A 72089-nucleotide genomic window follows, 5' to 3' on the forward strand; every position below is an offset into this window, starting at 1 on the left:
CTGGCCTCTTACCCTGGCAGCACTTGTTCATGGCTCCATATATTGGTAGTGCAATTAAATAGGCCTTGATCGTGGTTATTGTCCGTCGCTCAACATTTTGGGTGTAGATTGTAGATTAAGACATTCTCACATAACACGATGTATTTGTTAAGGAAATCAAGTTATATTCTCAAAAGTACACATAAAATAATTCTTCTCATGGTTTTACATGCACTTATATTTAGATTTTGACAATTTGTAAATTTATGGCAAAAAACAATATGTATATGGGTTTGCTTGCAGAATAAACTATCCCGGAACAAATAAGTTAAATGCTAGCGTAAACACTTTTACATTAAGGAGCTCAAATAGCAGTTTACCAAAAAAAAAAAAGGAGCTCAAATAGCAATTTGTAAACGTTTGTACAAAGGAACCTCTTTAAAACGAAGGACAAGCATATATCAGGAGTGATTACAAAAACAAAAGCGAAAAGCACATGATCTGTATCATATAAATCTAATAATGGAGTCTAAAACTTATGTTAACAAGCATGCAGGTATATTCAGGTGGGGTTCATGAATGGGATTGAGATTGTATCAATTTGGTGATTTGCTTTAGGTTATGATTTGTATTAAAATTGATATTAGTAATTATTTAAAGTTTGCAAAACTGTCTTTTGCAGGATCAAGTTTGTAAAAACAACTGAAATTATATGATGAACTTGATCAAATTTCGCAACCGCAGTGAAAATTAATTGGAATTAATTAGGTTGAGATCGTGATAAACCATTACAGATAAGATTAACGAGCTAGTTAATTTGCAAACAAAATGTGGGAGGACAACAATTGGTATAAACACACAGGAAAGTAATTTCTCTACGATGTGTCTGCTAAGCTTTAATAAGTGATTTAAATAGCTTTCTGTCACTTCAATACTGTATTGGATAGAGATTTGACGAAAATATGTGCTTGGTCATGCTGCAAACAGCTTTAAAGATAAGGCTGTGACTCGAGACCTGAGAATTCTTTTGCAGTCATGTGTTCCTATCATCGAAAGGGGCAATGGCAAAAGGATCTAGGTAACTGGTTTTTGGCAGTTATTTTATTGTTTGTCATAACCCAAATAACAAAGTATGTACTACTTGAGCTATGTTTGGATTCTGAAATTTTCCTTTTTTTTTTTTTTTTTCGGGCGAACTAGACTTTGGTGCCTTAGTTGGCGGTTGGCACCAGTTCCCCAGCACTTGCATTTGGGACACTGCCATGCTTTGCTAATATTTACTTGCATCTCAATTATCTTTTCCATGCACGGTATTTTCCTTAGATATAAATATTCTGAGATTTGAGTACCTGAAATTAAATTTAATTTCTGACTCTGATGTTCAGAATTCTACTTTATTTGGTCATTAAAATAGTAAAAAAAGGCTTGAAGTTTCAACATAGAATAGAGTTGACTGAGTTGAATTAGAAAGTTTTTAATGGATGTAATTAAGGTTAAATTCCTAAATAGAATTTTGGGCTATGGGAAATGTTTCCAGGTACTCTTTTTGGTTTCGGGAGTTGTTTTAGTGTCTTTATACATGAGTGAATCTGTTTCTACCGAACACTAAATGAGAGATTTGAATATGACGGATGAGAGGGATTGCATATAAAATCAAAAGAGTGCGCAAGTTCAATTCCTAAAACACACATTCAAACACAATTTCGGAATTCATGTGAGCTCATATTATTCTCAAGTTATATGAGTGGATTTTGTTGTTGTTGTTGTTGCTGCTGATCAGGATTAATTATAAGGAGGACGAGAGGAGCCCTTACGAGTGAAATTAGAAGTTACAGCAGCTCTTTTGCCTAGTTGTATGACAACGCTATCACGTATATACATGCATTGCTATTTTGTGGCACCAGGTCTTTTGTTGGCACTAACTCTAAGTACGTCCTGGCCAGTGACCAGTGTTATAATATATCATGTCCAACATACATTACCTTCGATGAGGGTGATGTCATATTGAAATTTTATGCATGCGTACCGAAGTTAGCGTTGCCTTAGTCTATGAGAATGCCTGCTTATTTCACCAAGAGTGCCTACGTATGCTAAATGAGTTTGTGAAAATGACTTGCCGGCTAGATGCAACGGACTTCATACTTGAAAGGTAGCTCCCTACTACGTACTAGCCAATGCATGTGGATGATTTCAATCGATGTCTAACTACCGTATAGAATTTGCTCTCTCTTGTAGATTAACTGTATCAGGTTACTCGCCTCTTAACAGTACTGATAGGAGCTAGGTGCATTCTATAGTTCGGAAAAGCCACAGCACAATTTGGTCTGACCAAAACTTGGGTTTACTTAACGGTAAAGCTCTAGTACAAAATTGCATTCTGCCTTCTTAAAGACGTTGATAATGATCTACTTGACCATACATTGCACTCACCATCAAGAGAAGCCATATCATTCAATGAGACCTAAGAGATCTACTTTGATCAATGTGCATGACAGCAACCTAGGAATCTGCATTTAGAGGCAATCTTATTGGTGATTCATGATGCAGTGAAATACGCGCGCTATTCAATATATGCATGCAATAAGATTTCTATATCGAGCAGGATCTACTATCTTCATGAGCATTATATAAAGCATGCTCGTAGATATATATACGATACATATGATGAGATGAATAGATATTGTACATGTCTAAGAGACGAATAATTATGTATTTCGCTATGAAGATAAGCGTTCCATTTTCATGTGGTAATTTGATGGACAATGTCACTGCCAGCAGAAAATATAATGTTTGCCATGCACGAGGATAGACAGCTTTTTCTCCCTCTTTCTCGTACAGTATATCCAAGACTCTGCCTATTTAGAAATTTCATGCAAGCATCTGAAAGATAGCACCGACCAGCGTTTTTTTTTAATCAAAACTTTAAAGAAAAGCCTTCTCCATCATTTTGGCCGGATTCATGACCATCCAATCCAAAACCTTCAGATTCTTCAGCACAGGTTGGGACCATCTGCCCTTCTGGCCGGCCTCCCCTCACCACCCCAATGTCATAAACTCGGGACCCCAACGGCATACGTAGTGCAGTGCATGAGGTACGAATGGTCCAGCGTCTAGAAATGCTGGTCTATTTATTGTGCCCGTCTAAAAGTAACCATGCATTAAATATCCCTTTGACGCCATAAATGTTGCCACCCATGGCAGGGCTCGCAGGGACACGGGTGGCAGTTGCAGTGGCAGGGCCGGAGGTGGCGGTGCGTTGTCCGACTCCAACGTGGGTGGAGGGGAGGCTGGGGGGTGAGACCGGGCGTCGTGACGCGTCCCCCGCGGTTTGACGTCGTTGCTCCTCCTCACGTCGCATTTAATGTCTTTCTCTCTCTCGACGAAATAAATGATGCCCACATGATGACATCGACTCCTCATTTAATACCCGCTGTGCACCACCAAGTTGACCAGGACCCAGGCTTTTTAATTTTAAACCTGGTTAAAAATGGATGGGTCGATTCATTTTTTATGTTCAAAATTTCCTTCTACCGTTGTTACATGGGGGGAAGGCAGGCTGGCAACCCGGCATGACAGACGAATATTAAAGAGAGAAGAAGTAACGAAGAAGGTATGTTATTTAAAAAATAATTTGTTTTGAGAGAATAATTAATTTGAACTTTGGACTTTTAACGAACTTATCTTCGGTATGATAGTGATAAACACAGGATTCCACGAGAATAAATTATTGAAGAATGGATTGATAATATATTTTAAGCTTCACATCCTTCTCATGTGTGGTCCGAACCATAATTGACATGTTGGGAAGGATGGACCACAAACAATATGATTGATAGCAGAACGGATGGGTAAAAAACTTGCACAGTTATAAATTTATATAAAAATTATAAATTATTTATATACTTACCGTTGATAATAATAATTATATATATATATATATATATATATATATATATATATATATATATATATATATATATATATATAACCGGTTTTTGGGAGTTTATTTTTTTCCCAAATGAGCAGTGGGACAATGGCAGGGGGAGAGAGAAAAATAAAAAATGTGTGAGGATGGTGGAACCACAATATTGAAAAGATTAAAATACACAGACACACACACACACACGAGGGAATTAGAAAAGAGAATAAAATTTTTTTTCTCATTATTGTTCATTTGAGTGGGATGTTGAGAATACAAATTATGTATTTTTTTATTGGTAAATCCAGATTATTTTTAGAAAACCTCTATTCAAGTAGGAAATATATTTCCCTGACATTTATCATCTAAACAAAACACATGGAACAGTAAATAAATCAGAGAATGATTTATATGAGTCAAAATATAAATATAATTAATTAAATAACTTTTTTTATATAAGCACTCTTATGAATATAGCTTATTGTGTATTTATCCTTTCAAATTACTATTTGCATATAGATCTTATAAATTATCTTGTTTTTGCATGGTGCTTTTTGACTGATGGTAACTCTTATAAGTATACGTTATTTCTCTTTGCATTAATATTAAAAAATTTATATACAAAAAAAAAATAGTTCTTCTCAATACAAAATGAATGTTAAACTTGTTTTTGTAGGTATTCATGAGAGTAATAATATCCTATGATTCTCACAATGGTTATTTCTTAACATTGTTGATGGAAAATCTACTTGAAAGATATCCATATGAAAATAAGATAGTTTGAAGGTATTTATATAAATAATAATTTTCAAATGATAAATATACAATAGATCATGTATTTGGAAGGATATATAAACAATTTTGAAATATTTTCCAAAATGTTGCGCAGCATAATAACTCGCACCATAAAATTGCTTGAGCATATGCTAATTCATCGAAGCAACCAAAGTTCAATCAAGCCTGGAATCACTGATCGACACTTTATTTTGGTGCAAGGGTCAATTTAAATGAACCTACGTGAAGAAGATGTCCCACATCTGAAATTTACTGAAAAATATAAATAGAAGAAGAAGGGGGAAAAAAAACAGTCCAACTAGCTTTAGAGGTCACCAGCTGATGTCTTAAGCTCGATCAAGAACTTTTCTCACTATCAAAGAACAAATGCATTCCATGCCATACGCTCCTCAAGAACTTTTCTCAGCACTCGGTTAATGGATTCTTTTCTCTTTAGGGATAGTCTAGCTAGCATCCCTCTCGAGTCATAGTCTCGAGCACAAAGATAGCGCTAATAGATCCCATCTCCTCCACCACTCTTCCGTACCTCGCTTAGACTTCCAGCTTGTCTAAAGAGACATAAGCTAGTGATGATGGATGAACTCTGGTACCAAGATAACAACTGACAGCGAACCAGAGCTCTGGCTAAAGTGCAGTGTAGGAAGCGAAGAGATCCCATCTCTGGCGACGTCCATACAATATCAGATACCATCCAACCTTTCTTGCTTTAAGGACAGAAGCTACGAACATGTGCACCATGAAGACAAAAGCTGAAAGGAATCATACCATATACTTCACATAATTTATGATGCGAATGTCTATAGCTTGCAAGGCATTTCAGATTATGATCAATTAAATTTGTAGAATTAAAGCGTGTGTTGCCATCTTAATTTCCTGGAGACCTACACCTGCAAACCAATTAGTTTGTCTTTTCATATGCTTGACTAAAGGCCTCAAACTAACACAAAATGTAATAGATGTTAGTGAGGTGGTCCTACACATGCCACGTTAAATTTTTTGGGGGATCCTCCACGTATCCAAATAGCCAGTTCCATCTACAACATCCATATGTTGATGACTTAGGATCCTAGTGGTGCTCAAATTACACCGCCAAACACCGTACTACATTTGATGGGTGCTATTGAAAGATGAACGGTTTTCTGTACTATGTCGCTGTTGATAGCCGTCTAATGTCCTGATGGAGGCCATTGAGCATGGTACAGCACTCTACAGTGCAATTCGCACGCCATAAAAGATTCATGCTCCTGTGTTAATTTCCTTTTTGGCTTCTACGTCATTTTACCTTCTGAATTAGCACATATCAGCTGGTCTTTAATTGTCTCAGGCACAGACACATGGACGTCCGAGTGAAAGAAAAATTAAGCATTTTCTTGAGCAAATCCGGATATAGACCAATGATTGTGCATTCTCCATTTTAAAATTATATAGTTCCCGGTATGGACCTTGGAAGGTGTTCCCAATTGTTTTTGGATTACTCTCTAATTTGACGATGCTTGCTTTGTTATTCTCGAAAAGGAAAAGAATTGAGAAAATGGGGAACGAAAAACGTTTTTAGCAGCAGGAATGAATGTCAATTTAACTCTCTGGCATGACTTGGTTTACGTTACAAGTATGCATCACGACTTACGGGTCATGAAAAAATGTTTTTGTCTCAAAAATTCAATATTAATTTCTCAGACTGACATTCTTTAAGACATACTTGATATAATGATTTATATAAAGCAAAGACGTCGCTTTATCTTCTTATCTATGATCCAGGATCCTTTCCGCTTCATGGTTGAATTGGAAAGCTCTAGTCGTAAATCCCTCACCATTCATGCATTGCAGATTTAGAACTGAATCTGTCCAGTCCAATGCTGAGCTGAAGAGGATCTGAACTCATGATGCCAATATATTTCTTTTCTTTAAGAACTACAGTCATATGCGACCATCTCCAGCAGTGGAAGTGGGCCTCTTATTGAAGCCTCATACCCCACAGAAACCATGAGCTAAGAACTAATATTTCACAAAGAGGTAAAACTAATTGGAACAGCAGCATCCAGGGTACTGCTGCATATGTCGATTTTGTCACTGTACCGAATACAATACGGACATTGCACCGGCCGCTAACCGGTGTAACTGCATTTTGAAGTGTGACACGTTTTCTTGCAGCATTCAATGTCTCCTGTTTGATTGAAAGGACTGCATCACATTAATTGCAGTCATATTTAACTTCTTACCTTCAGAAGTCAAAAGACTTGTTATTTTGCTGAATACGAGTTCCACTGGTGCATGCAAATAAAAATGGATATGTGATACCTTGGAGTCCTTTATCAAAATAATTTTTAAAAAAAATTATTTATAAAAATAACATAATTTTAAATTTATTAATAAAGTTAATATAAATTTTATAAAATATTATTTAAAATGATGTTTCATTTATCACCGCCTCTTTTCTACGTGGATGATGAACAAAAAAAAAAAAATAAACTCGTGGTATTTTTAAAAATACTATTTGAAATGACGTTTTTGAAAAAAATATTTTAAATGATATTTTCAAAAAAATCATTTGAAATAGCGAGTTTAATTATTTACTTTTCAAAAAAAAATAAAAATTATAATTTTAAATTTTTAAAAAATTAAAATTTTAATTTTGATTCAAATAAAAATCATTATTTCAAATTACTATCCCCATTTCAAATTATTTTTTAAAAAATATCCGAAAAAAAGAAAAAATTGGTGTAAAAAAATATCATAAAAAAAGAAAAAGTTAAAAGAATTGAAAAAAAATAAAAATTATAATTTTAAATTTTAAAAAAATAAAAATTTTAATTTTAATTCAAATAAAAATCATCATTTCAAATTACAATCCCTTTTTAAAATTAATTTTGTTAAAAAAATATCCCAAAAAAATATCTTAAAAAATTAAAATAAAATAAAATGAGAAAAAAATGAGAAAAAAATAAAAATTATAATTTTAAATTTAAAAAATAATTAATTTTAATTTAAATAAAAATCATCATTTCAAATTACAATCCCTTTTAAAATTAATTTTTTTAAAAAAATATACCAAAAATATATCTTAAAAAATTAAAAAATTTAAAAATACCATAAAAAATGAAAAAAATAAAAATTATAATTTTGAATATAAAAAAATTAAAATTTTAATTCAAATAAAAAATATCGTTTCAAATTACTTTCTCCATTTTAAATTAATTTTTTTTAAAAATATTTCAAACAAAGGAAAAAATACCTAAAAAAATACCATAAAAACAGGAAAAAATGGTAAGCTTCGACGGCGGTGAGCTCCCTCTTCTCTCTTTCCTCTTCTTCTCTCTCTTTTCTCTCTCTCTTCTTCTCTCTCTCCCTCTTTTTTCTTGGCACATGAGACAGATGAGACACATGAGACTCTGTGTATCCATGTCCACAAAGCATAATATCCGATCACTTGAAATGATGTTTTCAAAAATGGACTTAAATATCGAGAAAAATATAAATTTTAAATTTTAAAAATAAAAAAAATAAAAAAATAAAAAAATAAAAATTATAATTCTAAATTTAAAAAAATAAAAATAAAAATTTAATTAAAATAAATTTTAATTAAAAAAAGAGAAAAGAAAATAAAATTTTAATTTTAATTCAAATAAATTTAAAAAAAAATAAAAAATCAATCCGTATCATCCCCGTACCGACTTATAGCAGCCCAAACCGTATCGTACCGAGTGGTTGGTAAAAGCACCATAATGTACCGTATTACTCCATGAATTGATTTTGATGATTACAAAATATTTGAGGGGGTTATTAATGATTTTGGCTTGGAAAAAGATTTATTGTATTTCAAGCATTCATTTCAGCCCTAAGCAAAAAGTTCTCTTCAAGCAAAAGAAGCTTTCATTTCAAGTTCACCAACCCCTCAAGAGTTCATTCAAGTCTTCAACAATCTTGAGGAAAATCAGAAAAGCTTCTTCTTTGTTGTGTAAAGTGTACTCAAAATTTTATTTGCTCATTAAAGGAGCTAAATTTGTATTTCTTTGTCATTAACTCTTATACTCTATTTTTATCTTGATCTTTAGTTTTGGAAGGGTTCCAAAATTTGGATAGGTTGATCCGAACCTTGAATCGAATTGTATTGGGTTGGCTTGTATCCGAGAAACAAGTGTTCTAGCTTGGGATAGTTAAAGTCGGAGGTACCGATGTTGTATTCTTGTTGAATACGTTTTAGTGGATTTAAATTCCTAAGTAGGAGCTTGGGGAGTGGATGTAGGTGCAAGGTTAGCACCGAACCACTATAAATCTTGATTGTTTGTGGTGTGCTTACTTACTCTCTATCTAAATTTTTTTATTCTCTTATATTCTTGTATCTCATTTCTACACTTTGCTTAAATCACTTACTACATATAACTTGCTTATTATTACTTAATCCTTGTGGTTCTATATTAACTTTAAATTTTCAAAAATCTAATTTACCCCCCCTCTTGGGTTGCATAGCTGGGCAACATTCTGGAACCTTATCATCTTATACCAGCCCATACCGTACTGTATGTAGCTGTTTGTGCCCGTACCAGATCGAGATGTACCAGTACGGTCCGATTCATCTCATTTATCGAAAAATCGGCTTGAACTTTAATGGTTCTCCACCGATTTGTCTGATTTAGTTTATTTTTAGATATTTTAAGAAATATAATTAAATTATCTGATATATTATTATTATTTACGTTATAATTTTTATAGTCCTTTTAGCATAATTTTTTCTCTCCTAATGTTCTGAGACACATGAGAGTATGTGTATCCATATCCACAAAGCATAATATTCGATCACTTAAAATTAAATAATATAAAATAAAATCAATAATTAATAATATAAAATAGAATAAAAATATCAAATGTATAAAAAATAGTATAATAAAAATTTTAAAAATACTAAGTACAAATCTAAAAAATACTAAGTCCCACAAGGACACCGTGGTGCCCGTGGTCGCTTGGACCTTCTCAGGAAGGTCCTCAACGGCTGCTCCTGCTCCTGCTATGATGACTTCTCCCCTATATCAGTGGAGGTTTGCTGGTCATGCTGCTCAGAAATAACTGATGCTGTCGGATCATCTACGGACTGAGCGACCCCCTCAACCCTCTCATCTAGATACACGGATGAGTCTGAAAAGAAAGTGTCATACTCATGTGGCCAACTAGTACCTGATGATGTCATCTGGGAGATATAGGAAGAAGAAGGCGCTGCCATCTATGGATCAAAAGGCGGTCGCATCTGTGCAGCATATAGTGATCACATCTGTGGAATATGCAGTGATGGCATATGTGGAACATATAGTGACGGCGTATATCTCATATCTGGCGCATCGACTGCTCCATGCCAAGGTGCACAGCTATATGGGTCAACACCAATCGCCATCAATATTTTGAAACTTGTTCTCTCTATCTCACACAGTATCCGAATCCGTTCATCCTCATCAGTCATAGATAAAGCACGACAAGCATTCAACACAAGACCCGATATATAATCAGTCTACATACTAAAAATAAAATTAGCAATATACCGTAAAATATAAAATAAAAATATAACATAAATAACATAAACTAATTTTCGTAGTCTTACCAAAAGACGCACAGTAAACTCTTGCCCTCGTATCCAAAAACTGCATACCGAGGCTGTCCAATGACTCGCACTGTAATGCTAAAATACTAAGCTATGTAGTCCTCGATATATGAATGATCTCTTAAAATGGGATCACCATGAACAATGTGATCTCGACGTACATCCCAAATATCGATGTACTCTGTATGTCTGATACGTCGGTCAATACGAGCTCTCCCTCATCGATCAATACGATAAAGTTCCTGACTGGTATCAAACTGCTTTGGGATGTCCTGAATCTGACCAAACTGCTGCAGGATACGATCGAAAAGATGCCACTCTACCATATCAAAATAAATAAGTGGCACTCTAGCAGTCCATATGTCATTTCCAACTGTACATATCTGCGGCAATATAGCCAATATCTCATATGTATATGGTTTCCACAAAAACTGACAGAGTTAAAATAAAAAAAATTAGTAAGCTAAAATTTTAATAGATTATTAATACTGTAAAATAATATTTATAAATAAATAAAATTTATCCATCTATGTGTATCAACTAATGTATCCAGTTGGCACCTATAAATCCGTGCCACTCTCGTCGATACATGATGAACATTGAATGCAATGTTCCATCAATTTGATAGTCTACTCATGTTAAATAATTTTTTTAGATTTAAAACAGTACTAAATTTCAAGTAAACGAAGCAATATTTTTATACCTACATCCCAATGGTCCATCTAATCTGAATGAAATATCAGGGTCATACTGCTCTGATGGCATCTCGAGCAACTGTCACCGTAATGGACTAATAGTCGGTATCCTCTCCCATGTCCAAATCTGTAAATTTCAAAAAAAATCATACCTGATATATCAAATCAAAGCTACAATATTAAATTTTTAAAAATATTAAAAATATAAATTTTTAATTTACATACATGTAGTAATACAAGATAACCACCAATCTCGTTCTGATCAGCATAAGAACCCCGACACATAGCCCTATATAGACAAGCTAGTACTGCACTGCCCCAACTGAGCCTATGAACGAACTTTAAATCCTCCAATAATGGTAAAAATATCAACTTCATCTTGTTCGATAAAGTATCAGATAATAGAACACTACCAAGCAACCGCAGCACCTGACCCCTGACATACTGCTGCACCATCTCCTCTGGTGCATCATCCCCAATATGAAAATATCGATAACGATCATCCAAACACTCTATCATAAGTCGTGAATGATCGAAAAACTGGATGTCGGGCTCAAACCCTAACAATCATAAGCATAAAGCTTGCCACTCTATAATGATAAGAGTGGGATCAACTCTGGTAACTGGATCGCCATCAACCAATAGTCCGGTAAGAATGCGACATCCTATAACGTGATGGTCACCTCACCGAATGGAAGACGAAACGTGTGTGTCTCTGAATACCATCTCTCAAGTAAAGCAGTAATAAGACCAACATCCATCTATATGCGACTAATCTGATACACTGTATAGAATCTAAGATATCGCAAATAATCCACCACTCTAAGTGGGATATACTCTGTCCTCCAGAAGTCAGCATCAGATCGTCATAGTCTAAGGTGTCTGAGCTCCTGCAATAAGATATAATAATTAGATGATGTATATGATTTTAAAAAAATATTAATAATAAGAGTAGGATTGAAATGCTTACGTCGCCATCTAAAATAGTTTGTGACCGATGGTGCTCCTACAATGTAAGAATACTAGTATCTCGAGGACCTGGATACCGCGGATCGTAAGCCATAGCACACTAATGAATCTAAAATAATGATATTATCTCAAGTGTATTAGAGCATTAAAAATATGATAGCCATTCATTTTATGAGAAATATATTTTAAATAAAATTTTATCATATAATACAATTTAAATACACAACACAGTTCATCTTCGGATAGAAAGCAACATTAAAATTTCAATCCCACATAAATACATAAAACATCCCACATAAATACATAAAATAATATTGAAAATACATCTTCGAAGTCTTTAATTTCTTCTACTGCTTGAAGTTGAAGTGTGTTGAAGTATCCTAGGACAGCGGCGACGATCATAACCCTGTTCCTTACAAATACCACAGTGATTCTTACTTCTTGTTTGCCTATCATCCATTTCATTTCACAGTCTTGTTGACTTTGATCTGCCTTTTTGCTTAGGTCTCAAACGATGATGATCAAGAGTACATTTGAACATACGTATATGCATCCAATAATCTTTGTGGTAATAAATTAAACTCGCCACTCTAAGTATTCATATATGCTGTAATTGTATATGCATCATCCATAAATCCACTAAAATGTACAGTAATTTTTTGGCGCACAGCTAAAATGTGTGAACATAGATATTTGTACATGCTTCACTTTCCACAAGAATATTTCTTTCAGTTAAAGTAATAGTATGAAAATTTTCTCCACCTCGTAATCCTGTGCTTGCTCTCCTCATAAGTACTTCATATATGCCTCTTTGAAGATTGAATGTCATTACTCGGTGCTGGTTAGTTTTAACTTGATCTTCAGTAATCTTAATTGCAATATGAAGAGTAAAAAGATTATTTGGATTCTCCTGTACATATCTCAAGGCTTAGGCATACCTCGTATTAAAGTATTTCACAAGACGATAAAATATCATTGGAACGCAAGCTGTAATCGACATATTTTTCGCTCCTTATAAAATACTATTAAAAATCTCCAACAAATTTGTAGTTAAGGCACCATAGCGCAGACCGTCATCATGTGCCAATGTCCACTTCTCCTTTTCTAACTCAGACAACTAGCTCCAAGCCTTTTCATTTACTGTTCTGATCCTATCCATGATAAAGTTGAACTTACGAACTTGATGAGTGCTTCTTGCTTGCCATACTGCTCTTTTCAGCTGCACATTTTTAAAATGAGCGTTGAAATTACTGCAAATATGTCTTAAGCAGTATCGATGATAGCCACGTGGCGAACTCCATCCAATAGACTCATCTGCGATGGCATTTAATATACCTGGATGTCTATCAGAAATTAAGTATATTCAATTTCTATCTTTGACGATATGTGTTCTGAGCTGAAAAAAAATCAACTCCAACTTGCAACCGTCTCCTCATCCACAATTGCATATGCTAATGAAAATATCACATTCTCTGCATCAATTCCTATTGCAATTAACATCTTACCTTTAAATTTTTCATACAAGTGAGTGCCATCAATGCTGATTACAGGATGACAGTGACTAAAACCCTAGATGGATGGTTTGAAAGTCCATAAAATATAATTTAAAATTCAGACATTAGAATTCGCAGTTTGAAAAAATTTTATGAAACAACTGTATCGAAATTTGCATGTTGAAGTGCAGCCATATAATAGGATAATTTAGTATAAGACGACTCTCATTCTCCATAAATATCAACCAATGCCTTCTGCTTTCTACACCATGCATTCCTGTATGACACTGTATATTGAAATTTATCATTAATGGTTGCCACAATAGCTTCAACTCTAACACTGAGATCTTTCTCAATAATATGTCGGACTAGTGTGCCAATCATCCTTCCACTGATATGTTTGTGGTCTCAACTCAACCCCATAAACAAACAAGTGTAAGGACCCTCATATCTTGTGATTTGAAAATATCCATATTTTTTCAATAATGCAGCACGAAGCTTTCATTTATAATTTAAACATTATCTGATGATGCGCATCGTACGGACCATAACTTTGAATGTGATTGAACTATATTGTATGTCCGATACTTCATAATGTGATAAAGATCAACAGCTCTCCTTACATAATCTTTACTCTCAAACATTAGACCTTTAGAAAATTTAGTCATCGAGGAGTCCCAAAACTAATAGTCAGAGTTCAATCTTCGACCAGCACTAATACAACCACCATCATCTAAATTTATATCATTAAAAAATTATGGAGGTTCGTGCAAATGGGGTTGAGATTCTCCCACATTAATATTAGGCGAAACATCATCATCATTTTTATCTTCACCATCATCATCTTGACTGCTACTGTCCTCATCCATCCAATCATCTTCATCTTCGCTTTCATCTGACTCAAAGCCTAGATTATCAGAATTTATTCCACCACCTACCTAGTCATCGTTCCCTATATGAGTGTCGTCTCCCACACTTACCACTACTTCTACCAAAGGAGAAGTCACCATAGCAGAAGACACAGGAGAAGTCACCATAGGACTTTGAATAATTGGACAACTAGGACCGGCAGTAGTAGAATATTATTTTGTAAATATGGCCTCAACACTGTCGGTTTGCACCGTAGGAGTTACGAAAGATGAGGAATGCCCAACAATATTGTCTGCTTGGGTTAAAAGCCAACTATAGTATCCAAAGCTCGGTACATCTTCTTTTTCAATATATAATTCTAAAAATCGATATTCTGAATATTTCAAAAGAAAGTTCAGCATTTCTTCGATATTTTCATCGTCATCAATTGGAACTAAGATATACTTGCTCTGCATTAACTGTCCCGACAGATTAGGAGATCTCCATTTCAATTTTATTTCATATTTCTCTGTCTATAGGAATACTGCTGTATAAATGGTCCAATAATTCTTAATGTGATAATGATGAAGATAATCTAATCATCCGATTTGCAAAGTGACTATACTGCACATCAGTTTCGTCATTCTGTATCATGCCATCATAATATAATAGTACACGAACCCGAGTACTGGTCATTTTCTCTGAAAAATCTATGACAAAATCAAAATCAAAAAATTTAGTATTAATAATTATTTTATTATTTCAAAAGATTTACATAATAAATGCATCATATCATCAACAAATAGGTACAAATAAGTCCTATCCCATTCGAGAATTACATTAATTCTATAGATTAATTACATTAATCAAATGATACGTAATAGGGACCGAAAAAAATTTTGGCAGTATTTTCTCTTAGTTCTCCCCACACGGCTGAAAATGTATGAGGAGAACTAAAGAAAAATACTGTCCAAAATTTCTCTCGAACCCTCTGCATATCGTTCGAATAATATAATTACCTACAGAATTAAATGCAATTCTCAAACTGGACAATCAATTGACTAATATATATATTTTACGGTGTCCGTATAAAAATATATAATCAAATATATATTTTATATGGATACCGTAGAATATCCTACATTGTTCAACTAACGGATCTACGATTCCATGAAATACAATATATTTTAAAATTTTTAATTTAGGATCGAATCGAATTTTAAAACAAATCTGAATCTAATAAGACAAAAATAAAAAATAAAAAATAATGAGATAAAAATAAAAAATAAAAAAGACTGAAATAGGAGGGCACCGCAGGTTCGTCGTCGGTTGGCCACCGCAGGGCCACGCGAGGCCGCTGTTGGGGGCCATCGTCGGTCGGCCGCAGTAGGGCCGCGCAAGGCCGCTGCCGCCAGGCCGTGCGGGCCTGCTGCCATCGGGCTGCGCGGGGCCGCCATCGGGGACCCACCCCAGGGGCCCGCCGTCGGGCAGCTAGGGGCCCACCGCGGGGGGCCCGCCGTAGGGCCGCCGTCGGTCGGCCACCGCTAGGGAGGGGCCGCCGTGGGTGGGGATGGGGCGGGGTGGCCGGCCAAGGGAAGGGGAGGGGCGGGGCGGCCGGCTAAGAAAAGGGGAGGGGCGGGCGACCGGCCAAGGGAAGGCGAGGCGGGGAGGGGCTACCGCTGGGAAGGGGCCTCCGTGGGTGGGGATGGGACGAGGTGACCGGCCAAGGAAAGGGGAGGGGTGGGGCAGCCGGCCAAGAAAAGGGAGGGGCGGGCAGCCGGCCGGCCAAGGGAAGGGGAGGGGTGGGGCCGCCGCTGCCGGCCCACCATAAGGGCCAACGACATGGGGGGTGCGCGAGTCCGCCGCCGGCCGGCTGTCGCTGGCGGGCCAAGGAAAAAGAGGGGGAGAGAGAGAGAGGAAGAGGGAGAGAAGAGGGAGAGAGAGAGAGGAAGAGGAAAAAGAGAAGAAGGATCTCACCACCGTCGGAGCTCGCCATCGAAGAGGAGAAAAAAGATGCAGAGAAGGAAGGAAGACGCCGGAGAATAGGGAGAAGAAGGGGTTTTTTTTTTTTGGTCTTAAGCAAGGAAAACGCCAAAAGGAATGGCATTTTTGAAAATGCCATTCCTTTTGGCATTTTTCATTTCAATTTTTTTTATTTTTTTCCTTTTTTTATGGTATTTTTAATTTTTTTTATTTTTTTGAGTTATTTTTATGAGATTTTTTAATAAAAAAATCAATTTAAAATGGGGATAGTTATTTGAAATGATATTTTTTATTTGAATTAAAGTTAAAATTTTTATTTTTTTTAAATTTTAATTTATAATTTTTATTTTTTCCCATTTTTCCCTTTTTTTCACTTTTCTTATGGCATTTTTTATTTTTTTATTTTTTTTGAATTCAAATTAAAATTCTTATTTTTTTATAATTTAAAGTTATAATTTTAATTATTTTCCTATTTTTATCATTTTTTTCTAATTTTATGGTATTTTTTTATGTATTTTTTCTTTTGTTTGAAATATTTTTTTAAAAAAATTAATTTGAAATGGGGAAAGTAATTTGAAATGATATTTTTTACTTGAATTAAAATTAAAAATTTTATTTTTTTTAAATTTAAAATTATAATTTTTATTTTCTCTCATTTTTTTTATTTTTTTATTTTTTACGATATTTTTTATTTTTTTAATTTTTTTAAGATATATATTTTTTTGAGATATTTTTTAAAAAAATTAATTTGAAATGAGAAAAATAATTTGAAATGATGTTTTTATTTGAATTAAAATTAGAATTTTTATTTTTTTTAAATTTAAAATTATAATTTCTATTTTTCTCATTTTTTTCTTTTTTATGATATTTTTTATTTTTTTAATTTTTTAAGGTATTTTTTTGGGATATTTTTTTAAAAAAGGGGATTATTTTTGAAATGATGATTTTTATTTTAATTAAAATAAAAATTTTTATTTTTTAAAATTTAAAATTATAATTTTTATTTTTTTCAATTCTTGTCTCTTTTTTCTTTTTATGGTGTTTTTTATTTTTTTACATCATTTTTTTCAGATAGTTTTTAAAAAAATAATTTGAAATGGGGATACTAATTTGAAATGATGATTTTTATTTGAATCAAAATTAAAATTTTAATTTTTTTTTAAATTTAAAATTATAATTTTTATTTATTTTATTTTTTTTTAGAAAATAAATAATTAAACTCGCCATCTCAAATGATGTTTTCAAAAATATTATTTGAAATGATATTTTCAAAAAATATCATTTCAAATGGTGAGTTTTTTTTTTTTTTTTATTCGTCGTCCACGTGGAAAAGGGGTACAGACGTGGCAGTATAAAACGTCATTGCAAATGACATTTTATAGGATTTGCATTAGCTTCGTAAATAAATTTAAAACTATATTATTTTTATAAATAATTTTTTTTAAAATTATTTTGGTAAAGGACTTTGATATCTTGACTTGCTTTCTGTGTTTTTTTTTTTGGCTAAATGTATCTTGACTTGCATGCAATTAAAAATTAATTGCTCAACTGCCTTCCTAATTAATCAGCAAATAAAATCTAAGAATGGGCCTCAATCTACCATAGCATCATAGAAAAATACTTTGTACGATTCCGCAGGTGATTGTCTTCCGCACGAAGCTGGTGAAAAAAAATAATAATAAAAATTTTCTGTACTGCATTCAGCCCACGCGCACCGCCCGCAGTGCACAAAGTATTTCTCAACATCATAAAGTAAAATGTTCCAATATTACACTCGATCTCAAATGGCATTTTCTAGACTTCTTTTTCTACTTAATGAACTCCAAGTGACATAAAAATATTTGTGACCCCCAAAATTTTAAAATTATTATTGAAAAATAGGTTATATTTTTCTAATTAACTACTCTCATTAGGGATGGTAAAAGTGGCTATGAGCTATGATGTCCTTATAAAAGAAAAGATTATTGTATATAATGGGGACTACTCCACCCCATACAATAAAGAAAAATAAAAATCCTTCTCCTTTTTTCTACATTCAATATGATATCAGAGCTTCCAGATTCTGATCCATGAATTTTTTTCGTTCCTAATCTCTCCACTTATTTCTTCCTTTATCAACTTCTTCCCTCATCGTCCAACCCCTCAACACACCCAACCCCCATCGCCGCTCTTCCTTTCTGCTCGGCATATCGGCCATCGCCACAAATTGGCCACATCTCCCATCGCGAATTGATAGATCACCGGCCCCATCTTGTCGCAGAACGTTGCTCGCCCCTTTGCGCATACCGCCGCCTTATCCATCATCCATAGTGACCCCATCCGCCGTGAATGCCCGCATGGCCGCCGCCACCACCCTTGTTCTCACCATCGGCACCCGTCGCCACCACCCTGGTTCTCCCACCGCCATCTGCACCCACCAAACCCCCCTCCCTTCTCCTTCTCCAACTCCGACATAATCTCTCACCGCCGTCCATGCCGCACTCTCCATCCTGTGCAACCACTCCGTCACCGCCGCCACCTCCATCACCTGCAACAACCACCCCCCACCACTGCCACCCCTTCTCTCTGCCATCTCCTCTCGCACCCCGTGCGACTATGCCCATAAAATTTGCCCGTGAAAAGGGAAAGGTCAGCCCTTCTTTCCTTCGTTGATTTCTTTTTTTTCCAAAAAAAAAAGAAAAAAAAAGATGAATACCATTCAGTGATCTTTTCTTTTGAGCTCATTTGAAGATATCAGATGGTTTCACTAAGGAGGAGTTGGAGAAGACAATAAGTGAAGTGGTAACTCGTGCCTCTATCTCTCGATCTGGGATGGATAATTTTTTCCTTTAGATCAATTCTGTTCGACTGAACAGACCCCTCACTTATCTTTTGTGGGCCAAAAATGTATGGTTGTTCATCAAAGCCCACAGTTTGGAGGGTTTTCTCACCAGGACTAAACTGCAGCCACCAATGGGAGACACTGCTTTTTGTGCAATGAGAGTTAGAGAACTCACTTGTGATAGCCTGGCTAATCAACTCTATGGTACCCTCAGTTGCTCAGTGCATGTCGTTCTTTGAAATCACTCAAAAAATTTGGGACGCTGCTGCCTGAACTTATTCCCAATAGGATAATACAACCCAAGCTTTTGAGCTCAAACGTAAGATGCGTACAGTCAAGCAAGGCGAACTTTCTGTCACCGCTTATATGACAAAACTTTAACGTTTATGGTCAGAGCTGGATTTTTATCGTCCCTTCAAGGCCAATTGTGCTAATGATGCTGCTGCGTTCCAAAAATTTACAGATGAAGAGCGAATCTTTGATTTTTTTTTGTCGGCCTCAATGAAGAATTCGACCCAATTAGAGTTCAAATTTTGAGTCGAAGTTCTGATCTACCTTCTCTCAATCAGATTTTCTCACTAATTCTAAGTGAGAAAACTCATCGACATTAGATGATTGCCTCCTCTGCTGATACAGTCCATTCTGCGATGGTCGCTCAGCCACAATTACAGCCATGCGGTAGAGGTGATCGAGATATGCGGATATGCTCCTATTGCAACAAATCGAAATACATCCGTGATACGTGCTTGCAGTTACATGGTCATCTTTCATCTGACCAAGGTCGTGGTAGAGGAGGTCGGCGAGGAGGTGGGCGCTCTGGAGGAGCAATCGATCGTGATCAGGCCAATTTTTCTGAGATCATGATGCTACTTCATCTGTTTTAGCTCCTCTGGTTTTGTCTGTATCTACTATTTCATCTACTGATGCTGGAGGTTCTTTATCTATGGAGGAACTGCAAATCCTACTTCACATTCTAGTCAGGTTGAATACTTCTTCTAGCAATACTCTTCATCTGCTATGGGTTTGCTTAGTGATTCTTCCAGTCTTTCTTTTATTTTTCATTATCATTTTGTACAAACTAGTTCTTATACTTCTGATAGTGGTAGTGCACTTACTGCCTTAGATACTTCTCAATATTAGATCCTTGACTTAAGAGCTACTAGTCACATGACAGGACAATCCAAGTCATTCGTGTCATATTCACCTAGCTCTGATCGGAATAAAGTACGGATAGCTGATGGATCCTTCTCCACTATATCAGAAAAAGGTTCTGTCAACTATACACTGACTATGACATTGCCCTCAGTTTTACATGTTTCTAGTTTTTTCACTAATCTCCTCTCTATAAGCTCCATTACAGCTGCTTTAAATTATTAAGTAACATTTTTTTCCATCGATTGTGTTTTTCAGGAGCTGACAACAGAGGAGACGATTGGGTATGGTAGAATGCATGACGGACTTTATTATCTGACTGGAAGAGGACAGAAAAGTAATCTAAAGACTGGCTTGGTTGTATCTTCTTTCGAGAATATTATATATGAACTCCAGTTACAACATCATAGGCTTGGTCATCTTTTTTTCTCTGTGTTAGCAGGACTCTTTTCTAGTTTATATAATATCTATGGCAAGCATAAATTGGTTTGTGATGTGAGTTTGTTAAACACACATGAACTATTTATCCTATTTCTGGCACTCGAAATATTAAGATCTTTGATGTTATTCACTCTGATGTGTAGGAGCTGTGTAGTGCTGTTTCTCTTTCTGGACATCGGTACTTTGTTACATTTATTGACTGTCATAGTAGAGTGACCTGAGTTTATCTACTAAAGACGAAGGATGAGGTTCTCAGATGCTTTAAGGAGTTTCACAAATTTGTAAATACTCAATTTAATGACATAATAAAAACTCTAAGATCTGATAACAGCACTGAGTGCATGAATAAAAAATTTCGTGAGTATTTAGCTACTCATGAGATTGTCCATCAAACTATATGTGTCGATACGCCTGCTCAGAATGGTGTTGCTGAACATAAAAATCGACACTTATTGGAAGTAGCTCGATCTTTGTCCTTCACTACGAGGGTTCCTAAGTTTCTTTGAGGTGAGGTGGTTCTTACTGCAGCCTATCTTATTAACCGGATGCCTCTTCAGCTTTAGACTATCGCACGCTACTTGAGTGCCTACAAGAAGTATCTTCTTTTATTATACCTCCTCGGATATTTGGGTGTGTATGCTTTGTCCGAGATCATCGATTTATGATTAGTAAACTGGATCCTTGGGCTCTCAAGTATATTTTTGTTGGCTATTCTGCCACTCAAAAGGGATACAAATGCTATTACCCTTTCGAGCGACGTATGTTGGTCAGTATGGATGTGACATTCCGAAAGTCTGAGGCATTCTTTAGCAGTGATCCCGTGGATGTGCCCACCAAACAACCTATTATTGTATCTGACTTTCTCATCTCTCTCGATGTTTCATCTGATTTCACCGATCGTAAGGGAGAGTCTGAGGAACAGGAGTCTGGAGAGCAGGAGCAATCAAATAGTAATTCTGATCGATATAGGGAGCAGCAGTCTTCTCCATATGTTACAGAGCCTGTTATAGAGCCTGATATGCATTCTCCTATTACCCAACAGTCTCCTTCAAAGTCGGCTCCGGTATCTTCCTCCATCAATAATAATGACGATAATGTTCCTTTAACTGATTTACATCTTCCTATTGCTCATAGAAAAGCTTTTCGTCCACATATTATTCTTCCTCGTTACCGTCATGATATTGCTGATTTTATTTCCTATGAGTTTCTTTCACCTTCATATAGATCTTTTATTGCATCTCTAGCTTCTATCTTTGTTCCCTCGCACTGGAAGGATGCTATGGCAGATCCAAAATGGAAGAAGGCAATGCTTGAGGAGATGAAGGTCTTGGCCAAGAATAATATATGGGAGCTTATTCCATTACCTATCGAAAAACAAGCTGTTAGCTGCAGATGGATTTTTTACAGTAAAACAAACTCCAGAAGGGACTGTTGATCATTATAAAGTGCAATTAGTAGCAAAAGATTATACTCAGACATACGGAATAGACTATGATAAAACCTTTACTCCAGTTGCGAAGATCAACTCTGTGAGGACCCTTATTTCTTATGTTGCTAATCTTGACTGGAGTCTTTTTCAATTAGATATTAAGAACATTTTTTTACATGGGGATCTTCAGGAGGTGTACATGAAAATTCTTCCAGATTTCTCTAATGCCGCAACTGCTAGAAAAGTGTGTCAACCGTGTCACTCACTTTATGGCTTAAAACAGTCACCTTGGGCTTGGTTTGATCGATTCCAACATGTAGTACTAGAAATGAGTTATCAGCAAAGTAATGTCGATCATACTATATTTTTTTAACATAACAATGGGAAGATTGCAGTGTTAATAGTGTACGTTGATGATATAATTCTGACAGATGATGATCTTTCAGAGATTGATCGTCTAAAGACTCGTTTAGCTCAGTCATTTGAAGTCAAGGATCTTGATCATTTGAGATACTTCATTGGAATTGAAGTTGCTAGATCATCTCATGGCATTTTTCTTTCTCAGCGAAAATATGTGCTTGACTGACTGACAAAAACAGACATGTTGGGTTGTAGACCTGCAGCTACTCTCATCGAGCAGAACCATCATCTTATGATAGATGGTGATACTGCAGTTGATCGAAAGAGATATCAGCACCTAATGAGACGATTGATTTATCTTTCTCATACTCGTCCTAACATCACTTTTGCTGTTAGTGTCATGAGTCAGTATATCCATGATCCTCGTGAGAGACATCAGAAAGCTGCCTATCATATTGTATGTTATCTTAAAGGATATCCTAGACGTAGTCTTCTGTTTTCTCGTTATGAACACCTTAAGATCGAGGGATATACTGATGCTGACTGGGTTGGAGCTTTGGATGATAGAAAATCCACCTCATATTATTGTATTTTTTTGAATGATAATCTTGTACCATGGCGCAGCAAAAAGCAAGATGTAGTTACTCGTTTCCATGCAGAGACTGAATATCGAATCTTAACTCAAGAGATCCATGAAGTTATATAGTTAAAACAACTCCAGAGTGAGTTACATCTTTTTGAATCATCTCTTATGTCTCTCTTCTATGATAATAAAACAATCATTAATATTGCTAATAATTTTATTCAACATGACCGAACGAAGTATATTGAAATTAATTAATATTTTATTAAAAAAAATTAGAACAGCATGTTACCTAACTTTCTTTTATCAAATTCTCTTACCAGCTAACTGATATTTATAAATCATAAATTCTTCTAACAGCTAACTGATATTTATACGAAACAACTTAGTACTTCAATTTTTACATTTATCTCACCTCATCTTCAGAAAGAGTGTTAGAAAATAAATTATATTTTCTAAAGAAGATTATAAGCTATGATATTTTTTTGTTAAAAAAAAAATATTATATATAATAAAGACCACTCCACCTCATACAATAAAAAAAAATAAAAATCCTTCTCCTATTCTCCACATTCAACAATTATGATAGGAGCCGCAAGTGTATTTATCATCCATATGTCATAAATTTACAAAATTCCTGAAACATAGCTCCCCATCCCACTCCATGCACGTTAAATGCTGCATCATCCAACGAACATATCAAAGCTCCAAAATGTCATTTAAGGTGAGTTTTGGATGCCTGAAAAACCAATGCTCTGGATCAGATAAACATCAGAACGTCAAGTGGCAAGGCGATAGAAGGGTGATTTACTCTATTCTGCATGCATGATCCCAACGTTATACTCCCAGGTGCAACAGTCTCTCTTTCCACTGCTACCATCTCTGCGAGCATCCAAACATAGGCGCCTAGACTTGATGGTATCCTGTATAACTCTAAAATCCATATATGGGATTCACGAAGCTGTTGGACAAAATGACCAAAGCTAAAAAAAAAGAAAAAAAACCGAAAATCCAGTTTCATGTAAGAGAGCAGGCAAAGGGACATCGTGTCTCTACCGCACTCTTCGCTGAAGACAAACTTTGCAATGCATATACTAAAGATAAGATAATATCAAGTTTTCTAGGTATAAACAGGATCATTAGTTACAGCAGGATCATCACCCATTGCAAAAACCCATTAGCAACAACACCCATATGGTATCCTACGTACCCACAGCTCACAACAGATCTCTCATACCTTGCAAAACATTCTTTTCATGTTTTGAACAGCAGCTGGAAAACAAAATAAAATCCCAGCAAGAAACGTGACAGCGTGACACCACTGATCTAAAGCTAAGCTGACAAGTAAACAAAATAGAGCTCCCATGATAACACCATATTGCACTAATAAAAAACATGGCATGCAGTTAATAAACCCCCTACTCCACGTACTACTGCTCCATTAGCAACAACAGGAAAGGAAGTAAACGAGTAGGAGAAAACTCGGTCACTTGAATGCCGTGTCCAGAGAGGCGTCATGGAGGTCGCTGGAGAAGAGGGAGAAGCTACCCAGCTGGCCAGAGAACAGCCCCAGGTCATCGCCGACGAAGTCCAGGTACAGCTGGTACGTCTCCTCCGACGTATCCTCCACCTCGTTCGACCCCGACGAGTCCGCCCCGGCCGACGCCTGATCCCCACCACCACCTCCTCCCACCACGCAACTCTTGCTCTCCGTCGAAGGCTCCTCCTTGACCGCTGGTTCCTCCCCCTTCGCCGGCGGAGAGACGGTCACCGCCGAGCTCTGCTTCGTGGACGACGACTCCGGCGAGGACCCGGCAAGCGGGGCGCTCTCCCGGGGAGCAGAGATCGGCTTCCGGAAAGCATCGCCGACCTCGGAGTTCCAGATGCGAAGGAAGAAATCGGGCTCGGGCTTGAGGTGGGGGCTGTCGGAGTGGATGGATCCTCCTCCTCCAGCGGCGGCGGCGGCCGCGGAGGTGGAGGCGGAGGAGAAGAGGAAGGACTCTCTGGAGAGCCGTGCCTCGGCCTCGAGGCGGGCGCTCTCCCACTGGGCCATGTGGCGGGTGGCAGGGAACGCGGAGGACGACGAAGAAGCGCCGCCACCGCCGCCACCTCCGGTGGCTCCGGGGGAGGAGGGGGAGGCGGCGGGGGCGTAGGTGTCGGGGTTGATGCCCATGCGGAGGAGGCGCTTCTTGAGGTGGGTGTTCCAGTAGTTCTTGATCTCGTTGTCGGTCCGCCCGGGCAACTGGGCCGCTATGGTGGACCACCTGTTTTTAAGATCATAAAACAAGAAAAAGAGAGATCATTGATTGGACGGCAGCAGATACACACGCAATACACCGAATCACCTTAGAAGTAAAAAAAAGAAAAGAAAAGAGTAGAGACGAAAGAAGGATAAGAAGAAAAGAGATGATAGTCCACGCCATCGAGTACCACAAAAAATTAAGGCAGTGGACCCACCAACGTTAGAACTAGTACTCATTACTTCGCTAAAAGAAATAGACCATTAGTTTTCATTGTGATACTTGTTACCGACGATGCCGTGGAGCTGGATGATGGACTTCTGTTCCTCGGGAGTGAAGGGACCACGCTTGATGTCCGGCCTCAGATAGTTGGTCCACCGGAGCCGACAGCTCTTTCCGCACCGAAGGAGACCTGCATTTATAGCACCACCTCAGCTGACCGAGCTTGGTTTTTAGTCCATAGAGTATAGCCCCCACTCACAATTACGTTGCCTTACCTCACATCACATTACTCACATAACACCAAAAAGAAACGGACAATGGTTATCATGTTGCATCATAAATATCGCATTTATAATCATTGCCGTCGATTACAGTGGAGAAGATTTGGACAGGGATGGATTAAGATGAGATGGTGACACGACTATGCTCTCGGAGTGGGATTTACTGTTCCATTTAATGATCAAGTTTTGAGACACAAGAAAGGAAATAGTAGCAAGTAGTATATGTGGATGAGAACGATAGAATATTTTAAAGCGTTTTTGTTTTGGAGTTGAGTGTGTGGGAAGTAAATAAGACTGACAGAAACGCCAGTTTCTCAGCATCCCTTGACTTGGTGCAGGAGAAAACCCGCTGAAAAAGGCAAAGCGTGAGATTGAGACCATACAACCACACGGTCAAAACGTTTCCCTTTAACAGCAGCTTGGCGCCCCCGTACCCCCCTCCAACCAAACAAAAACCAAAACCCAAGCATCCGCATAGAAATTCCTATGCGGTCTCTCAATCGGTCGTCCACGTTGACATTCGAGAAAATTTTACCGGCAGATTGATAGCCTCATAGCAGTTTCTATCACTACATTTTTTGTCCAATATTATAACTACATCCTTGAAGCAAGCAAAAAAGAAAACTAATGGAGGAAAAGATGGGAGTTTTGAGATATATATATATATATATATATATATATATATAGAGAGAGAGAGAGGAGAAGAAGAAGAAGACCTGCGAGTTTTGGAAGGGAACGCCAGCTTCCATGGCCGTTGGTTTGGATGTAGTCAACGAGGATCTTGTCCTCCTCCGGAGTCCAGGGGCCTTTCTTCAGCCCTTGCTTGTCGCAGCAAGGAGCCCTTCCCATTCCCCACCAGCTCTTCCTCTCTCTTCTCTCTCTATCCCAAAACCCAAGAGATCCCGAAGGGATAAAGATAGAAGACCGGATAGAGAGAAGAAGAAGAAAAGAAAGAAAGAAAGGGATCGGAAGCTCCAAGGCTGTGGACGTTTATAGCCGGACGGGGAGCTTTAAATGCTGAGGATCTCGACTGCGACACACCAGAAAACTTGAAATGAAACCCTTCAGATCACATTCAATGAGACCGACAAAGTACAAGCCCTCCTAAAAAGAAAACAAACTCAGTTTTAAAACCCAGCAGAAGGTTTTTGAGATTCACACGTAAAAGACCATTAACAACGGAGTGAGAGAAGTAAATGCGAGAGGGGGCTTACGGACTGACTTCAGATTGAAGACGGAGAGGGAAGAGTTAATGTCTCGGGGACTGCAGCTCCTTCGCCGCCATTGAAGAAGGTTTGGAGGTGCAGGTCTAGGGGGGCTACGTCTAGGGTTCGGGCTAGGGTTTGGGGACCTGCTTGGCTTTTAAGGTAGTTTAGAGAAGGCAGGGATTAGAGATTTTTGGGTGTTTCTCTTCTGCTCGGCTTCTCATCTCCTCTGGTTTCGAGCTGTTTTTGGCTGCATGGTCATGAATGAGAGCGAAGAGAAGGACGGAGAGAAGATCAGGAGGAAGAGGAGCAAGTTTTTTTTTTTCCTCTCTCTCTCTCTCTCTCTCTCTCTCTGTTTGGTTTCTTTGCTTGGCTTTGACGTGGGGCTTGAAGAAAATGGGGTTCAGACTCCATCTCGAGGGTTTATGGTTTGACAATTTATAGGCGGAAATTAAGGCGTCGAGCACATGTGTCGAGCAGGTGTCATTGCTGCCTGGTAAGAAATGTCAGAGGAGGTAATAATGAAAACAGAAGTGGCATTGAGTTTATAGTGCGAAAGCCTGGCACTCGAGGTGCTTGATGCATTGAATTCATGCTCGTATGGCCTGGTATTTTTCGATTTAATCATTTTTTTTTTATTGTTTATATTTGTTTTCTGAATGATCAGATGATTTGATATGGTTATAAATTATTTTGTATTTCGTACTGGTACTGGTATTCATTGCAGTACTTTGGCAACAACATCAGATATTTTTTATTTATTTTGCATTATATATTTTTATATTTGGAGGATACATAAATAATTCTTGTATTAATATAATTGTACGTATCATGGATTGTTGGACCTTGGAGGGAGAATCTTGGAATGGTTGGAGTAGACTGCAGCCTACACTTGCTAGATAAATAATCTCAATCTAAGCAGAATAATTTTAAATAATATATATTATAAAAAAATATTTTATAATTATTATTATTAAATATTTTTAAAATTATACAGCCAGTACCTATATCTTTAAATTGGATCGAGTCCGAGCTCATTATATTTTAGAGTTTGTGAATATTTATAGTATCCATACATCTTTCATAATCATGAATTATTAATAAAATTATTTTAAATAATTAACTTCTGCATAAACATCTAGATTTTATGTTTTTGATGTATTTAAATATATTGACATGGAAAAACATGCTTGCATATCAACTATCAAAATTTTGGTACTTATATATAATTATAGATTTGTAGCTTATTGTGCCATATTTGTATATTACAAAAATAAAATATAATAATTTTGGCTAAATAATTGAACTTGTGTGTGTTGATTGGATTTTTAATTTTGCTACCTCCAGGACTCTGACAACAAAGGTTATGTATTGACAGTCTCAAAACTTGATTTAATTAATCTTATTCTGTAGGAATTGAATGTAAAACTTTGGAGCTACTCCATAAAGATTAAGTACGGTACCTTCGACCTATTTTGCAGGAGTTAAATGCTATACTTTAGACTTTATTGCAGGGATAATATTTGGTTACAATTGCATAGACTGATGAGTCAGCAAATATTTTATAAAATTTTAGTATTGGTAAAAGTAATTTTGGCTCTGAAATTGATTTTAAGTGCTCTCTGGAACCATATTTGAATTATTAATTTGAAAAAGATATATTATAACATTTTGAAATTATATTTTTGAATTTTATTATGAAAATATGATTTTGCAAAATAAATTATTTATATCATGCAATCATGATCATCTTACTTATTATATTTGCTCGATCCATTTAATTATGATTTTGCTTACTGGACTATTAGTTTTTTTCTTTGGATATCTGCATTTTTACAAAACCAAAACCATAAGAGGAAACATGCACAGATCGGACAGCGAGATTAAGTAAGACTTTAATTTTAGTTATATCAGCCCGACCTTTATAATTGGAACCGTTTAATATTGTTATTTGTGGAATCAGATGAACCTCTTAAAACTATATCAGTAGTTTTACAGAACCTCCTAAAACTGTATCAATAGTTATGTTGGTTGAGGAGTAGTTTCATATTGATTTAGTAAGTTTTGGAGATATTAATTATTAAATATTTATTTGACACTGGTGGAGCCCGGCACTACGTGCGCGCGCGGCACTGATGCATAATTGCACCTCAAGAGTGGTCCAAAACGAGTAATTTTGCGCTGCATGTTCTTATCCCACAAATCTACGATTTTTTCATATTGTGGCTTGCAGGCAGACCGTACCCCACTCTCATGAATCCCCCCTGTTCGACGACGCGGCTATCCCTGGTCTGAAGAATAAATAACACCTGCGAGATCTGTTATTTGTACTCCGCAAGAAACTCTTGGATGACACGGCTATACCTGGTCGAAATTTTGCCGACTTGCTCCAGCGGAAAACTCCAGAAGCAACACCCACGTCGTGAAAGGAGGGAGAGATCGCTCCAACGAAAACCGCTATTGTAGCACGTGATGTAACAATATAGCGATTATTGAACCACTCGGGTCACAGCTTTGGCGCGACACAGCACCATCCATGAGCACATGCAGCAGTTTCATGCCAGAGACGGACCATCTTTGATGGTTACCTTTACGTTTGATCTGGGAGGTTTATCATAGAAATATCACGATTACTGCATAGGTCCACGTGGGATGCGAAATATTTTGATATGTAAATCGTATGAATCTCTCGGCGTTAAATCTTTACCAGCATAAACTGACATACCCACTCAGCTCACCATAATGCAACGAACGGCTGCTAAAAGAGTTTGTGATGACGGAAATGAGCGATCCAAGGAGCTAACTGCTGCAACAAATCCAACTTTTTAATGCGCCAGACGAGAGCAACCATTCTGAGATCTAACCACCTTCCAGGCTCATTCATGAGTTCGTCCCTCCCTCCCCCTCCCCCTCTCTTCAAACACTCTACCCTAAGATATGAAAAGTTCCAAAAACTCTCGAATTACTTACCCTGGACCGTGTAAAGGATCCAAAACATCCAAGATGTGACCGGTATCTGATCGCACCAGCGTTGGCATCACAATGTACAATGCTGCTTCAATCCCTTTGTCCTCCTCACCGGCATCATCTCTAGCCGGATCTACAGCATCATCATGGAGCACCCCCCGATAACAGGACTCTTCCACTGACACCATCCACCCCATCATCTTCATCCCTAGCCATGTAAACGACAAATACATCATCGAGGGCCTCCGATACTCGACAACGTCAACCTCATCCTCATGGACCGTGTACCGATCCGCGACCATGCACAAAGGCAGCAGCATGTCCTCCAACATCTCCCATCGTCATCACCAACATGATGAGCATGCTCTCCATCTTCTTCAAGATTCCCACCTGCCTCTGGTGATCCCCCTCTACCGTACATCTCAAATTTGGCATCCTGGATACTATAGATCCTTTGCAGAGTCCAAGACTAGAATCTATACAACCCAACAAAGCGAACTGAACCGGATCTGTTCCGCGCTGGTTTAAACCAATTATTTTAGATGGTCGGTTCGCCTTTAATTTTGGTTTGGGAAACCAATTTAAATCAATCTGATTCAAAACCCTAAACTGGCCCGACCCAAATTGTGCGCACCCCCCATACACGTCCACAAAGTTAGGATATTCAACACCCGTTTCATTGACCGATGCAATACCCACCTGCATGTTGACAAATTCCTTGCACGTGAAAATTTGGAATCTTAACCATCAGGCGATCACACAAGCATGCTATCTTGGATGCAACATGCCTTTCTGAAGCATAGAGCTACGCATTTCATGAGCATCCATGCAAAAAATCATGCAATATATCCCACATTTTCCCAGCTGATAGTCCGGCAGGAACATACCCAACAGCAATTTTCATCATTATGAAGAACTCCCAAACTAGACACGTTAATAGTCAAAGAAATCACACATGGATAATTGTCCGGAAAAAGGTACCGGATAGATTTTCAAAATCTTCGGATCTGATAATACATATAGCATTTGAATGCATGGACTGCACAAAAAGCTGAGCATTAGGCACTCCAATGCCAGGTCTACACGGTAAGCATTTGATGGCTTCAAGCCATGTAACACTGCAGTTTATCAGAATAAAACCAGGACTCCCAACAACAGTCAAAGTACTTGGTTGGAGGCAAATGACTGGGAGTTACAACAATTAAAAGTTTTATCCGCAACTTGTTAGTACTAAAAAAGAGGGTCAACACGAAGCAACATAAAAACCTACGAGTCAGAACACAACGATTTGAAGTACCACAAAACAGGTATCAGCATATAGGATCCACAATATGATCTGATTGTACTCAGTATCACTGAACACCTCACAAGATGCCATCACTATTATGATGGGCAAGGTGACAAAATAAACCCTGGATAATGGTCCACAGAAAGACAATGTCAACTTTACAGTGTAAGAAATATCAACTAATAATAATAGAACTAAGAAACTGAATAGAGCAAAATCATTTAAAATATTAAATTGATTGCATTAAGAAACATCTAGACCACAAATATGTCTATAACAGTTTACAAATGAGTGCCACAGTTACGGAAAAGAAGTATTAGAAGGCAAAACAGAGGAAGGAAGAAAAGGCATGGGAAAAAACTAGTTAATTTGAATTCATAATGCTAAATAAGCACCAAATCTTAGCACAACAAGTGTTTCTCGACTAGCGCCTGCTACATGTAACCTTACCCTGAAAGGGTAAGAAAAGACAAAGGGTTGCCTCATAGGAGGAGTATTCGCTACACGGTCAAACCGTATTCGCTACCACTTCATACAAACCACGCTGGCTTTTCAATTAGGATGAATAAAATAAATGGGTTGAGTATGGCTACAAGTCCGCCATGAACCAATTTCAAGTTAAACTCTCCCAGGAGGGGGCATAATTGCAAGTTGGGCATTCAGGAATGATTTGCCACAAAATTTGACAAATTACGAAAGATTCAAATGGTTAAAAATTATAAAATATTTGTATATTTGTCCATACAAAAACAGTAATTTGGGAGAAGATGCACCAGTAAGACCATATAGCATCATTAACTTGCAATTCATATTAGTGTTCTGAATTAGCCATCAACAAGTAATGAATAAAATAAAAGCAAATAAAAGAAAAGAACCCAACAAGCTGAAAAGTTTAGTACTTACTTGATAAGCCAGTATTTACAGTGGGTCTTCTACTTATTAACCAACGATGAGGATCCACATTTATCAGTACCACAAATCACCTGCAGTATATAGCTTGATCTATTTGTGGAGGAATCTGTTTTATTTCAGTCCCAAGTTCTTGTTCAATCCTATACCTGTCATTAAACAAATATCCAGATCTTAGAACAACAGATTAAGGGGGAAGGAAAACAGATTATGTGAGCTTATTTATAATTGGGAAAGAGTGCATACAGGTTGAAGCGGTCCTCAAAGGTGATCAAATTCACTGCTAAACCAAGATGACCATATCTTCCTGAACGACCAACCTAAAAGTATAAAGCAAACGTGCTTTAGGAAAGAATGCAATAACTTCAAAGCAGTATGTGGGGAAAAAAATCTGCTGCCAGGAATTGTGGCATGCAACGCAAAAGTTACAAAGAAACATGCAGCTGAACAGAAAAGTGCTGACCATTTCAGGTGATGAATTAAGACACCTTAACACCCTAAACATAAACCAGCAGCAAACTTAACATAGGATGATCCATATGATGTGATTTAGCATGGGCTTTCTAACAATTCCTTCTCCTTACCTCTGAAAATCATGCATAGCAGTCTATTCAATTAAACCATTTCAATCCCTTTCTATAGTATGTCAAAAAAAAAAAAGGCAACTTAATGGACAGCACACATTGCTTATCACATGGTTGACTGAGGTAACAGGTTACTTATGAATTGCAGCATACATACCAACATGGCTAAGTATTTATAAAAACCATACCCTGTGCAGATATGTTTCCGAGTTCTTGGGAAAATCAAAATTGATAACAACATTAACAGCTTGAATGTCAATTCCCCTTGTGAACAGATCTGGGAAACAAAAGATGAACATAGTCACAAAAAGCACTGAATGATCAATAAAACTGTAACCGAAAGATATTAATTCAGAAACAGGTTTCAATAGACACAATGCATGGGCTACTTATATTTAGTGCTCCATATATGCAATCTACCTGATTCGTGAAGCTAAATTGATATTTATAGACCTTGGTTGAACCATAAATTTTAACAGATGATATTTATAGGCAAGAGTTGCAGATATGAAATCAAATAAAAGCAAGAAGAAAAGCACCAAATATCAGGTAGATAGATCACCTGAAGCAAATATGGAGGACAAAAAGTTGTACATATAATTATGAACTATGCTTTACATAATTAAAAACAGAGGTCGAGTTCTTAAATATTCCACAACCAAAAAAAAAAACAAAGTCCAAAAGCATCATGATATTTGTAGATGTTAGAGGAAAATAACATGTATTCACAAAGCAGTCTTAATAATTCTCCACAAATAGAATGTCAGAGGGTAAATCTGAGACTCCGCTGAGGAAAGATACCTGAATCAGCTTCCAAGAATTTAGAAAGTGGACCAAGGTAACATGGATGCAAGCAAGGTTTTCCGTCTCAGTACCGAACCCTATATCAGTGCCAACCTATTACTATGTCAGTATGTGACCAGTTCGGAGTACCAAGTATCGGTACACGTACACCCCTTATACCGTATTTCGGTACTGAACTGGTATGGTATAGTACACTCTATACCACCCAGTTTGGTATGGTACAGCAAACCTTCGATGCAAGTCTTGACAAAAAATTTGAAGGAAAAAAAAATTACAATAACATCAGAGTTAACCTTAATAGGAAACATCTGTGATTAATGATTCATATATCATGTCTGTATGTGAATATACTGTTAAGTAAAAATCCTTCATAATGACCGTTGATCATGCAGTTTGACGATATGCAATTCAAGTAATAGCAAGGTACTAACAAATATAGACCCTCAAATCTAGAGAGTTTGTCCTAGGTATTAAAAGCCTAACCATTATTACATATGACAGCAATTTTTCAAAAGTTTTTATGCAAATAGAGGTTTAGGGTGCGTATGAGAGTAATAATCAAAGATCAATACAAGCAGTTCACCTCCATAGCTACATGCCTGAGAATATGCATATGCATAGGGATCATAAAGACATTGATCATATGTTCAGACAACTAGTAGCTTCATATCAAATGCGATGGCCAGCAACAGCCTTAAAAGAAACATCACAGCAACCCAACAAAAGGGATAACCTTTATATTAAATGAGGTAGATGGAAGTACAAAGACATAACTCTTGGCTATAGATGCAATCTATATAATAAAAGTAAAGCGATACACGGGTATTAGAGGTGGCATTCTATATTGACATGTAAGATTATAGGATAATCTCCCGCAACGCCACATGTCAAATTTTTTTTTAAAAAATTTATATTTTTTAAATAAAAAATAAAAGCACAAATAATATGATAAAAAAATAAAGAATAAATTAAATCTATCTATATAATAATAGTAAAGCGATACACGGATATTAGGGATAGCATTCCATGTTGACACGTAAGATTATATTATAATCTCCCGCAGTGCCACATGTCAAGTTTTTTTATATTTTTTAAATAAGAATAAAAGCACAAATAGTATGATAAAAAAAATTAAAAAAATATTTTGAATTATTATCTAGCTATCTATATAATAATAATAAAGCGATACACGGACATTTATCAAATACAGCAACTTTTATTGATTCGGGAGGTCATCTTTGAAAAGAACTCTCAGAGACCCTTTTGATCATATCATGGGATTAATTGATTAGAGCAATCTTTAATATAAATCTATATAATAATAGAAAAACGATATACGGATATTAGGGATCGCATTCCATATTGACACGTAAGATTATGATATAATCTCCCACAATGCTACATGTCAAATTTTTTTTATATTTTTTAAATAAGAATAAAAGTACAAATAATATGATAAAAAAAAATTAAATTATTACCTATCTATCTATATAATAATAGTAAAGCGATACACGAGCATTTATCAAATGCAGCAACTTTTATTGATTTGGGAGGCCATCTTTGGAAAAAAGAACTCTCAAAAATCCTTTTGATCTCATCATGAGATTAATTGATTAAAGCAATCTTTAATGTAAAATGTTATCATTGTTATCAATTAAATCCCCCGCAATGCGGGGGTTGAGTGCTAGTGTATTCTAATATGATAGTAATAAATGATTTTAAACCAAGAAAAAGAAACTAGTCCTGGCAAAAAAATTGAAGATTGAAAGACCAACTGTACCTGTACAAACAAGATTCCTGCATGCACCATTGCGGAAGTCATGGAAGACCCGATTCCGATGGTCTTGCAACATTTTAGCATGAATATAGAAGCAAGAATAACCAAGCTCAGTGATTTTCTTTGCCAATAACTCCACCCGGTTAACCGAGTTGCAAAATATAATAGATTGGTTAATTTGAAGCTGTCAGAACACAACCAACAAATTCATCATTTTTGCAGTTGTAGAAATTATGCATAATGCAAAATTTTGTAATGGTCAAGTCCAAACCTTTGAGAAAAGCGTATTAAGGCAGTGGACCTTCTGCCTTTCTTCTACGAAAGCATAGTATTGTGTTATCCCCTTCAGGGTGAGTTCATCCATAAGATTAATTATGTAAGGTTTTGCTAAGTATCTGTCTTTGAATTCCTTGACCGTCACAGGGAACGTTGCCGAAAACAGTAAAATTTGCCGAGTTGTAGGAAGGAAATGAATCAGCTGGTCTATTGAAGGTTGAAACTCAGGAGAAAGAAGCTTATCTGCCTGTCAAAGTAGGAAAAGAACCATCTATCACACAAGAAGCATAAAGGCAGAACAGATTATTACAACCAAATATTCCATTTCTATTTCCGCAGCAAATTATACTTTGCAAAATGTATTATTCATTCACTATGGCTCTCTGTACTTCGAGAATCAAGCAACAGGAATGAGATTGATCGAAGAAATGTCAAGTAACTTTTTTGTTTTATGTAATGAAATGTATCAAAATTATTAGCTCAACAACAGGGATCATTCTGGTGTCCAATGGACTAAAACTGGATGACATTCAGAAGAAAGTTTGAAAGAGTTGGATTTAATAATTAATGGTAGCATTTCCAATAAGAAAAAAGTATATGCATGACATTAACAAAGCAAAATATATGGTATTGACAAATAGCAGTAAAAAAAAAAGAATTTTAAAAACAAAAGTTATGGAGAGGAAAATCTAACTTCAGATGTAAAAAACTCTTCATTAACCAAAAACTTAGAACACTGGGTTGACCATTCAAAAATTTAGTAGAATCAATTTAATATATATGATACCTCATCCATAATGAGCATTGAACAATCCTTCAGGACACAAACACCTTTCTTTGCAAGATCAAGTATTCGACCAGGTGTTCCAACAAGCAAATGAACAGGCTGATACAAGCGCATTATGTCATCCTTCAAGCTGGTTCCTCCAGTAGTAACCATAATTTGAATCTTTAAATGCTTTCCAAGCTCCTTACAGACTTGGGAAGTTTGGAGAGCTAATTCTCTTGTAGGAACCAATATAACAACTGAACATCAAAAGAGTCCAAATAAGTTTAAAGCTAAAGAAGTAATGTGCAAATTCTAATAGTTAGAGCTCCACGATTTTGAAATACATAGAACTAAGGATCACCAACTCAAAACCAGACCCCATGCCGGCTAGCTGACTAGCTGGCAGTACAAATCAGTATGCCCCCACATCGGATCCAACCAAGACAAAAATGAGGGATAAACAGACGAAAAGAGAGAGAAAGAGAGGGGGAAGGAAGAGAGGATGAGAAAGAAAGGAAGGCCGGTGGAGACACCGACAGTGACCATTAGAGGGCCGCAAAGAAAGCCAGAGAGCCATCGAGGCCTCCTGGGCTCCGCGGTCCTTCGAGAAAAAATGAGAGCAGAAAGAGATAGAGAGAGAAAAAGAGAGAAGAGGGAGAGGAAGATAGCAGGAAGGCCGTCGGAGGGCCACCTGATGGCCATCGTGGCTGCTAAAGGGCCCAAAAATACCCAACGATCGCAGCGGGTTCGAAACAGGGGACATGCCCCTGTTTCATTACAATTTTTTTAAAAAAGACGATAAATAGTAAAACCAGCAATGAGTTTGCCAACTTCACTCTCCCTCTTCTTCTCTCTCTTTCCCTCTATCTCTATCTCTATCTCTATCTCTCTCTTCTCGCATCTCACGGAGGACCGCGGATCCCAAAGGCCTCGATGGCCTCATCGGGCCACCTCCAATCTTTCTCTCTCCTTCCCTCCCCTCTTCTCTCTCTTCCTCTCTTTCCTTCTCCCTCGCTTCGTTTTTGCCAGTGTTCCAAATCGAACACTCGAACCACATTGGTTAGCCGCCGATACGGTTCAACATGCCCTGAACTACCCGACTCAGGCTGGTTCGGCGAACCCTGCATAGCACATAACTACATATCATCCAAAAAACAATAAAAAAGGTATGCCATCTAATAATCGTGTTGTTTCCCTCAAAAGAAAACATCTAGCAAGTAAAAATACAATGCACCATTCTCGTTGTGGTTAGACATGATGGTAGACTGTCCTAAATATGATCTTTGCTTCTAAAAACATATTACACAAGGAAATAAGATGCCTTCAACTACTAACTGCAAGCAATCTAACAAATTACCTTACTCGTGACAAATAATTAACCATATCTACTAATGTAATTAAAATGATAAAAGTATAAAAAAGAAACCTTGAATGACATTGTTATCTTGATCAATTTTTTCCAGTGCAGGAATGCAAAATGCAGCTGTCTTTCCAGTTCCATTTTTAGCTCTTGCAAGAATGTCACTTCCAGTCAGTGCAATTGGTATACTTTCTTCTTGGATAGGTGAAGGCCTTTCAAATCCCTTCTCATATATCCCCATAAGTAGCTCCCGCTTCAGAAAATAGTCTTCGAATTCATTTCCTTTAGTTGCAGTAACATCCTGCAAAAAACATGTGGAAGATTAATTCTCAAGTAACACAAAATATTCAAATAATTGTTTTGACATTGAAGGACAAGGACAGCATATCATGTAATTACACCCAAAAACAATCAACAGTTCTTGAAAAGTCATATTGAACAAGTAAATATATGGAACTCTTGAAAGATTCCATGTCACTAGAATGAAGACCAAGCAGCTCCATCTCTGTTGAGTAACAATAATAGCTCTCAACATTTAAAAGTAGTACAGATACAAGGACCAGAGCCATAGAATAGAAGAGGTTAGTTGAGAAATATACCAAGGAGAATAAGATCGCTCCTACTGTACCATAATCATGGTTGATAAATTTTAAAAATTCATTTACATTAATGAGTAATTGCATATTTCCTAATTAAATTGCACCTTGTTTCAGTACATAACTACAACTATCAGCATCATTTTACAATCTTTCGTTATGTTAAATAATCATATACAGCACCAAACGTTCTTCATCCAGATATAAAAGAAGATCATCATAGGATCCAGAGACTTTATAGCCAAAATTTATAGTGATTTCCTATATCCTACAGAACATCATGCATCCAATCTCCCAAGGTTAGGTCTATGCACCAACAAATTAAACAAACCAATTAATCATAAGAGCATATAAAACCTGTGCCGTTCAAAAAGGAAGGAAAAAAAAAAAAAAAACATTCCAGTGCTACCTTTTTTATTGAGCAATGATCTGCCACTTGCCCCAATTCAGCGGACATCTATATTTGAAGACCAAGAAATACTACTCACCAAGCACATAGCAACTAAAAGAAATAAAAATAGATATCTTCCATGATACGATAGGTGAATGACAAGAGCAACTTCTGCTGATAGGTCAGGGAACAAGTCCCCGCATAGGTGTGCCTGGGCTTTTGAAAAATATGTACCTTGCATGTACTCAAGGGTAAAGAATCCAGTAATAATATTCCCCAAGCACAAAAATACCATTAAAAATGAATTTCTTCAATGATATCTGGATGCCAAGTTAAGCTGATAGACTAGGGAAAAATCTACAGACTGTCATAGTTATGATTATGTTTTCTCAATCACATCTAACAGAAAGTGACAATGTGATATACAACCTACTCTGTACGTGGATGGCCACCATGCTTACCCCCACCCCCACCCAAAAAAAAAACAAAGAAAGAAAAGAGAAAAGCAATTGCTATCAAAATCGGAAAATCAGTAACCCCCACTCCCCAAACTTCCAATTTTTTGAATGGACCCTGTTGTAGAAACCACACAACCCATTTCCCCTTTTATACATAGCCTCCACAACTAAAAAGACATGATTTGAGATCAAGGTTCGCCATGCTTTTCGGTACCCTATCGTACCAGGCATCCTATACCATATCAATACCGAACCAGTACGCAGTCTCGTCTATATTGACACTCAGTATACCTCACCGTCTCATACCGTACCACACAACAACACTGTAATAAAATGGTACCAATACAGTGACGGCAAACCATGCTTGAGATAATAGCTTGACAATTATAACAATTAATTTAATGATTTCATTTCATCACCATGCAAACAACATTTTGGATGACCTATAAGTAACAGCAATTTTACATTGATTAACAATTATCATTAGTGTTCGGAAATTGTTTACCTGGCCTGATCTATTTAAGAGGCCAGGTTGCAATCAATGGTCTAACCATGGACCAGATGCCCAGCATCCTTCTTTCCCAGATCTTAGATGGGTTTGTGGTGTTTAAGTCCATGTGTGCCATCACCCTCTAAGCTACCAAACGTAGGGGGAGATTATCTCAAAACAATTGATTTATTGATTTCATCTCATCACCGCAATGCTAAAAACATTTATAATGACCTATAAATAACAGCAACTTTATATTCGTTGACAGTTATTATCAACATTCGGAAACAGTTTACCCAGACTAACCTGTTTAAGTGGCTGGCTTGCAGATTAATGGTCTAACTGCTGGTGGACCTGAAGCCCAAAAACCTTCATTCCCAAATCTCAGATGGGTTTGTGGTGTTCAAGTCTAGTGAGCCATCGCACTTCAAGCTACCAAACCCAGGGGGGAGATTATCTCAAAACATTCTCTCTTTTCCTTTCTCTAGAGATGTTCCTTTTTTTTTTCAATAAAAAGATAGGTCTGCCTCAGCTCTGATAGTTTCAAACTAAAAGAAGAACAAGATGAAGAGGAAGAGATCCTCCATGCATATGCTGCTCTCCCACACCGCCACCCCCAGTTTCTTTGGGGTTGTTGTACACTAACCTGAGCACACAATTAACATCTGACCTGAGTGATTTGGGCAGTTGAACCACCTGCATAGGATAGTTTTATCAGAATACAGACTTTGCATCAATCCAAACTGCATAGCCTGGCAGGTGACAGGTTGACTGGGATGACCTAAGCAGGTCGACTGGATCTTTAAACACTGGTTATTATGATGAACACTCACCATGTGGCATTTTCCAATTTTTTGAATACAACTAGAATATTTTTTTAAAATAAATGCTTCCCGTATTAAATATACATAATGGTTTCACAAGCCATTATATGCCATTACATTACATAATCATACTTTATAAGGTAGGTCTATTGGCATATATTGTGCTGCAATAGCCACTGTAATGGTGTAACAGTTTTCAGCATGCTATCATTTACCAATAACAGCATTACTTGATCCCTGGTACGACAAAAATCAACATCAAAGTGTCATGAAACTATTTTTAAAAACTAATCATAACACTTCATGCAGTACAAATAATAAGTCATAGCAACTGCATTCTCAAAAGAGGGCCCATAAGTTAATAAACAGGACATACTCCCTACCTAAATGTCAATAATATCACAAAGCTTTGTATAGTAAAATATCACAGATTCTAACAACTAATACGTTATATTGTAAGAAAGCCAAAGCCCTTGACATTCATGGACATTATGGTAGCTGTATGAGCCCTGGATCATGACTTCCAAAGGATTGGAAAAAAAAAAGGAAAAGCAATGTTATGAATTTAAGATAAGAAAAGCACAAAAGGAATAATGAAGGAACTACAAAGACATCTGCGAGACTAATACCCATTGTCACAATACCATATTTGAACATCAACCCAGTTGCAAGATTACAAGCAAAGGAATGTTGTCACTCCCTTTTATAGTTGACTGCATAAAATCCCCACAATAATTTGTCCATCCAAGAGGACATTGATCTGGGAGCACATAGTGTCTCCAACTTTTCAGGCAAACAGAAGTGAAGTTACCTCACAATTATAATTAAATAATGCATCAGTGAATAGAAAGGAAATTTTTTTTTCAACCCTCATTTGAGAATCCACCCCATTTAAGAGTACCTGTCATCCAGATAAGGTTGTCATCAACAACTAGCATCCTATTTCACGTCACAGGCTTGGAAAAAAGGGAAAATCCCCTAAAATATCAATCCCTTGATTAAAGAACTCTTGATGTTACTTCATAATATATAATTAAATTAATGCATCAGCTAATAAAAAGGATTTTTTCCAACCATCATTTGAGAATCCACCCCCATTTGTAATACCTGTCATCCAGATAAGGTTGTCAACAACTAGCATCCTTTTTCACACCACAGGTTTGGAATAAAAATTTCCCCTTAAACATCAGTCCTTTAATTAATGCAAGAACTCTAGAAATAACTAAGAGATGAGTCTCTAAATTCCTTATCCAACAGATATCGAATTCCTCTTCCTCATTATGCCTTCTCATTTCAGCTACAACAATCGATCTTCAACTCAAGTCACATCAATGACCAGCTAGTAATGCTACCTCAGCTCATTGGCTTGAATTTCCAAACAGAATCATCTTCTTTCAGAGAACTTATCCATGCTTCAAATAAAATTTTATATTCCTTGTGAGTGTTGATATTTTTTTTTGGTAAGTCAGAAAATTCTTACACAATAGGTATGAATACAACCCAAAAAGTCAAAAAGAAGGATGTCCCGAAACGACATCGGCAAAAGAGTTACATCGGTCCATCTACCTTCTCCAGAATGATCTGCTACAAAACTTGTGACCCAATCAGCAATGGAATTGATATTCACATACTGTATCCTTTCTTATCCAAAATCTGTTGTCACATATTTTAGGAACCATATACCAGAGTTTAATCCACATGTATAATACCAATAAGGATCATATGAACAAACATACTAGCCATGTAATTGCATAATTACTCAGGAAAATTGCTGCAGAAGGTTTCTGTCTCCTCAAGACCAAGTTCCTTCATAGGTGCACAAGAAACTAGAATGATAATCATCCTGGCGCTTATTACTAGATTACTGTGATGAAACACCCCCTGTTGTGAGATTCCACCTTGCAAAAGCCTTGACATGATCAAAAAATCACCACCAGATTACTGCTCTGGATTGAAACATTTGATCAATAATGATTCTTCAATATCATGTACTTTTTTCACCTTTGTGGATTAGTTGTTGCTCTTCATAAAGACTACAGCCCTTACATCTTAATTCCACAGACCACAAGTTAAGACAGTCAAATTTCAACATGTTCTTTATTCTAATATTATCTATCACCCAACTGGCTTATTTGATGTCTCAATAGTTTTAGTTGAGGCTCAAGAGTAAAGACATAACTGCATAAGAATAAGAATGCATCATTGTGACCTTATCACAAACCAAGCAGCAACTGTAAAAGTTTCTTCTGCAGTCCGTTCCTCAAAAAATAAGGTTTCTTCAACAATCTACTGTTGAAAATTACTCTTACCACCCATATCTTATCCTATACTTAACACCAATTTATATATTAGTTGAAAACATTAAATTTCAAATAGATCTAAGATGATTCAAAAGCCTTCCCCCACATTCTCTCCTCACAACTGTCAGCAACGCTGCTTGCATAACACCAACTGTTATAGTCAATTAGTCATAACAAACAATCCACCTATCAAAAGATTTTTTCCATCTCATCCCATGTATCAATCTTACCCTATGCACATCTAAAATTTGCTTGCTGATTCCAGCTCCACCACATGCATGAAGCACTCTTAAACTTCGCACCAACAAATAAGTAGCATAAACTTCAACCATCGATGTCGGTTGTCAAGAGAAGAAATTGGCTGTGCCAACATGAGATCAAGAATAGTAACAAAATTTCACCATCCATAATCCTTTGCCAACGCTAACTCCTTTTTCTTGGTATAAAGTAGAACTAAAAAGAATTTTTCAGACTCTAGATCTATCGCGATCATATTTACAATAGCTAAATGGCAGTTTGTTCAGTTATTCCAACAACAAACTCAAATTTTCAAAACCAGCAGTCTCATTACAGACCAAAGGCACAAAGTTTTGCAATTAATAAAATTAGCATTCTGCATCCATCTAGATTCTGAAACACAATCTAACTATTCAAATTTGTAATGCTGATTATGCTAAATTTGCAATTTCTCAAATCAAAAGGCTTAGCTAAACAACTTAAAACTTGATTTCCTTTTTCCTGAACCAAAAACAAGAAAAGAATTTATAAATGCATTCCTCATGGATATCCATTTTATACAAGAAACTCGATTGAGTTCACCATTCATTTAATCTCCATCATTATTGAATCCATCTTTGGATTCCTTTACCCACTTTCATGACCACATCTGAGATCTCTCCATGAATCACACGAGATGTATTCTAATAAACAGATTTGACATTTCATTAACTACCCTTCAGGAATTGCAGTCAGATAGATACTTTATACAAGGTGATGCCAACCTAACTCTAATCGAATCTACTAAGGCTATAATATGATGTGTTTTGTGATCACTACTGAATGAATTTATTATAAGATCCAAAAAATAATCTCAGATCTGAAGGTTGAGTTTGGAAAAGGCATGATACAATAGTGGCCCTTTGTATATACGACACCGTCTAAAATTCTCTCTCAAAATCATACCTCTAATTCAAAACTTTCAACTTTATACAAAGTTTTAATTACCTTTTATGGCATCAACATTGATATGGACCAACCATTCAATCGACCTGAAGGAAATGATTAGAGACAAAGTTGGGTGTGTTATAAACCATTGCTGAAAAATGCAAGGGATAGCTCATGTTCTCTCTCCTCAAAGGTGTTGCCTAAAATACAAATTAGATGAGGCCCACATGCTGCATGTGAATATACTCTCCTTGAAACAATTTTGCCCCAACAGATGATTGAAAAAGATGGATCCCTCACTTAATACCAGACTACCTACATTCCAGCCATTTAGTAGTTCCAGACTTTAAAACTTTACAAAACTGCACCCTACATGCAAATAAAAACTAGACAAACACAATATGATAAAAAAGATAAAATGTATGAGAATAAACAACTTGGCCATCCTAAAACCATATGAGTGCCTAAAGATTATTTTAGGAATAAAAGGGCTTCATACCTGGTTGGCAGGCAACCCTACAGTCTGAATTGTTATTGTAGTGGAGACATCACAGATAGCGAAAAGATTTTAAAAATGATTGCGGTGACATTAAAAATAGAGTGTAACAGGAATGATCGAAAAAGATGGATGTATGAAGCCAACCCTAATTAGGTGGGATAAGGCCAGATCACTTCGAGTATGGATGGTAAGATGTTCTCCATTTTAATTATTTATAAACTCTGCGACCTTGCAAAAAATTTCTAACATTTGCCGGATAAAAAAAATGCTTTCTCTTGCCAAACAAATCGCAAATGCCAACAATCAAACCTAGATTCTGGATTGACATAGTCCTCAAAAGTAGTGGAAAGGGGCCAGATTATCTTTATCACAAAGATAATAATAACAAAGTTATACAGGTTAAAATGCCACATAAATTCGTCATTGAGATCTTCATAAATTAGAAGGACGAGCCCATAAGCAAAATTATTGGATATTTGATTTTGTCCAACTTGTCCCTGATTCAACTATGTCTATGATGCATTGGCCTCAACATAGATGAGGGTGTTTACCTTTGAATAGGGGTGGCAATTGGGTCAGGTCAGACCAGATATGGGTAGGGTCAGATACAAGATGGGTCAAAAATCTGTTCAACCTGATCTACAGTGGGTTGAATCAAGTTAAACAGGTTGAAAAAGTTAAGCATTGCCACACCAACCTTTGAACCCCTACCTGCCACTGAATAATTAATTTAATTTAAGAATGAGAGGATAGCATAAATTTATTAGGAATCTAGAGCATGTCATGGAGATGAGATTGAACATTCAAATGACCACTTATAGCAGCAATGCCTACCTCATTCCAATAGGTACCATACAGATGAAACAAGAAATGAAGGATGCACAGGATTTCCAAGGAAACATATAAAAATCCACAAAGGATGCAAGGAAGACATGTTAAAAAGCCTGAAGTCCTGAGCTAAGGCACCTGGAAACCCAAGATCAAAAGCACCCCTCAAGATAAAGAAAGAGCCGGACCAAAAGGCAGTATAATTTAAAAAGGAATAGTCAGAACCAAGAGCCTTAGCCAACTGAGGAGATTAGGCCACCAAGGTCTTTTTTAACAAGTACATTATAAGTAGAAGAGTGCCTCTTTGATCATCCATCTTCACGACTCACAGCATTTCAAAAAAAAAAAAAAGAGAGAGGAAAAAAAAAACAATGCAATATGCCACTGGCCCAAAGCCCATCCATCTTATGCTTTATCCTCTGATAGGAATAGGTATCACATTGTATTCCGTCCATCTCTTTCAAAGGTTTTCGTCCTTCTGTGAGATCAAAGACATCCATCAAATACTACTTATTTTAGCAGTAATCACATGCATTAAACAGAATCCAATGTAATACCCTCTTCATAAAGAGAAGCATGATTTGCTACCTCCACAGCTTTATCCTTTCTAAAGATCACAGCCATATATGAAGATGTCCTTCCTTTATGCCCCATACATGCTGAATGCTGATTGAGAAACTATGATGAATCCCAAGGATTATACTGACATTTTTATCCTATATATGCCTTTGCATATCTTCAAAGATCTAAAGTACTAAACTGCATAATGCATCAATAAGATTGAATTCATTCATGTTAAGCAAGTCCAAAGAAAGCAACTTCCACCCATGCTAGTCATGACATATTAGGGAAAACGGAAATGCCTTCCGGAAGAAAGTAGAATGAGAACAGATAATAAAATCAAAATGGTTAACAATAAGTCAGCAACTAAAATTAATAAGTATATTTAATCAGGATTTACATGATGAAGTTTCCATAACAAACTTAAACACTAGTTACCAGGAAAAACTTTTGAATAAATAATTAAACACCACATCCAAAGTCAATTGTTTACTTATTCTTCTAGATAAATCTAAACCCAAAGCTACATATATGAACCTAAATGCCTGCATCAAAAATGCAACTTCATAAGTATTATCTAAGAAAATAACTAATCACTTATCAAAACCATTTAACAACAAAAATTGTACAAAAGATAGCAATATTCCCCCAGTAAAGGCATGAAACTATGCAAATTAAATTACCTCTGTCTTATAACGTGTATCAGGAGGTGGGATATTCAATTGTGCCTTCCAATCCTGAGAACTGAAACCATGAGGTGGAATAAAAGTCAGTAGTGCAGATAAAATATTGAAGCACTTCCTACTAAAGGAAAATCCATAATAGATTTGGAATAAATTTATAAAAAAAAAAAAATCATCGCATTCCATATCAATTTAGTTATATAGCATATTTTGGATCACCCAAATTGCAGATGCTATGCATTGATTGCAGTGTCATAAATATGTGCTTGCGATCCTGCATGCATGTGCAAGTGTGCTTGTGTGTAAAATAACACATGCACACACACAAACACAAAAGTAAAGAAAATAGTTCAAATTATTACTTAAACTTGAAAACTGAAAAAGGCCAGCCATTGCATACTAGATGCCAGAACAGGCCTGGAAAGAGGTAACCTATAAGTTCATCAACATTATCTAGTATTACTAGAAAATGCACTATCTTCAAAAGTTTTAGAAAATGATTAGCATGTGCCAGGCAGTCACCAACAAACCAATCAAGTAAATCAAAAAATAAGAAGCATACAAGGTATGATGATGCGGTAATTTTTTTCAACCATCATGAACTTGCAAGTATAAGTGATACACATGGTATGCACATCCTTACTAGTACCAATTTAGGGTAAGTATTCTCATTTTAAGTGACCAAAAAAGATAATGGAAATTCAGATGTGAAACTATCAATTCATAATGTCATGTCCAAGAAATTTAGTTTAAGGCTTCACCGCAGTAACAAAATCAAAGCTATTAGGGACAAACATGACCAGAAATATGTCAAGCACAATGTTACACTCAGGAGTCATCAGCCAGCACATCATTACATACCAGTGTGAGAATGTCATTCTTCGAGGCAAAAATTATATGGAGGTATCTAAAATGGAAGAGAATCATATACCATCAAAAACTCTCTGATCATGTGTACTTCACAACATAGGACATTGAATTACAGGGGAAAATTTAACATCCTGATATAAGTATAATAGAGAATCTAAGCTCATCTGAAAAAGCTGGAAAGCTTAATCTTAAAGTAGATCAGCTGGATCAAAACAACCAATCAGCATAGTCAGATAGAGTGCATGGAAGTTTAAACACAAGATTTGGTTTTGAATGGAAAAAGATTAGTGTTGAATAGCTGATAGTTGATACATAATGCACAAGTCAACCATGAATCTGAGGTCATCTGACCATACGACTGATATTTGAGTTGACTCTAGAAGCAATATTTTCAAATTTTTCACGAAAACATGAGCATATGAGGACATTAGTTGAGAAGCCCAAAGAGGACCATCACAATTCCACAATCTCGATGTCAGCACAAAATGTTTTTTTCCCAATAAAGAACCTCTTGGCCCTTATTTACTGGGAGCAGTTTCGTGGCAGATTTCAAACATCAGGAACAGTAAAATACAACAAGGACAATGCAACGTAAATGGTCAAGGGCCAGTATTGAACATTATTTAGGACTTAGTTTTAAGTTGATAAATTTATCCAAAAGTTGAGAGAAGCTCACCATTATTTTTCAAATAAATGGCTTCCAAGGATATGCTAGATATTTCTATAACTTAATTGAAAAGGCTGCATAAAGTCTTTGCATTCAGTAGCAATGAAAATGCTTTCATTTTAACTGCTCTAACTATTACCAAGTACAACCTATCAACCATGCACCTGTATCATTTGTTTAGCATGGACTACTGTGAAACTATTGAGATCTCAGAAGTTTCAAATCGACTACATGACATTGTCTAGTTGATTTTCAAGTCAATCAGAAGTCCTGGACATTGAATTAATACAGGGCATAGTTCATCATGTTTTGATCAATGTTTTAAAAGTCGATGCAGTATGCAGGTGGTCAAGAGAACGCAGAGTGCATATGCCTTACATGGACCAAATATGCACACGCATAGACAGTTAGTATTTTAAAACATTTTAAAAATAAAAATATATTACATACAATAATAATAGCAATGTCTTTTTATAAATAGAAGCAATATTAATAACAATAGTATTAGTGCTTACTACTTATTACTTGATTCTTAGTAGTAATAATTTTAGCATAATTAACATATTGGCATTGTTAATATACATTTATCCCAGGCTGCTTAAGACCCACAACCAGCCCAACCATTTACTTATTCGCTCAGAGCTGTGTATTAAACAGGGCCACATATGAAGTTGCCCGATGATAAGAAGGCTGCACATGCAGCCGCCTAATGCTAATCCTTAAATGCCCACAAAGCACTAAGCATTTTTGAATAATATGCAGCCCAACCACATATCATAGCCACATATAGGGTATGCAGTTCGGTCAAGGGAGTGCATACATACACGAAACTGCATATGTGGCATTTTAAAACAATGATTTTGAATATCTCTACTTTGCAAATGTTTTAATCGTAAATTATGACTTCTCTAGCTTCAATTCATTCCGACAACGATTCATGCAAAACAGAGAGAAATATTCTCAACATGTCAACCCACAGCTTAACTAAAACATGATTCAATAGCAAAACTATGAGATATGTTTCATGACAATGTTGTCCATATATGCTTGTAGAATGCCAGAATAGCATAGCTTTTTAATGGTGTTACTGCACTACCATATTTCATTAATATTTGTCCATATATTAATGCATTTAATTTGCTTTCTATACTTGGACTTGGGGTGCAATGTTACTACATATTTCTCTACTATGTTCATTATGTCATCACACTTCTATAACCACTAAGCAACTTTATATATTTGTTGAAAAATCTCAAGAAAAAAGAAACCTTTCTTAAGGACACGGAATACAATATGCTTTAAGTGTTCCAGGTCTTTCTCAACATTGTTGCATCTTGTTATTTTCTGTTGTAAGAAGCAATGAAAATATGGATCTTGCTTAAACAAACCTTTCTTATCAACTTCAATTTGAAAGTACCAAATCACTCAAAGGTGAGCACAAGCAACAATGATTAAGAAGAAAAGCCGTGGCAGCAGAAAGTAATGGAGAGAAGGTCATCCGCCTATTTTAGGAGCATTTCTAAGCTGGTTGTGGCAATGCATAATAATTTAGGTGGCTAGCTACCCCTGAGATGCTCCGGCTCCTCAGAGCATCTATTCTCATCTTCAGATATGGGTCCAAATCACTCACATAACATGCACTTTGTTATTTTGGGGAAGTTATCTAGAAAGAGAAACCTCTTTTCCTAAATAAGAAAGGAAAAGGTACACTTGGTCAGAGTTATAGAAGATATCAAAAATGGAAATTCTGGAGCACAATTACAAAAGGCTAAAATGTCATTGTTTTTTCTGATTTACATGTTCAACTTTCAGGTCTTATGAACCAGGTGTAGAATTTGACATGGAGATCCACACCAAGTTGTAGATCCCACATCTTAAATTAGCAACCCACAGGTCTGAACTTGTTGTCAGATCTGTACCTCTTCCACCTCCTAGTGTGGTTACTATCAGAAATTTTCCACTTGCCAATCTTATCCCAAGATCAGACAGCATTTAAGCAATTATATGCTCATTGACCATCATCTAAATTAATGTATATCATATTAGTCAGAAAATATCTTAGTCAAATACCATGCCTTTACATACTATACAGTACTAGGCATTTCTCAATGCATATGACGATGCACATGAAATTCTGCAATTCTGAAAAGCAATTCCAAGTAGTCATGAAAAATAAAAAAAAAAAAAGTGGAAAATTAAAACCCAAGTTAATCGAACCCTGCGGTTTACCCCAGAGTAGTTGCAATCTTCATTACCAGAACCAGGTATGCAAGAGCAAGTGCAAGCATGAGAAAATGGATATTGTCAAAACACTGGAAGGCAAAACTTGGTAAGCATGTGTGGATCCAAATTTCCACGATGTATTTACATTATCCTAGGTTGAAGTTTCGCACCACTAAGCTAGCATCCAAGCTTATGGATGGATAGGTGTATAATACTTGCATATGGATCTAGAAGATGGAATTCTTCAAAATTAAAGGGAATCAAGACTCAAGTTGACACTCATATAAAGATGGCAGTTTTAGCCGATCCACTAGTTACGAGACCCGACCTAAGGCCCTATTTGGGATTGCTATTAGCAGTAGAGCTTTTGGAAGTAGAGCTTTTGAGAAGCAAAGCTTTTGAAAGTAGAGTTTTTACAAAAAATTATTTGCTGTTTGATAACCACATTTATAAAATGCTTTAGAATTTTAACATATGTTTGGTAACTACAATAAAAAAGTGCTTTCGGTATGATAAAATGAGAATAAAAGACATTACATAGTATTATATAGTAGAAAATAATATAATATAATATATTAAAATATTATTATACTATATAATGTTTTTATCATATAATATAACATAATATTATAATATAATATAATATTATTATAATATAATTTATAATGAATATAATATATTAGTTATAATCAAATGTAATAATAGATTATAATATAATATATTATATTATTATAATGTAATTATATTATTATTAAAATATTATTATGTTATATCATATTATTATAATATTATAATATTATAATAGATTATATTATATGTCTATAATATAAATATTAATATATTTTAAAATATTATTTTATTGTATAATATTATTATCATATAATATAATATATACTATAATATAATATTATTATAATTATGATGTAATATATAATGGATTATAATATAATCTAATAATAAATTATAATATAACATATTATATTATATTATTAATAAATATTATTATATCAAATTATATTTTAATGATATAATAATACTATAATAGCTTATATTATATATTTATAATATATTATAATATTAATTTATTACTATATTATATTTATAGTATAATAATATGATATGATATAATTATGAGATTTGTTAGTGGATATTTTTGTTATTAAAAAAATTTCATTTAAATCAAAACAGCTTTCCGATATTAACCAGAAAGCACTTTTGGGAGAAGCTTCAAAATAGAACTTTTCCCAAATAGGCTTTTTCAGCTTTCTGACAAAGCCAAAACAGCTTTCCGATTTTTTATCAAACATCACTGTAGCACCCCAAAGTACTTTTTGAGGGCCAGAAAGTGCTTTTTGGCACTGTAAAAACTTAGCCAAACAGGGCCTAAATGGGACAGATTTTACCCGACCCAAAATTAAAAACCAAGGCACGTACGGGTTCTAGATAAGCCTGAAGCAGATTGAGGTTAGGTATGGATAATGGTGTGCCCCATCTCGAACCCAACTTGATATAACTTTAATCTAAATCCCCCCTTTCAAAGTAACAATTATTTTATAATATTTGCACCATTATTTCCTTACCTAACCCGATCCCTCTCATCTACCCAACCCGTACCACTATTTGACCCAACCCCACCTAACCTGAGGCAAATACGGGCCAGGTATGGGTATGGATTTTTAATTACAGGGCAGGTATGGGTATTGGCCGACCCAACCCATACCCAACTTGTTACCATCCCTACACTCATAACCAATACAGGTGACCTTGATTAGGCTCAACCCAAACCCACCCACCCAATCCACTCATTTGGTAGTCTACATTAACATTTTATTAGTTTGGGTTGGATTTGGGCTTGAAAACACCAACCCAGCATTAAGTAGGGTTCAGTTGGGGTTGACCTACAAGCCAACTCGAACTTGAGCCTAACCCAACCTGAATGCAACTCAATCCAACCCAACCCAATATATGCACAAATAAGTTATTCATATTTATATTTTATGAAGATCAATTTATATAATTATACCTTTAGTCATGTTAAATTACATTTTAGTGGACCATTGAAATTGATGAATGATTGATGCCTCAATTCAATATAATATTGATGCAACAAAAACATCCCAAACCTTTCCCCCATCTTCAGTTTCCTATTTAAACCAATCCCCAATTGACGTGGCACAACCATACACAAGCCAACTAACATGACCCAACATGAATTTAGCTTAGGATGGGAAATCCCAACCAAGACCAGGTTGGGTTGGATTAGGTTTGGAGATTTCGAAGGTGGTTTAAGGTTTGCCTTCAAAACGACCCACCAACCTAAGTTGCAGTGTTAATACCTCAACACAAAGTGAAACCAAGCACCATCACTACAGTAGATTTAGTGCATCTAAGAAGGTAAAAACACAAAAATAGATATCAAGATTCCAAAAAACAATGCCTATAGATCCAAAATTACCAGCAAATTATCAAATAAGACTTGATGTTTATATATGTTGACTGGGGGAAAAGCATCAACTTAGTTTGGGATGAGTTGCCTAAAATTCAATCGAGATTGCATAGAAGTTTAATAACAGCCCAAATACAAATGCACGATGTGATGCTTCATAGCCTTATCTCCACCTCAAAGGGGATTAAAATGTGCATGCATGCTAATAACATTTGGGACTACCTGCTTTCTATATGACAATTTGAAAAAAGTTGAAGAGGAAACAAATCAGCTCACAAAAAGTTTGAGATATGATGCACAACTGTGAAGCTGAAAACTCCCATTCAAATAAAGGCTAATAATCAACAATACAGCCCAGAGAGTTTTCCATTGAAATAAAATGTTCAAATCATCGTATCTTGTTAGCTGCATAAGCATCACATTGCCTAATTAATTTGTTATATCATTAAGTTAAATCTCGGTGGATATATAAGGAGCCTAGTAGTCAGGCAGATGACCCTGATTATCTAAATTCTCCTTTATTTCCTGCCACATATCAAAAATATACTGCTTGCCATTAAAGATCTGCCAAGAAATCCGAAAGAGTTGTTGTACAAAGGTAATAAAAAAGGAAAATAAACAACAAAAAATTGTTGAAAAATAACAAAAACAAAAATTTTTCCCTTTCCCAACTATTTGTGGCATCTATAGATAATTGTCAATTTGAAGTCAGATTGACAATAGCGCTACTAAAGTTGGTGAGTTCCAATGAGAGTGAGTGGAAAGAGGATGGAAAGGAGAGTGTGATCGGCATCCGGGGACCAATAAGATATATCAATATCATACATCTTATGATTCCAAGATCATAGGGAGGTATATAAATTGTACGATGAAGGAAATCATTGGGCCCACCTTCTATCAATTGTGGCATTTGATATAACATATTTGGCAAACTAAAAACAATCAAAAATAATCACTTATAGCAATTTAAACAACTATTGGAAGTTATTAGGAAGAAAAAATTATTAGTTGCTACAATTATATATGCAAGTGAAAACACAGCAAACTTAAAAGAAATATATTCTAACAACCATATTAGAGGGGTAACTTATTTGAACTTTTACACATTTATTCCAAAAATACCCCTATCCCTAAAGCATAGTTTCAAGAACACCTATTTTCTTAAAGCAACATACATCTACTTTAATCTTAGCTGAAGAAAACTCTTCCCATAAAAATTCACACATCCAAGATTTCCACCCTTCCCTAACTCTATCCCACATCAATAAGGTAAATGAACCATCCAAATCCCAAGCTAATCTCCTCCTCAAAATCCAAATTCCCATCCAGTGGTATTCCTAACATGAGTTAGCTCTTTGATGAATAAGCAATCATAATGTTAGTCAAGACATTTCTTGATGGATCCATTCAAATATTGATCATCGGATTCTTTCTTTTATGCTTCCAATGAACATGACAACCCACCTTAAAATGAGATACATGGATTTTGATCATCAGTTAAGAAACTTTCCTGGAAAAGCTTGAATACATCTAAACCCCCCCCTCCAAAAAAAAAAGATATGACTCTGTCGCCGTGATTTGTGGCATCAATCCAATCCTGACTTCTCTCTGAAATTTCTTAAAGAAAAATATCAAGATTCGCAGACTCGATACTGAAATCCATGCCGGTTGCCGACTGGTACGGTATCGTACCATACTGTATCGGATATTTAAAAAATCAAAAAAAAAATCCCACCCAACAGCACAAAGAAAAAAGAAAAAGAAAACCAGACTAAACCGACCTCGAACCGGACCCAACTGCCCAGTATCAGACGGTTCGGGCCGATACCATACCGAACCAACCGGTTCGGTCCGATTCAGACCATTTTTCGAAAATCCGGCCTAAACCGGACTAATTCCCCGCTAGTACGGTACAGTACAAGGTGTATCGACTAGTTTGGGTCGGTACGAAATATTATGATAAATATATTTCATTTTTCATTTGATTTGGCTTTTCTATGTTATTATTGTTGGATTTATAAAGGGCATCAAAGCACATGAGCTCCCACCATTGTTGTAACTATGTTATTTCCACCCTTCTGAGTGCTCATGTTGAAAACGAATTTCATCAAACTAGACCTCAAAAAATTGTGGTTCAGATATTTTCTCTTACATACTCATACACTATATTGAGGGAAAAATGGTGAGACAGATGATTAATAGAAAATAACATCTCAAAAGGGCATAAAAGGAATTTTTCTTTATCTAGGTCTCGCAAAACTCCTTTGATTTACTCTGATATCTTTCATAACAAGCAATGTCAGCTGATACAAAGATTTGATAATAAGCCTAGTAAATTTTGCAAAGGCTCACATTACCACAAAAGTGAAAAGAGATAGAAGCAATAAATAATTGAGACATGATATCTATAGTAATTTTATTTGGAGTGAGATGGCTAGGAAACAAGATATTAGGACATAGAAGCATTTGTAGAATACCTATCGTGGCCTGTCAAGTGGGAAGAACATTAAGAGGTAGACGACCCCTTGAATGTTTTTCAATATTTTCTTTCATTACTAGAGTGATGAGACCCACATCACTTAAATTTGGAAAACAATCCCAATTGAATTTCAATTCTAGAATGAATGGGAAATGGAGCTCTTGTCAAGCCAATGACCATAAAAAAATACAGGAATTGAAAGGATCGAATTTCATATCAACTAGTGAATCTTCCTGCTCTGCATATCATTGTGGGATTTCAGCTTGATGATGCACGTAGATTAGGATTCAAACCTTAAGATATCAGTTACCAAATCCAAATAATTTGTCATCATGGTCCACAATCTCGATACCGGGTACTATATAGGTACGTTACCAGTTTGGTACAATATGATCAGTACGGTATGCTACACATCCCATATCGAGATCCCTTTTTCTCACTTTTTATCATGGTACCACTTAAGACTGGGCAGTACAAGTCAATACAGTACTGCACACACCGGTTTGAGGTCGTATCGGCTGATATAGTACATTCAGGTCGATGTGGGTTAGTATGGACCAGTTCGGGGCTGATACAGTACATTTAGGTCGATGTGGGCTAGTATGGACCAGTTCGGGGCTTCTACATACCCAAATGATGTTTTCGTGCCGGATGTGACCCAATACAGGATGGTACCCTGAACCAGTTAGTACAACAAACATTGTTTATCATACTTGGTCTATTTCCTATCAAAATCCAAGTACATAATACATTTATTGGCACGGCAGCTTCATACCCACAAATAGATTGCATTCAAATTGTTCTACATTTTCCATTCCTTACACATATAATTAAAAGCATATCAGTCAATTCATTTCTTAGCTAATTGCCATGTCATTCAAATCCTCCAACCATTACACAAAAGCAACAATATTACCTTGTTTTCCATAGCAATTCTAGATCAAAAACCAAGAAGAAATGAAGAGCAATTCCTGACATAAGAAACACCATTCCACAAACTTCAGCGCATAGAGAGCTAAAAGAAATGAAAACAAATACTATAGAAGTCATCTGAATTCTAAAAACATGTAAAGAAAGCAAAGAATGCCACTAGAGGAAAGTTAGCCTAACAACTCAATTTTGTATAAGTTACTTAGAATGGTTTTTACATACTTCCACAAAAAATGGCCAGTGATCATGAAGAAATCTTTGTCCATATTAGGCACTCATATTAAGTTAAATGTCGTTGATCAGGGAAAGTCCCTTTCCTTTTTTATCTCATTATTTTCCTAAGCAAGCAACCAATCTGATTATTTATTTCCACTTTCAATTCCCTTCAAAGATCAACAAGTCCGCTTATCACGGAACTCATGAGAGATTTAAAATAGTCAGGTGACAAGGATTAACATGCCAAAGATAGAATATATGCTTCAGGTTCCAAGTTCCATGACCGACTTCATAAACATTATGACCACTGCCAGCTTTTAATACTGCTTTAAAACCAACTGTGTCAACCCTTTAGAGCTGGGAAGGTTCCAAAAAGAATTAGACAGGAATATCTGAGCAGCTGTCAACTTGATGAAAATTCTCAAACACTGCACCAAAAGCCCTGGCTTCTGCCACTGGCCAGAGGAAAATTTTAAGAAAAAAAAGTGGGACAAAACCTTTTAATTGCAGGATGAAGGTGATTTACGTTGCATACTTGATAAAGAAAAGCATTGGACTTCTTTTGTATGTGTTCTGACGTTTGATGAATACTACTGCTGGCTACGAGAAACCTAACTAGAACAAACACTATTTCCTATAACTGGATACCGCTGCATCAAGAAAAAAATAACGAAGAAGAAGAAGAACGTGTATCATTTGGTTCTTCACATCTACATAGCAAAAGACAATTTTTCCTAGAAATCCTTTGCTTTACCTGGAATCGATGCTATCTGACTGAACTGATTTCATTGCTTCCCTGGTTCCAGAATCGGTTCCCATCTGATTCCTTCTCGACCACTGCAGCTGCTGGTGCTGCTGTAACTGCTGGTTCTGCTGGCCCTGCATTGGATGCCGCTGCACATAATGCTGCACATACTGCTGGTGTTGTTGAGGGTTTCGCCCATTAAAGTTAGGGTTTCCACCCGAGCTCCCCCCGCGGCCGTTGCCAATTCCCGGGGGATATCTACCACCTCTAGGGTTCATCTCCACGAATCCGATCGGTTCTCAAAAACCGATTCTCCCACGCGATAAATGAACCAAAATCTACTCAAAATTCGAAAAGATAAGAGCTCTAAATATAATCAAAGAAAGGAAGAAGTCAAGAAACTGCGATCAAAGTCTAGGGTTTTTTGGTTTTGAGAGGAAAAAGAAGCGAATCGAAGCGAAATCAAAGAGAGATTCGGACGCTTCTGCGTTGATTGTAGAATCTTTGGAGCGTTAATAGGAACAAAAGACGCGAAAGAGAGCAGGGTATGACATGGATCCAGGGATCGAGAAACGGCATTTCTCTGGGATTGGAGAGGGGCGGAGCTTTATAGAAACGAAAAAGGGGCGGAGTTCTCGTAGGAGGAGGTGGGATTTCCTTCCTTGCGAGAGAGCGCATTAAATTCTAGGGCACCTATGAGATCTTACGGAGGCGGCAGAATGACGGAAATGCCCTCGAATGGCGATTGGAATTTCCGTATCCTGGAGGTGGTGTCCCTGTCCAAGGATTACTACATCTCCCCCGTTGCTTTCCCCGTCATTTCCCAATCTTACATGGCAGTTGGTGATTGGTAGTTGTGAGTCACTTGTTGTAAGATTGGATCATTCACGAGGTGCCATGTGGCTTATACTATTGTGCCTCCACATCAAATGGAGTACCGGACCGGCCACTAATACCACCGTGGATTTTTCCTTAAAAAAAAGAGAAAAATCAAAAACTGGCATCTTCTAAAAATTCCAGCCCACTAGAAGCCTCAAAAATCCGTCCCCATCTTCCCAGAATTCTGACCCGGAATCCTCCATCTCTGCCCTGTACAAAAGATAAAATTTTTATAATTAGATCAATCATAAAAAAAATTATAATAAAATATATTTCAAAAATATTCATCTAATCATATATTTTTATATATATTTAAAATATTAAAAAAATAAATAAATTTAAAAATATTTAAATAATTTAGATAAATATCGTATATTCATTTTTTTTATAGATATTCAAATATATGCACCTAACAGATAATGACAGTCTAACTATAATTTTTTCTATGATCAAACTGACTATAGAAGTTTTTTCTCTATACAAACTCTCTCCCACCGATGTCCTCCACACCACTCATGACCTCTCCCACTACCGCCTCCATTTCTTCTTCCCCTTCACCAATAGCCGGTGTCACCCATTGCCTCCTATTAGGGTTGAAAAAATTATTAGTTAGAATAGTTCTATCATATATATTTTGCACCAATCAATAACAAACCAGCACACCATCCAAAAAAATAATTTTTTTCATTTAAAATAATAAAAAAAATTATTTAAAAAATTTACAATCAAACACAGATAATAGTAAAGTTTTTACTTTTTTTTGGCAGCGTGCTATTTTATTATTAGATGATGCAAGGTACACATAGTAGAACTGTTCTAACCAATAATTTTTTCTATAATTGAAACCGAATCCGATACACATCGAATATATATATACATATCCATATTCATGTTTATTTTATTTAACAAATATAGATACGGATGTAGATATTAGAATGTAAAATTTTATATTCATATTTGTTTTAAATAAATACACTGTCACGCCCCAAACCCAGTACCTGAGTTGGGTACGTGACACGGCCACACAACCCTAGAGCAGCACCCTAAAGATCATGTAAGGCCTATTAATTTAATACTTTTAATAATTTTAAATAACCAAGTAATTACCAAATCAATCAACCGAGTCACAACTTCAAATCAAATGTAAACTTGTTCAATACAATTATTCAAATGTTCATTGGTATCAGAGAATTTAAGTTAACTAAATTACTAAAGGCTTCAGTTCTCATTTGCTCTCGCCCAAACCATCCAACTAAGCATCCTGTGAGTCTGAAAAAAATAAGAAGGAAAATATGAGCTTCTCCAGCTCAGTAAGAATCACTGTACATGTACATCAAGCCAATAGCTAAAAGTAATATTTCTGAAATCAATACAATTGATGAAAACTCATATGTATATAATAACTGAAATATTGTCATAAATATGCATTTAATAATATGGATCATCATACATGATCAAGTGAAGTCTTCATTCATTGTTGAATTACATATTGAATGTTGTATCTTCTCACATTTTCGGTCTGTCAATATTTTATCCCTTTTTGGCTTTGGACTAACCCAGACCATACCTCAATCTCTTCCCAAACCAATTATTCTTTTATATAAGCCTTTCAAAGCTGCCCCAGGATGAGCTCCTGACCGGCTGTCCCACGTACGAAAGTCCGTGAGAGGCTGTCCCAGGCATAAGCTCCTGACGGACTGTCCCAGGCATGAGCTCCTGACCGGCTGATTCATATGTCGAAGCTAGTCCAAAACATATCCTTTTCATTTAATTCTTGATTTTATCGAATTATTTCAAGTTACCAAATGATAAAATTGATAAGTCATATCTATAAAACTCATACCATCAATCATAAAAATCCTTTCATAACATACTCATATTTTAAAAAATATATTCATATAAGCCATATCTCAATGTCTCGAGCATAGAAAACTCATCGATTATAATTTCAATATTGCAAATTCAACATATAAGACTAACAAATAAATAACATATATTTAGCGATGATCATGTACAGGATTCTTACCTCGATAAATAAGAATTCAATTTCACAGCCTTATAGTCAGAAAATAAAACCCTACTCGTTGTCCCCCTGGTCGTTGGACTATTCTCCTATCAAACAAAACAAATTAATTTAACCAAATAAATTTTCTAAAATATATATATATATATATATATATATATATTGAGGTTTATCTGACTCTTACCCATGTCCCCCCTTTATATTTATATATATATGTATGTGTGTATATATATATATATATATTATATATATATATATTTTATTATTATTATTTTTTTATTTAGAGAAGAGAGAAGAAACTTCTTCTCCTCTTCCTCACGCTCGAAAATAGGGAACCGAGCCCCTTTCCGAGTGCCTCCCCTTAATCTGGCCAGATGAGCCACCTCCGACCACCCTCCCCGGCAACGTCTCGACGACGGCGATGCTACCATCTCGGTGGCAGTGCCACCATCCATGTTGCCGGTGGCAGAAAAAGAAAAAAAATCACAAACAGGGTGTCCCTGTTTGAGCCCGAACCGGCACCTCGCCGGCTTCCAAGTACACCGATGACCGGAGGATCAAAAGGAGAAAAGGAATACCTTGCTCCGACGTCCAGAGATAGCTCCGACGACCCCCCTCTCTTCCGATCAACCACCCACGGTATGTCTTTGAGAAAATCTCTCAAATCCATCGATTTTCTTTGAAATTTTTTGTTGTAAAATCCTAAGGGAGGATGGGGGATCTTTATAGTGGAGGTTTCCTACCCTAGCCGGACTCTTTGAGTCCGATTTCGTTGGAAACGGAAAGGAAGAAGACTCCGACTAGGAGTCTTCCTCCTCCTCTGTAATTTTTTTTTTTTTGTTGGGTCGTCTGAGCTACAGGCCCAAGTAACTGGGCTGTTACAATCTCCCCCCTTAAAAAAAATTTCGTCCTCGAAATTTACATACCTGAGTTTTCAAAGAGTTGTGGATACTTGATCTTCATTTCTGTCTCGAGTTCCCATATTGCCTCTCTCTCACTATGATTGCTCCATTGGATCTTCACATAAGGAATAATTCGATGTCGTAACACCTGATCTTTCTTGTCAACAATCCGTACTGGATATTCTTCATAAGTCAGATCCTTCTGAAGATGCAAAGGTTCATAACTCACCACATGACTTGGATCTGGAATATACTTTCTCAACATTGATACATGAAACACATTATGCACGCCATATAAAGCCGGTGGTAATGCTAACCGATATGCAACCTCTCCAATCCTGTTTAAACTTTCAAAAGGACCAATATACTTTGGACTCAACTTACCACGAACTTCAAATCTCATTACACCTTTAGTGGGAGAAACTCTCAGAAAAACATGATCGCCTACCTGAAATTTCAGCTCCCTTCTTCTATTATCAGCATAACTCTTTTGCCTGCTCTGAGCTTTACGAAGCCATTTCTGGATCATGTGTATTTTTTTCACTGTCTGTTGCACTATTTCTGGTCCCAACAGTTTTCTTTCTCCCACCTCATCCCAACAAATGGGCGATCTACACTTTCTTCCATATAATGCCTCGAAAGGAGCCATCTGAATGCTTGCTTGGTAACTATTATTATAAGCGAACTCAACTAATGATAAGTGATTATCCCATGCTCCGCCTATGTCCATGACACAAGCCCTTAACATATCCTCTAGGATCTGTATGGTTCGTTCTAATTGTCCATCAGTTTGAGGATGAAAAGCTGTACTGAAATTTAACTTGGTTCCAAGAGCTTTATGAAGACTCTTCCAAAACTGAGAAATAAATCTACTATCTCTATCTGACACAATAGTAACTGGTACTCCATGCAGTCGTACTATCTGCTCTATATACAAGCCTGTCAATCTTTCTAAAGAAAAACCAATCCGAAAGGGTAAGAAATGTGCTGATTTCGTCAATCGATCAACAATTACCCATACAGCATTATTATTTCGAAGCATTTTAGGTAATCCAGTCACAAAATCCATAGTAATATGCTCCCATTTTCACTGAGGAATAAGAAGAGACTGCAATGATCCTGCTGATCTTTGATGTTCAGCTTTTACTTGTTGACATACCAAATATTGGGCTACAAATTGTGCAATATCTCTTTTCATACCAGACCATCAAAAATTTCTTTTCAAATCTTGATACATTTTTGTGCTTCCAGGATGCATAGTGTAAGCCGAACAGTAAGCCTCCTCTAGGATCTCGTCCCTTAATCCTGAAATCTTGGGAACACATAGTCTGATATCAAATCTCAATGACCCATCCTCATGTGTCCAAAATTTTGTCTGTATACCGATTCCACTACTTCTATGACCTTTTGTAACTCTGAATCCTCTTTTTGAGCTGTCTAAATCTTTTCAATCAAAGTAGGCTGTAGTACAAGATTTGCAAGCTGAACTTGAAAATCATGTAGTCGTATTTCAATTCCTGATTTCTCCAAATCTAGCAATATAGGCTTTTGTGAGGTAATTAGAGCAGCCAATTCACTAGAAAATTTTCTACTTAGAGCATCGGCTACAACATTCGCCTTCCCGGGATGATAATTTATTGTCAAGTCATAGTTCTTCAATAGTTCCAACCACCTTCTTTGTCTCAAATTTAACTCCTTCTGAGTAAAGATATATTTTAAACTTTTATGATCCGTGAAAATCTCACAGTGCTCTCCATATAAGTAATGCCTCCATATTTTTAAAGCAAACACCACAGCTGCTAATTCTAAGTCACGAGTAAGATAATTTCGCTCATATGACTTCAATTGTCGAGAGGTATAAGCTATCACCTTTCCTTTTTGCATCAAAACACAACCGAGACCTTTACGAGAAGCATCGCCATAGATAGTGAAACCTTCTGTCCCGGATGGAATGGTTAAGATTGGAGTAGTCACTAATCGTCTTTTTAACTCTTGAAAGCTTTGCTCACATTCGTCTGTCCATTCAAACTTTACTTGTTTCTGTGTTAGACGAGATAGAGGCATGACAATACTAGAGAAATCTTCCACAAACCTTCGATAGTAGCCAGCCAACTCCAAAAAGCTACGTACCTCCGATACATTAGTAGGTCGGCTCCAGTCGACTACTGCCTCCACTTTCCTTGGGTCAACTGAAATACCATCCTTGGAGATGACATGCCCGAGGAAAGTAACATTGTTCATCCAAAATTCACATTTCTGTAGCTTTACATACAGCTTCTTTTCCCTCAGAGTTTGTCATACAATCCTCAAATGTTCTTCATGCTCGAGTGAGCTTTTCAAGTAAATCAAAATATCATCAATAAATACAACTACAAATCGATCCAAGTATGATGCAAACACTCGATTCATAAGATCCATGAAGGCTGCCGGTGCATTGGTCAAACCAAAGGACATGACCAAAAACTCATAATGCCCATATCTAGTCCGAAAAGCTGTTTTTGATATGTCTCCAGGCTGTATCTTCAACTGATGGTAGCCAGAACGAAGATCAATTTTTGAGAAGACCTGAGCCCCTTGCAACTGATCAAACAAATCATCGATTCGTGGTAAAAGATATTTTTTTCGCACTGTTACCTTGTTTAATTCTCGATAGTCTATGCAAAGCCGAAGGCTACCATCTTTCTTTTTCACAAAAAGTACTGAAGCTCTCTAAGGTGACACACTCGGTCTAATGAATCTTTTGTCCAACAACTCTTGTAATTGCTTTTGTAATTCCTTCAATTCTGCTGGAGCCATTCGATAAGGGGCTTTAGAAACTGAACTCGTACCAGGGATCAAGTCAATAGAAAACTCAATCTCTCGATCAGGAGGTAGTCCAGACAGGTCATCTGAAAAAATATCAGAAAATTTTCTCACAATAGGAATATCCTGTAACCTGAGCTTATTATCTTGAGTGTCTAATACAGTGGCTAGAAATCTTTCACATCCTTTTCTAAGAAATTTCTGGGCATAGATAGCTGAGATGAACTTCTGGTGAAAGAAGGGTTTAGTATTCTTAAAACTAAACTCTGATTGATCTGAAATTTGAAATATTATTATTTTTTTGAAGCAGTCAACTGTAGCATGATATGCTGCTAACCAATCCATCCCCAAGATTAGATCAAAGTTCTTCATTTCTAAGACTAATAAGTCTGCTTTCATCTCCCTAGCTTCAATACTTAGTACACAATCTTTGCAAATTGAATTAACCAAGATCACTTCTCCACTTGGTGTACAGACACAGAGATTATTTTCTAGAGGTGTAGGAGACATCTCATTGGTCTTCTTAATAAAACTAGTTGCTATAAAAGAGTGGGTAGCTCCAGGATCAAATAGAGCATAGACATCGTTGGATGCTATTTTAATCATACCTGTCAGATATTCATTTATCATTCAGGGCTATATGTCCTTATATATCTAAGCATATAATATTTCATGACATATATATAAAAGAACTTTTAGGAGATCGGTTCAGTACCTGTCACCACTGAGTTAGAAGCATTAGCATTCTGTTGTGTAAGTGCATAGACTCGTCCTTGAGTCTTTGATTTTTGTTGTCCCGCATCTTGTCTTTGTACATCTTGGGGTGCCCGATTCGCAGAGGTATTTTGGGGATTTTGAGGCATCTGCTGTCTCTGTGATTCTCCTCCACTGTGGCATACAACTGCTTTGTGGCCATCTCGTCCACATTTGTAACATTATCCCCCAGGCCATGTGCAATCTCGTTTAAGATGGGGTCCTCCACATCTATAACATATAATGCTCCTCTGAGATTGAGCTTTACTTTCAACGGTAGTCTGGCTTGGTTTTGGGGTCTTTGGTTTGAAGGCTCTGCTACTTTGACTTTGAGAATCAATTGCTCGACCCCTTTTCTTCATACTTTTCTCTCTTGCTGCTTGAGCATCATTGAGTCCTTTTTCTATTATTAAGCATTTGTTTACGACTTCTTTATAAGTGGGCAGCTCAAAAATAGTCACTAGTTGTTGGATTCTCTCTCTTAACCCATTCTCAAATTTTCTGGCTCGAATATTTTCCTCAGCTATCAATGCAGGGGCATATCTCAACAATTCTTCAAATTTGGCTGCATATTGAGCAACTGTCATGTGGTCCTGTACCAGTCGATCGAACTCTCAAAATTTTTGGAGTCGGATACTCTGAGAAAAATACTTCTCATAGAAAATCTTTCTAAATTCTTTCCATGAAAAGGTACATTATTTGGCCCTAACTTTTCAATTTCCATCTCCCACCAATCGGTTGCCTCACCTTGTAACATAAACGTGGCAAAAGTGACCTTATCTTCAGCAGGACATCTCAAAGCATGAAAAACTTTCTCTATTGCTTTTAGCCAGCTTTCAGCTTCCATAGGATCTGAGGTCCCTGAGAATGCCGGTGGTGCATATTTTTTGAAGTCTAATAAATTGATCTAACGTTCATACTAATTTTCAGCTCTTTGTTGCTGCTGGGACTGTCGCTCCTGAAATATTTGTTGTATGATCTACTGTCGTTATCCCTGTTGCACCTCCAATATCCTCTTCATATCTTCCCTCGCAGCCACTTGTTGTTGAACCAGTACTTGCATTAACTGAGCTGCAGTAATTTGTTCCCCAAGTTGAATTTCAGGTTCTCCTGGAGTTTCTTCCCCGAGAGTGACCTCTGCAGGCTCAGTAGGATGTTCTTGTTGTGGTGCATTATCATCCGATGAGGGTGGAGCATTTTCTTGTTGTATAGCTGGCTCCCAAGCATTAGAGCCATCCGCAAAATGAGTAGGTCTTCGATTTCGCCCACGCTCAGTCCCTCGTGCCATGACAACCTACACAGTTTCACTTTAGTCAGGAACTTAAAAATATCTCATATTAGTCAATTTTCATCTAAAAGTCTACCCATATACTCTTCCTCTGAAATGAACCTTAGGATTCCTAAACCTAGGCTTTGATACCACTCTGTCACACCCCAAACCCAGTACCTGAGTTGGGCACGTGACACGGCCACACAACCCTAGAGTAGCGCCCTAAAGATCATATAAGGCCTATTAATTTAACACTTTTAAAAATTTTAAATAACCAAGTAATTACCAAATCAATCAACCGAGTCACAACTTCAAATCAAATGTAAACTTGTTCAATACAATTATTCAAATGTTCATTGGTACCAGAGAATTTAAGTTAACTAAATTACTAAAGGCTTCAGTTCTCATTTGCTCTCGCCCAAACCATCCAACTAAGCATCCTGTGAGTCTGAAAAAAATAGAAAGAAAAATATGAGCTTCTCCAGCTCAGTAAGAATCACTGTACATGTACATCAAGCCAGTAGCTAAAAGTAATATTTCTGAAATCAATACAATTGATGAAGACTCATATGTATATAATAACTAAAATATTATCATAAATATGCATTTAATAATATGGATCATCATACATCATCAAGTGAAGTCTTCATTCATTGTTGAATTACATATTAAATGTTGTATCTTCTCATATTTTCGGTCTGTCAATGTTTATCCCTTTTTGGCTTTGGACTAACCCAAACCATACCTCAATCTCTTCCCAAACCAATTATTCTTTCATATAAGCCTTTCAAGGCTGTCCCAGGATGAGCTCCTGGCCGACTGTCCCACGTACGAAAGCCTATGAGAGGCTGTCCCAGGCATAAGCTCCTGACGAGCTGTCCCAGGCATGAGCTCCTGGCCGGCTGATTCATATGTCGAAGCTAGTCCAAAACATATCCTTTTCATTTAATTCTTGATTTTATCGAATTATTTCAAGTTACCGAATGATGAAATTGATAAGTCATATCCATAAAACTCATACCATCAATCATAAAAATCCTTTCATAACATACTCATATTTTAAAAAAAATATTCATATAAGCCATATCTCAATGTCTCGAGCATAGAAAACTCATCGATTATAATTTCAATATTGCAAATTCAACATATAAGACTAACAAATAAATAACATATATTTAGCGATGATCATGTACAGGATTCTTACCTCGATAAATGAGAATTCAATTTCACAACCTTATAGTCAGAAAATCAAACCCTACTCGTTGTCCCCCTGGTCGTTGGACTATTCTCCTATCAAACAAAACAAATTAATTTAACCAAATAAATTTTTTAAAATATATATATATATTGAGATTTATCTGACTCTTACCCATGTCCCCCCCTTTTTATATATATATATATATATGTATGTGTGTGTGTGTGTGTATATATATATATATATATATATAATTATATTATATATATATATTATTATTATTATTATTATTATTATTTTTTTTTATTTAGAGAAGAGAGAAGAAACTTCTTCTCCTCTTCCTCACGCTCGAAAACAGGGAACCCGAGCCACTTTCCGAGTGCCTCCTCTTAATCCGGCCAGATGAGCCACCTCCGGCCACCCTCCCCGGCAACGTCTAGACGACGGTGATGCTACCATCTCGGTGGCAGTGCCACCATCCCTGTTGCCGGCGGCAGAAAAAGAAAAAAAATCACAAACAGGGTGTCCCTGTTTGAGCCCGAACAGGCACCTCGCCGGCTTCCAAGTACACTGATGACCGGAGGATCAAAAGGAGAAAAGGAATACCTTGCTCCGACGTCCAGAGATAGCTCCGACGACCCCCCTCTCTTCCGATCAACCACCCACGGTATGTCTTTGAGAAAATCCCTCAAATCCCTCGATTTTTTTTGAAATTTTTTGTTGTAAAATCCTAAGGGAGGACGGGGGATCTTTATAGTGGGGTTTCCTACCCTAGCCGGACTCTTTGAGTCCGATTTCGTCGGAAACGGAAAGGAAGAAGACTCCGGCTAGGAGTCTTCCTCCTCCTCTGTAATTTTTTTTTTTGTTGTTGGGCCGTCTGAGCTACAAGCTCAAGTAACTGGGTTGTTACATACACATACAAATCGAATATTAAAATATGGATACAAATATGTATACGAGTCAGATAATTAAATTTTGTGATCATAAAATCAAAGATATTATGAAATGGATGTTAAATTCGTAAGTACTATATTAAAGTAACAAGATCACAAGTAAAATTGAATATTTGGATACAAATCGAATAATTGTTTATCCATATATATATTTATTTTTTTTATGGATATGGATATTAGTTGAATGCTCAAATTTCTATCTTTAATCGGATATATTCGAATATGAAAAAACAGATTCAGATGGACATTATCCAGTCACTTTCACCCCTAGATCAAATAAGATCAGATATAGATTGGATTGGATACAAGTTAGATCAAAAAATTGCTGATATGAATCCGATATGTTTATCAAATAAAACAAAATTTCAAATCTAAATTCCACTTGTTCATTAAGCATGCAATCTGACTCGACTTGCATAATCTATTCATTAATCAGATCGAGTTAATTTAAATAGATTAAGTAAATTTTTAATGGATTAAATAGATTTAAACTTGCTAAAGAGAGATATGCAAATCAAGTTAAATAAGATATAAAAAAGTTAAATAGATTTTAAACGGGCTAAATAAATCTTAAATGAGTTAAATGGATGGGCTATGTTCCGATTTATTTTTGTCAAACAGATCAAAATGGATTAAATAGATCAATGGTCTGATACTAAACCTCATGGATTTAAAAAATAGATTCAGATGGATGAATTAATTTATATCTAACCTATTTATATCAAAATCTATTTAAAATAGATTATTTGCAGATTAGATTGCGAGATCCTGTCATAAATTGTCACCCCTGCCCCCTGCCCTATAATTTGTTCATAGCTGTGCATGAGGACCGCAGTCGTCACCCTCTACTAATAGCATCACTCGCAATGACTTCCCCGTTCCCTCCACGGCCACGGATCCCTGCTATGCACGTAATACACCGTCCGATATGATGCATCATATACACCGTCTATTGCATAATGGATGATTGTACACATCTATGCACGACGAGTATTGCACCGAGCGCTGTGCGTGCATGAGTGCACACTGTGGTGCACCTAGCGCTCCCTCCACACCCCCCACCCTAGTGCCACATGCCCCGTACTTCTCCAGATCCCACTCAAGAGTTTGCTCTTCCCTATTTTCTTTTTCTCTATTTTTTAATTATTTCATTCGGTGGCAATCTCAAGAGACGTGGCAGCATTTTATCGGTTTGATGTACTGAGGAAACGGTACTTGGACGTGCGGCAGCACTTGTCACACCACGGCCGCCCAAGCCATTTCCTAGGAAGAGCCAAGCATATTATAAATCAAATTTGGTAAGGTACATGTTTCGAGAACCAAAAAAAAAGAAAAAGAAAAATCCATCTACCCTTCCACGATAAAGGAGACTTGTTTCATTTTACACCAATCGATAGAGCTTGTTTTCCTTGAGATGTTATTGATGAAAAAGTCTCTAGCGCCAGCTATCTCGGACAGGAAATTGTAGATTGAGTTAAATTTGGAACAAAATTAGCTAAATTGTATGCCAATTAGAGTTTGCAGACCCATGATTCATATTTGAGCTATCACGGAAGGGGCAGGTTGAAGTTTTCCTATAGACTTCTGATTAAGCTCAACTTTATTTGGCATAGGCTTCAAACAACCTAACATAAACCCAAGCAACCAAACCCAATTTGGGCCAAGAGAGTCAAAATCCAACTAATAAAATTTACATTAGAACTAGAAAAGGACCGACTTTTCCTCTTCTACATATATACAAAAAGCTTAGCGATACACATGTTCATTGCTGGATATTGACCTTTTTTTTAGCAAAATGAGTGGGACCAAACTCTGCGCCTCAAATTGGCAACTTCTGAAATGGTCCTATCAGTAGAATCTTTGGGTGGTTTGCCTCTCCGTGACTTGTTCTTCAACTTCCAACCAAATCCATAATAAAGAACTGAGCATCTAGGTATTCTTCTCGCATATAATTAGTTTGGTTCCTGAGAAATACATAAGGCAAGAATCTAGTTAGGAAAAAGTGTTGAATCAGGTGTGACCTCAAAATATTCTGTCTATGCCAAGCACACAAATATATTGAGTTAGAGCTAATTGTTACCTAGTACACACATATCATCAAAATATGAAATGAAAGCTGGTCTATAACTGTCTTCCCAGCACGAGAAAAGACAACCTTTCTACCAGGATTCACTATTAAGTAGCATAAATACTGTAATACGAGATATAAATAAACAACATAAGATGCTTGGGTAGCACATAACCATAACCATAACAATATATGACATATTCTTACCCTAACTATTTGGCATCAGCTTTGTGCATCTTGTCTGCTGAGCTTTTTCTATTTAGGACGTCCTTTGATGCTTTGCTTGGATAACTCAGAAAATTTTGATGGCTATTTTCTAAAAGCTTCTAGGAGATGTTTGGTTGGAGGGAGTTGGGATCTGAAATGGGAATGAAAAATGTGACTTCCATTCCAATCGATTGGTTAAAAAAAATCCCATTTCGATTCCAAAGCGGAATGGAAATGGCCGAATCATCCTAAAATCCAATCTCCGCTCTTTCCTAAAGATTCAAATCTTCATCTCAATTTCGATTCTGATCACGAACCAAATATTTTAAGGAATATAACTATTCCGATTCCCATTCTAATCAATTACAATTCTAAAATCTTCATTCCAATTCCAATTCTGATCACGAACCAAACGCTTCAGGGGGATATAACCATTCCGATTCCTATTCCAATCAATTCCAATTCCGAGATATTCTAAAAGATGTATAGATATTTAGGAACCAAATTGATATCTTGGCTGATATAATAAAACCAAATCAACTACCACTTGAAGACATTTATGTTACTAATTCACATACCAGAAGAGCTATTCAAGTAATTAAAAAATGATGGAAAAATCTATATTGTGTCGATTTATATATCAGGGCACATTGATTAATACTAGCTGAGATGATAAGGTGCCAACTTTTGAAGGAATATATTGCATTGGTGGGGCACTGATGCAAACTGATATCTCGGTCAAGATCTCAATCAAAACAAAAACTGGCTTACATGCAAAAGCAAATAAGAAAAAATATTTCCCGAAAAACATGGAAATAAGATCAAGACAAAAAACAAAACATTAGCAATGCCACAATCATTAATATCATATATTGCTGATTGAGTAACACAGGATAACAAGCTAATTAATAACGCATAGTGCATCTTGCAGAGTCAAAAGCTCAACACAATGAAACTAGACTTGCCAAAGGAAAAGAAGAAAGGTACTAGATATTTTAATTAGAGCAATGTGAAGGGATAAGTATATAAATCCTTGTAGCTTTGCCAAAGGGTATCAGATAAGTAGAAACCTTTTGAATTCACTAGGTAAAAGGGCATTATTTTCCATATAGAACATTATAAACTCTATAACCTAAAAAAATTTCTGTTGAAAGAAAGATAAGAAAATCTAAAACAACTATGTTTCTGGAATTTTACTTTTAAGTCTTAAAGATAGAAAATGGTTTACATATATCCAAAATTTCTGATATTTAGGGAGCAGGTAATCCTTGGTACATTCATTGGAAGTAAATAGCGCACAAAATGCATAAACATGTTTTAAATTGTTGACAGGAACTTGCCCTTGCAAAGGATTCAAGGATAAAGAAAATTCTTTTAGTGAACATTAGGAGCACTAGACAGAATGCTTTAACATATAGATCCATAATTTGGCATATCAGCCACAGCAACAATGACTGATAAATTTGAAATTCTAATAACAACAAATGCAAGTTTGAAAATTGCTAAGCATCTCACGGAAGAACACAAATAAATATGTTCCAAGCAAATGGGCTGCCTTTCTTAATGATACCAAAGAACAGCATTCATGTGTCAGGGACAAATTTGTAAATCAAAGAGAAACCAAATATAACTCTTATTTGGACTTATTTCACCTTAAAAAAAAAGGGAAAATATTAATACAAGCTGGTTTAAGCCAACATTAATCAGGGACTCAGAAGTTCCATGAAAATTATTATGTTAAAATGTTCATCAACTGACATTTACATTGCAGGAAATACAATTTAAATTCAAAGATGTAACAAACTGACAGAGGTGCAAAGTTGTATCATATCTGCCTAGAGTGGCAAAGTCAAGTTCCACCTGTAAGTTATATGCATAAAAAATAGAATCCTATATAATAAAGTAAATACAATTTTACTGTAAGAGAGTT

At 36.3% G+C, this 72089-nt stretch overlaps 3 protein-coding genes and 1 long non-coding RNA gene across 11 annotated transcripts in view; 1 reads left to right on the forward strand and 3 right to left on the reverse strand.

The window, feature by feature from the left end:
* The first annotated feature begins 22713 nt into the window (after positions 1-22713).
* LOC140857333 (secreted RxLR effector protein 161-like) lies at positions 22714-23178 on the forward strand. Its single transcript, XM_073256126.1, has one exon. It carries the CDS (start codon positions 22714-22716, stop codon positions 23176-23178), a length of 465 nt encoding a protein of 154 aa, XP_073112227.1.
* Positions 23179-24409: 1231 nt separating this feature from the next.
* LOC105032366 (transcription factor MYB17-like) lies at positions 24410-27412 on the reverse strand. 4 transcript variants are annotated; one of them, XM_073256472.1, is made up of 4 exons: positions 27021-27412; positions 26515-26828; positions 25578-25707; positions 24410-25319 (listed from the first exon to the last, which is right to left on the reverse strand). In XM_073256472.1, the coding sequence occupies exons 2-4, from the start codon at positions 26645-26647 to the stop codon at positions 24542-24544; spliced, it is 1041 nt and encodes a 346-aa protein (XP_073112573.1). In that variant the 5' UTR covers positions 26648-26828; positions 27021-27412; the 3' UTR covers positions 24410-24541. The 4 variants fall into 4 exon arrangements, with proteins under 4 accessions (XP_073112573.1, XP_029116836.1, XP_073112574.1 ...); XM_029261003.2 differs by having other exon boundaries at positions 26515-26902; XM_073256473.1 differs by having other exon boundaries at positions 27013-27412.
* Positions 27413-30926: 3514 nt separating this feature from the next.
* On the reverse strand, positions 30927-57784 carry LOC105032367 (DEAD-box ATP-dependent RNA helicase 6). The gene is made up of 10 exons (XM_010906809.4): positions 57117-57784; positions 46532-46592; positions 37804-38038; positions 36396-36634; positions 35604-35855; positions 35336-35516; positions 32940-33028; positions 32414-32487; positions 32162-32316; positions 30927-31382 (listed from the first exon to the last, which is right to left on the reverse strand). Exons 1-9 carry the CDS (start codon positions 57383-57385, stop codon positions 32238-32240), a joined length of 1479 nt encoding a protein of 492 aa, XP_010905111.1. The 5' UTR covers positions 57386-57784; the 3' UTR covers positions 30927-31382; positions 32162-32237.
* Positions 57785-69466: 11682 nt separating this feature from the next.
* Positions 69467-72089, reverse strand: part of LOC105032368 (uncharacterized) — an 18192-nt gene continuing 15569 nt past the window's right edge. For 4 of the 5 annotated variants that reach the window (XR_829802.4, XR_002163349.3, XR_012140952.1 and 1 more), the window contains one exon: positions 69467-69848. This is a non-coding gene — a long non-coding RNA (uncharacterized lncRNA). The remainder of the gene's footprint in view (positions 69849-72089) is intronic. The other variant, XR_012140954.1, reaches the window with a different exon arrangement.

The sequence above is a fragment of the Elaeis guineensis genome, chromosome 4 (assembly GCF_000442705.2).
Source record: "Elaeis guineensis isolate ETL-2024a chromosome 4, EG11, whole genome shotgun sequence".
In the NCBI taxonomy this organism is placed as follows: Eukaryota; Viridiplantae; Streptophyta; class Magnoliopsida; order Arecales; family Arecaceae; genus Elaeis; species Elaeis guineensis.

What these genes read in the sequence shown, in the direction of transcription:
- LOC140857333 (XM_073256126.1), top strand. Translation starts at nt 22,714, where the DNA reads ATGTTGGGTTGTAGACCTGCAGCTACTCTCATCGAGCAGAACCATCAT.
- LOC105032366 (XM_073256472.1), bottom strand. Translation starts at nt 26,647, where the DNA reads ATGGGAAGGGCTCCTTGCTGCGACAAGCAAGGGCTGAAGAAAGGCCCC. An exon ending in TTCCCTTCCAAAACTCGCAG is followed by an intron (nt 25,708 to 26,514) that starts GTCTTCTTCTTC and finishes CTATAAATGCAG; the next exon opens with GTCTCCTTCGGTGCGGAAAG. An exon ending in CACGGCATCGTCGGTAACAA is followed by an intron (nt 25,320 to 25,577) that starts GTATCACAATGA and finishes TCTTAAAAACAG; the next exon opens with GTGGTCCACCATAGCGGCCC.
- LOC105032367 (XM_010906809.4), bottom strand. Translation starts at nt 57,385, where the DNA reads ATGAACCCTAGAGGTGGTAGATATCCCCCGGGAATTGGCAACGGCCGC. An exon ending in CAGGAATCTTGTTTGTACAG is followed by an intron (nt 33,029 to 35,335) that starts GTACAGTTGGTC and finishes TTTGTTTCCCAG; the next exon opens with ATCTGTTCACAAGGGGAATT. An exon ending in CGGAAACATATCTGCACAGG is followed by an intron (nt 32,488 to 32,939) that starts GTATGGTTTTTA and finishes TTATACTTTTAG; the next exon opens with GTTGGTCGTTCAGGAAGATA.